This window comes from Ctenopharyngodon idella, chromosome 7, assembly GCF_019924925.1.
Source record: "Ctenopharyngodon idella isolate HZGC_01 chromosome 7, HZGC01, whole genome shotgun sequence".
NCBI lineage: Eukaryota > Metazoa > Chordata > Actinopteri > Cypriniformes > Xenocyprididae > Ctenopharyngodon > Ctenopharyngodon idella.
Window position 1 is genome coordinate 16205530 of NC_067226.1, and position 72089 is coordinate 16277618.

The following is a 72089-nucleotide window of genomic DNA, read 5'->3' on the forward strand; positions in this document are numbered from 1 at the left end:
CATCATAAACATACTCCACACGGCTCCGGGGGGTTAATAAAGGGCTTCTGAAGTGAACCGATGCGTTTGTGTAAAAAAAAAAATATCCATATTTAACAAGTTATGAAGTAAAATATGTAGCTTCCGCCAGACCGCCTTCCGTATTCTTCAAAAAGCTTATGCTGTACGTCCTACGCCTTCCCTTTTCAACTTATGGAACTGACGCGATGCCAGTTCCGTTGTCTAGCGGAAGCTACATATTTTACTTCATAACTTGTTAAATATGGATTTTTTTTTTTACACAAACGCATCGGTTCACTTCAGAAGGCCTTTATTAACCCTCCGGAACCGTGTGGAATATGTTTATGATGGATGGATGTGGATGGAGACACTTTCTTCAGCTCATACTCATTTGATAGTGCATTACTGCCATTATAAAGCTTGGATGCTTCAGGAATCAGGATATTTATTAACATTTCTCCGATTGTCTTCGTCAGAAAGAAGAAAGTCATGTACACCTATGATGGCTTGAGGGTGAGCTTGGGGTAATTTTCATTTGAAAGTGAACTAATCCTTTAAGAAGAGTTACCATGTAAGGGGTAACAGTCAGCTGGTCATTAATGCAAAACAAAGACAGACAGGGTGATCAGCAGTGTTATTTTAGTATTATTTACATAATATATAGTATGTTGAATTATTAGCTTATATTTTCAGTTATTTAAATTTTTGCAATTTTGTTATGTACATTTGTCACTTTTTTTTTTATTATTTTTACATTTCTAATTTTTCACTGTCAGTTTTAGTAATTTTAGTACTTGAACTTTTTAAGGTTCAGTTTTTCATCTAATATTTATGTTTTACTTTAAAGCGTTATACTAATAAATAATTTGAGTTTGAATAACTGTAATTTTATTTGTATATTATTTTAAAGCTTCTGCTAGTGTACACAACAAGACAAACGCTACAACAATTTTACAACAAAACTTACCAATCAGAATCAAGTATTCCGGATAGCTGTGTAATAAATATAAACAGCAACTTTCAAAGACTGTAGGTGCTGTTGCTGCATAGGCGGTACTGTTATACAGTCAACCCTTCTGTTCAACATGCTGGCATTTAGAGATCTTGACAAAGACAGACCATCTGATATGTAAAGCATGTTGCATTCTCCTCAGAGTAAAACTCACTTTAACGTAGTTAGCATGGCCAGGCACAATTTTCACTGAGCAGCAACTATCTGACATCATAATGCAATAACAGAAAGGTCTATTCTATTAGCCCCAAGTCTGTAGCTTTCTTTGAGAGATAACTAGGGCCATTAGCTGGAAGGCATTTTTAAGCAACAGGACCTCTTTCTGAAAATAGCAAATCACTTGGCCACATAAATTACAGTAAATGCCATCTACAGTCTTATCATTTTAATGACAAAGTCTGCAGTGTTGTTATGACACAAATAATAATAGAGGTGCACATACTGAAGATCTGGCCAACGAGACAATAAAATGTCATTTCATTTTTGAAATACGGAAAAAGGAAATTACAAACCAATGCAGAGGTTCATAGTCATGGCTCTTGTTCTATAATGTCCCTCAAACCCTCATTCTAAGCACTTGTACCTGTGGCTTAACAAATAATGGCTGAAGTGGTTCTGAAGTAAGTCTTTTTAAGGATGTGTGGTGTGTGTATATATATATATATATATTTATATATATTTCTCTCTCTCTTCAAACACAATGACTTTATACCACCTTATTTTGCAACATGGAAGTAAGCTATTTTCTGTGAATGCGTGATACTTGCGATTCATTATCCACTAATAACTAAGAATAACAAAGTGCAGTAAATGGTAAAACTATTTTCGCTACAAACCAGTTTATAAATATGACAATACATAAAAATTATTTGGTAAGAAATACCAGTTTACAACATAAAGCAATATAATATATTAGCTGTACTGTTTTGTACAGTTAAAATGACACAGAAAGCAGAACACATTCAATTTACAAATGGCTGTGCCTGCTCTTACATTAAAAATAAGGTGGATACAAGAAGTTTAATAAATATGATGTTAATATTGAGTAAATTTAGACACATTTAAATTAGTCTGTGTATTGTTACTCAGCCAACAATAATAGTTCCAAGCAATGCCACAGTGGAATGAAAAATGCCATAGCTTTGTTTGTTTGTATGAATGAAAAACTGAGCAAATCGGTTAAGTGAATGATTCAATGACTCGCTCATAAAGAGAGGCTTTGTCCAAAATTGTATACCAAAATACAGTATAAATGTGTATGCAGGGGTTAAACTGTGCATCTTATAGACTGCCTGAAGATGCCCTTACACCACATGTAGGATACTGACGATCTTGTGTTAAAAACGGTCACATTTCTGTAGTTGTCACGAAATGTCAATGATCATTCAGTGCATGGTTAGAATCAGCAGTGTGTGTAGTTCAGCTGTAGTGTAACACAATACAGTTTGACCCATATTTATGATTAGGACCCACAACCCTTACAGTGAGCAAATGCCAGTAATCACTAGTTGTATCACTGCTGTCCGACGGTAAGGTGGTTAAATTTAGCTCTGGCATTCACGTAGTTGCGAGGTCTAACAGTCTGGAAACTCAAAGGTACATGCCTCACAGCATGTCGAGTAAATATCTCATGTGCCTGACTGATGCAGAACTGACTGTGCAGAACAGAGAACATAATTCTGTTCCCCACAGACTATGTTAAAGTACCATATGAAAAAAAAAAGTGAGAAAATCGAAATTACACTGAAATTACCCGTTTGTACCAGTTTGTACTAAGAAAACTAGATTAAACTTTTGCAATGAAAATAAATGTTTATTTTAGAATGGTAAGACATCCATCTGTTCTGGGGCTGTCCTCAGAAATGTTTGTTGTAATTTGTTTTAATATCTATTAAAATGTATTTATTTATTTATTTACTTAAGTTAAACGTGCATTTAAAACAACCTGCAAAGTGAAATGTGTCAAAAAGGAGTCTTCAAACAGAGATTATAGTTGTTTGTTTGGACCAACAGAAGGCGCTATAATTGTGCTATCATTTTTCTAACTGTACTAATTACTTGTTCACACTAGACTAATTATGCCATTGAAAACTGGACCAGGTTGAACACAATGGATTTATCAGATATCATCATCATAATGTCATGTGTTGCGTGCTGTTTTTTCTTAACATTGTCTTAAAACATGGTGCTCATGGCGCGAGATGCTGAAAAAAAAAACCTTTACAATGGTACAATATAGTTTTTCACAGCATTACACTTGACAGTGGTCAAAATACAGAAAGTCGTAATTGTCCTGACTTTTTAAAATCATAGATAATAACATTGGAAATTTTAATATCTTGACTACTGAAATAGAAATGCCACAGTTTCAGTTAAAAAAAAAAACTGAATATGTACAGCTCAGTTATATAGCTACTTATGCATACCTGTAAGTATTAAAAACAGTAACAAAAAGTGACATGAAGTCTCATGTCCTGCCAACAACAGTCATGCAAAAAGGGCACCCACAAACGGTATGTTTGAGAGTTTATGGAACAGATGTAAGCACACAAAGTATTCCCAAAGAATAACACTATTATTGGGTAATGAAAATGTAAATGTTTAAGAGGACACCTGAATGAATATGCTGCATGAGGCTGTGCTAGAGGGTAGGGTGATCTGATTCTGAATCACTGAATAAATTGGATTTCATGCTTGTCCCTCTTCAAAAAGCTCCACAGGAGATTGCATCAGTCAATGTGGTGAGATTAAATATGCATCAGATAAAGAAAATTACAGGTTTTTCTGGTTAAAAAAAGGCCTCTTCGATTTAGATGGCTAACCTTCACTCACCTTTTCCAATCTCAGCTGCGGTAAACAAGACGGGTCAACAGGAAGAAGTGGAGAGAGGCTAAGTGGCCGAGGCCCTATTAAATTAATCAGGCAGGCGAACACTTGGCTCATTTTGGATAGATTAAATAGGATTATAAATAGAAGGATGCAGAGCATTGCTGATGTTGAAGCCTTCCCAAGTGTGAACACACGGCCTGTGTGGTTGCTGAAACTGGTAGGAGCAAGGATGGCCAATCTTGATTCTGGCCTGCTCGCTGTGGCATCACTTTCAGGTCACCAGTTCCTGCCTCCACATGTGTAAACAGTAAATGATAAGAGCTGCTGATGCACTCCGAACATTATGTTCTCTGAAAAAGCAGCGAAGAGTGAAGAGACAGTTAACAGAAAGAGGACAGTGTCCAGCTCTGGAAATGACAAATATTTTCCACAAAGTCATTTTCACCAAACCAACAGCATCATGGGTACTTCATCACCCTGAAACATGTTTATACGTCTCACATAGAGTTCACGGCTGCACTCTTCCTGGCCAAGAATAGAAATAGGACTTACATCTGACTGAGACATTTGGCAAATCACCACAGGACTCATACAGACAGACAGATTTTCTTTTTTGTATATTTTCTCTTTGACAAAACCAGCAATACAAAACAAAACACATACTATACAACACAAAAGTTAAAATCACCAACACAATCAATCAATCAATCAATCAAAATGTTGGTTGTTGTATGTACTGTATGTATGCTATAATACGTTTGAAAATACATACCACCTACACTAAATCTAATCAATAGTTAAAAGCGAACAAGAGAAATTGTTGAAGCAACAATGCCATTTTAGTTTGCTTTTAGTTTTTAAAAGAGCTTTTTTTTTTTTTAATCGTTTTACAGGACTCGTTTTCCGTGCGCTCCTCAATGCAAGTGCAGTGCTTTACCAGGTGAGCTACCAAGCAAGTTTACTGGAGCAGACTGATGTGATGCAAATGTCAAAATATAACAGTTTACAAAGCATGCACTATGGTAAAAGTGCTTTGAGTTTGTCATAACATTGTATTGTGCAGGGAACCCCATGAAAATAAGTCTTCATTAACCGATAATCTTCCCCTGTAATCATGTATTGTGTGAACAGGAATAAATGTTGTTGGTGTTTTACTGCCACTAGTAGTCATTTCAGCTGGAAACCGCAGTGAATTGTATGTACACTATAGGTAAGTTTTTTCCAATGAGCATATATTTCCTCTTTTATAGTACAAAATGTAGAGAACATCAACAGAGGTAAAAAGCAAAAGCTCACAGTTACAGCTGGTTGATAGTTTAATCTGGCCTTTTAGCCAGCAGTACCGATCTGATCCTAAGAGAACTAAAACAAGGCCAGAAAATCTAAATATAGTTTCAGTTCCTGCCTTTCACAGTATTATTAGACTTGACCTATGAATGACTGGGGCTTTTTGTAAATATTCTTTTGGGCTGCTGCCATTCAAAAACACAATCATGACCATTCATTTCCCTCATGGGGTTGCTCGTAGCGAAAAATATGTGTTGACAGTTCCAAAAGCAATTCATGTTTTGTAATATTTGCGCACATGCTTTATTTTAAGATTACATTAGGGAACGTCTTGAAAACGTCTGTATCGGGAACTCTGCTTGAAGGTAAATAATCAGCATGTTATTTTTGGATATTACTAGTCTTTCTTTATATTTCACAGTATGAACAACCCTGGATGTGATAATACTCATAAAAAATACTCAAAATGTATCTTGGGATAATACACTGTTCATCTGCTGCCTGTGAATTATTGCCTCATGGCAAGAATTAGCAACAACATGACATGAATTGCATGGGGCAATGTGATGTGCTTACCGATATTTTGAAAAAGCTGCTAAGGCTGGGAACACCACAACAGTGCGTGTGTGATGACGGGTGCTATGGTGACGTCATCACTACCGCGATAGCGGGAGCATGTGAAGTCTGTACAAACAATTGTTTTATGTTTCTTTACATTTGCTATTAATGTTTTTGTATTTCTGTTGACTATGCTGCATTTATTAGGCTTAAGTTACAACTGTTTGATCTGGTTTATTATTCTTTAATATTCATTTATAATACTGTTTAAGATATCATGCAGTTTGTGTTGATTGAAGATAGGTGCACGTATTGGTGGTCATTGCAACATGTTTTGTCTACCATAGTTCCCCTTATGATATATTTTTCCCTATTAACCACACAGAGACAAGTTGTAGTTATGCATTGTTATTTATTATTTCAAGTTTGTATTTATCTCCACATGGCAAACAGTTACCTTGCATGCTGTGTACTCACCATATCCTGATTCTATGACTCCTCAAAGGAGGAGGCAGGACTACAGCTTCCATTTTTCTTGTGTTGGGTTAAACCATTTCTACTAATAGGGAGGGGACTTAACCCTTGGTGATGTAGACATGAAGAGATGTCTTATGGTGTTGTTTACATTTTGTTTATGTTAAAGAATTGCATTTATGTGTTTGTTATATGTATTTTTGAAGTTTAATGGTCTAAATGGTTAAAGGATCATGTGTTTGTGCTTCAAAGGTTTCTGGTATTGATGGCCCTGCAGTTGGTATGGTCTTGTGTGTAATGAGTCTGTTTTAGGCTATATAAGCCAGTCTAAACTGAACCTTAGGGGGGAAAAGGTGGGGGCTTACTGTCTAAAGTGTCTATGTAGCTTTTGCTGCCTGTAGCAATTTGTTTTCTTTTGTCGTTTATTACGTCAAAGTGGGCACTGAGTTAAGTGTCTATTTTTTTTGTAAATATATATATATATTTTTTTTTGTTTAGTTTGGTAATTTTGTTAGTATTTTTTTGTTACACTTACTGTGAATATGTACACCCCTACTTCTCCACTGGCATTTAATAAAAGTTCTCTTTGGATGATATATGAGTTCTGAGCCTATCTACCACCTCCCCTTGATCACCACGGGATACGTTATGACAGTGTGCTATACATTCAATGCCAAACAGGCTTCGTTTACAGTCATAGCGGGAAGGCTGATGTTTGGAGTCACTCAGAGGCGTCTCTATTTTTGGCGCAATGAATGTCTATATATAGCATACTTGTAAGGTCATCTGGGTCACGTTCACCAGTGTCATCTCACCATAAACAGGAGATGGCTGGCTAAAAGGGATTGTGGGTAATCTTTCCTGTCTCACTAAATGTGAAACTGTTTTAGGATGGTTGTTATCCCAAGGGATGGGATTATTATTCTCCATCTCTAAAACTGTTTGGCCTGAAGATGGCCTGAAAAAAACATGAATGAGGTTAAGCTCTCTCTTGCTTTCTCAATGTTATTCTATCTTCTTCTCTGTTCATGTGAGTATCCAAACAAAGCTTGTTTATTTCAGTTGAACAAAATCAATCTGCTCAGGGGGGAAAAAAATCCAAATGTTTTAATCACCACTACCGTGTTTATGATAGCAAGACATTCTAACTGGATTACATTAAAATAACAGAAAAATATAACCTTTTAACTACAAAGCATAAAAACAAATAAATAACAGAAATATCTCATGTAGACTGATGTTTTGAATGCTTCACAATGGTACTAATATATATATAGTCTAATATTTTACTTTTTGCTAAAACCAAAAAAAAACCTAAAACAAAGGTACTGTATCAAAAGTAAGCAAATTGGACTTTAAAACATAGAAATCCCTCAATGAGCTGATATTAGTTTCAAGACTGTAGGGACCAAATGACAGAATGGTCTCAAAAGCTCAGTAGTTACAGAGAGACTTTAAGTGGCACTCGTTCCTGGCAGCCTTTGTTTGGTGGTGTTGAATTCTGGTAGGACAGCCTCACAAATATAACAATAAGTATAACACCTGTAAACAAGAACATAAAATGTGATTGCATGAACCACAAATTGTGTTATCCTCTTCCGTTTCCAATCATTTCAAGATGTTTTGAATGAGCTATGTACGTGTCTCACCTATAACTCCCAGAGTACCAAGCAAGATGCCCACTGTTGACTGAATAGTGGGCATGCCCTGAAGCTGTTTTGGTGCAGTTCTACAGTTCCCCCTCACATTGCATGGGCAAACGGTCACTGTGAGAGAGACAATGAACACTGAGTTCTTTTTAAATGCATTAAAAGGGCAATGGTTGCACACAGAGAAATAGGACATATTTATGGAGCACTGGGTGAGGGTGATTGCATTGGTGAGGTCTTGTGGGAAACTAGAATGAGAGTCAGACAAGATGAGAGCATGAGAGAGAGAGAGAGAGAGAGAGGTGCCATGCACCTGTGGCCATGCCATGCATCACTGGAGACTGTGTGAACAGGATGTTTCAGGAGAGAATCTGTTAAACCAATGGATGTGAATGCATGACAACGCAGACACAAAAAGCCACAACATAGACCTTATTCACAGCAGTGCCATCTTTGATTTTTTAACTGGAACAAAAGCGAGGCTGTGAGGGATAGACATACATCTCAGTGGATTGTACTATTATTGAATGTGTTTTTGGATTGTTCTGCTTACGAAACGCTGCAAAAATATATTTCCAAGAAATTTCAGCAGACAAAATACTCCAGACAACATGAGCTGTGGAAAATTATAAGTGATATAGGAGCTTTCTACAACTTTATTACAGATACAAATTACATTAGAGCTAAATTGTTACACAAAAATCCTCTGACTGAACATTCATTAAGCTTATTTATATCTTTTAATAACACAAATGACGTGACATTGCTTGTTTATCATTGACGTGGCTGAAATGCGTTTTTATGTGTCGATGAAACATTGTGAGAGATCTAAAATTAAACATGCTATTTGTGATCTCCAATGAATACAGTCTCTAGTGAGCCCATTTAACAGCTAATGAATGCAACGCATTAATGTAAACATGCTCTCTTCAATCGTTTAGTTTAATGTTAGTCCATGTGTGTTACCTGGCAGATTGATGAATGTGCTTCTGGGAGGAGAGCTGCTGTCTGAGATGGTAAAAGGTACGATATAAACCTCTGGAGGCAGGTACGGGACATTTAAAGACAGGTTGGTGTGAGTGTCTGTGGAGACAATGAAATTCCAGCTTACATTCAGCTATGAAAGATTAACGTGACACTTTATTTCAATAGTCCACTTCAGACATTCTGCAGTACCAGCTATAAGTAACTTTGCGACCACATGTCAACTACCAGTCATCAGAGTATTAGTAGACTGTCTGCTTAATATCTGCTAACACTTAATTTTGATGCTCCCCCAACAGACATTATACTGACTATAAGTAACTTTGCAAGAAGCCGACTTATCAATTTATTCTACTAACCTGATCCTAAAAGTCTACTAATACTCTAATGAGAGTAAGTTGACATGTAGTTGCAAAGTTACTTGTCTAAAGTGGACTATCAAAATAAAGTGTAACCAAGATTAGTCATAAAGAACAATGTTATTGCTCTTACCACTATTTTGGCTTGACAACATAAACATATTAGCATTAGCAATGTGCTAAAACATGTTGGCAACATGCTAAAAATGCTAACAACATCCTAAAATATGCTAGGAACATGCTCGCAACATGCTAAACATATTAACTACATTCTAAAATATACCAACGGTGTGATAAAACATTCTAGTAATTTATAAAACATGCTAGCAACGTGTTAAATCATGTTATCTAGCTAGCTAGCTAGCTGTATAAGCAGCTTTATAAGCATCATTTAAACTTTCAGATAAGGCTTTGTCAATCCAGCATCAAAGTTTGTCCTGACAAACTTAATTTCTCTAGTTATTAAAATAAGTTATATTTACTCTTGATATTAACAAAAAAATTAATTAGGTGACCCAACATTAAGTCAAGTGGTTGAGTAATGCTGCTGAGTAAATGTTATGGAAAAACTCCTGACTGGACCTAATCAGGATTTGGCCGTGTGACGCAGAAACAAGAACTCAGTCCAGTAAACAAGGGGGTGTTATCAGTCTCTGCTTACTCTTATCAATGGTCCAAGATGCCCCACTAGTGCCCTTTGACACCAGAGTCCTTTAATGTGCTAGTCAACAGGGTCACCAGTAAACTAATACAGGATTATCTCTCTTGTCAGAGGTGACCAATATGTTGCCCATGGCCTCCATGTCAAAAGCATACTGTTGGAACAACCTAAAGAAATGTATAGTTAATTCTACACAATAGACAGTTCAACACAACTATCTCTCGGGCCTATTCATAGTTTACAGTCACATGACTGGCACACAGACCTGGATGGCAAAACATCCATTGAACTGCAACACAGGCCTGTCAATTTCAACTCTGTTTTAAGCCATGAATATTCAGATCCCTCTCAAAAGATGAAAAACAAAGATATATGACCAAACTTCATATTTTATACACTTGAAAATGGTTAATATGGCTTAATGTACTAAGAAGACAGTGATTTTTTTAAAAGATCAAATTCAGTGTAGCTACACCTTATTGATGATGCGTACTATATAAAGATGAGCCCAGAATATTATTGCAATGTACTAAATTGTACGTTAATGCTTTTTGATAGGAAAATGCTTTAAACTTTGTACATTGCATTTGTATTCATATTTTGGGTTCATCTGCTTGCCTGTAAATACAGTAGGCTATATATAGTTGTAGGCTATGTTTTTGGTCCTTCAATATCACTGAGTGCATTAAGCCACATTATGCATTTTCTTTATAATGGTTTTCTATGAGAGAATGATTCACATGCAATTTAGCCTTTGCGTTCATATTCTGAGTATTCCTGTATATAATATGCATTATGAACAGGGTGTATACTGAATTGTGAATGGTCTTTTAATATCACAGTCTTAGTACTTAGTACAAACCTGGTTAAAAAAAAAATAAAAAAAAAAAATAGGACCTTCCAAATGTCAACTAGTGAAAACTATGACTATATCTTCAAACTTAAATGCTTTCAAATACATTTCAGTCAAGCCAACATTCAAAGTTTGACTAATGACAAACTTGCTGTTCTATTTAAAATGTACAATTGAATTTATGGATTTCTTTGAGTTCTAATTCATTTGAATTATACTTCCTTTTTTACTTCCTTTTTTGAATTATACTTCCTAATTCTTAGGGTAATTCTGAGTCCTGAGTCCTGGAATTGGAATTTAAAAGATATTTTCAATTCTGAATGGTGCACAACAAGGTTATATATCTCCATTAGCCAATAAAAATTATGTATTTGTGTATCATGAGTGGATATGCAGCACAACTGGGACCTAACGTTACAGATGCCATACTACGTCATCCTCGACATGCTCATTAATCATTCTCGTCACACTTTCATTATAGAGCAGGTAAAGATGTATGAGTGAAAAGCAAGGAGAGAGAGAGAGAGAGAGAGAGAGAGAGAGAGAGGTGAGTGGAGAATAAGGAAATCTGTTGGATGTCAAAAGATCAATTAGATGAAAAGTCAATGGAAGTACACATTTACCTTCTTAACCAACTGACCCTAGCTGCGAGATCATATAAAGGCAACATAATTACAATGAAAAAAAAAAAAAAAAAAAACCCTGAGAAATACTGAGACATGGACCAAGTAGAAAAAAATAGAGCGTGTGTGCAAAAGAAAAAAAAAAAAAAAACGACATCTATTTGATTCTGGTTCATGACTCAGACGCTGCAACTAAGTCAACCTGCTCACCGTCATCAGCTTGGCACATTAATGACACCTAAAGCTATCAGGAAGAGAGCCATTACGCTTATTACATCCAAGACAGATTCATCTGAAGACACTAGACTTGGAGGGCAATTTCCTTCTTCGTCAGTACGCTCTTTTCCCCAGACCTGCACTGTGTGTGATTCAGCAGGTAGTAAGCATTATACCCAATTCAGTTGACGTCTCAATCTGACTGCATGGACTCTACAGACACAGAACAGCAGTTTTTTTTTTTTTTCTTCATTTTAAATCTCTAATTTTATCCACATTGACGTCATTGTTAGAGGAGGTCAATGTAACCAAGCATGTCAATGCTATTGTGAATATAGAACGTTTTAGAACATTAAAGGGATCATGAACTGCATTTTTTTTAAAATTATTTTATAATGTTTCCTGAGGTGCACTTATAATGTTAGTAGGATTTTTACATCAAAAATGGTCATAATTTAAAAATAAAAGGCCATTTTCTACCCTGATTTTAGCCGTCTGATTTGAACACTCTGTTGGAAGGGGCGTGTCTGCTTGATTTAAGTTTATCAGTGACTGAGTTCTTGACTCTCTTGCCAAAACTTCCATTATAATCAATGACACTGTCTACACTCTTATTTACATTGTGTTTGAACTGTTAGTTATGACGAAAGCATTCGTGAGAGTTCAGAAATTGAGTTTTATTGACGAGATCACTGCATTCATGCATTCGACTGCATTCAACTCTCACGATCCACATCTTTGCATATGAAATAAGTATTACATGTGGAACTTTCTAGAAATCTTTTACTTTGTTTTTACTATTACAGCTGTTGAGATTAACTAATTGTGAAAAGTGCTGATTATAGCATTATATTTAGATCTACTCCTGTGGCATGAAAGCGCTGCAGCGATGAGCATTGTAGCCAATCACAGTCATGTCTATTGAGCACATGAATGCAGTGATCTCGTCAATAAAACTCGATTTCTGAACTCTCACGAATGCTTTCATCATAACTAACAGTTCAAACACAATGTAAATAAGAGTGTAGACAGTGTCATTGATTATAATGGTAGTTTTGGCAAGAGAGTCCAGAACTCAGTCACTGATAAACTTGCACTGTGTGATTGACAGCTCCAGCGATTATAAAGGGAGGGTTCTTTAATCGCTTTCTGTATATAATTTAATCACAATTTAAAAAAAGATTATTTTCATGTTACTAAGAGAAACAATATGAAGTTGATTATTTAGTCACTGGCTTGATTTACTGATGCATAAACAGCAATAAACGATTTTGAGACAAAGTCAGACGTCTGACTGTACATGAATCATTACATATCAGAAATCACTGATCAAAGATCAGGCATTAGAATTCAAATGGTTACTTACATGTTGTGGCATTACTGTCGGGTCCATATGTTACAGTGCATACAGTACAGTCTGTTTGCAAACCCTGTGCCGAAATATGACTGCTTTATCAAATAATCCACAATGAAATGTACCGATCTCTACTGAGACATAGTTGAAAATAAACGACCACTTTCCTAGCATTAAAATCCTTTGGAAGCTAATGTTATTTTGGTAACACTTTATTTTAGGGTCTTTTAACTAGTTGCTTATTGACATGCATATTACTAGAATATTGGCTGTTTATTAGTAATTATTAAGCACATATTAAAGCCTTATTCTGCATAACCTTATTCTACATTCTTAATCCTCCCCAATACCTAAACTTAACAACTACCTTACTAACTATTAATAAGCAGTAAATTAGGAGTTTATTGAGGGAAAAGTTGTAGTTAATAGTGAATATGTGTTCCCTATACTAAAGTGTTACCGTTATTTTTAGTCCAGTGATCCTGTATCACTCTTCTCTCCTCGTCTCACTTACTCGCCAGTGGGTGGGGCCAAATATGCGATGATGTAGAAGTAGGCATTGATCTGATCTGCAGAGGCGGTCTTTCTTTTTTGTCATAATGTGACAAAATTCCAAACAAGTCATTTCTGAGCTTGGATTCAATAAAAAATACTTTTAGACTAATGAGGAAGTCTTTAGTTATAAAACTTACAGTAAGTTTTTATAGTACAATGACCTCTTACATGTCAAAAGATCAAGGAAAATTAGATTTCTCAATTCATGACCCCTTTAAGGGAACTAAAAGTGAGTGAATCTCATCTGACACGTATTTTTGTAATGACTGACAGACAAATAGATATTCAGAGACGGGTCACGTAGTTCTTGGGTGACAGGGATGATTTGTCACTTCACATTCAACCTAGGTATTACTCAATAGATCGAGTGGCTGGAAGTGGGTGAGAGGAATAGACAAACCATTGATGGGAGTGAGCTTCCAGTTGCGACGAACAGTGGTGTCACTGCGGAGGGAGAAGTTGAGCCTTCCTCCATGCTGGGGCCCATCGCTGTCTCGAGAGGCTAGAACCAGAGCCTGATCCTCCCAGCGAGGTGTGCACAGGTACTTCCAGGAGTAATCACCCACCAGAACTGGGCTGTTGTCATTTACATCCAGAATGTGTACTGTCACTAGCGTGGAGGCAGACAAGGAGGAATTACCTGAAGGACAGAATAGGTGACAAAATATGAATAATTTTAATCTCGAACTATGTTTAGTGTGTATTTAGTCTGTTTATTTTAGTATGTTACTGTGTCAAAAACTCTTAAAGGGATAGTTCACCCAAAAATGAAGAAGATATTTTCAACAATGTTGTAACCAAACATTGGATCAAGCCATGCATTATTAATCTACTATGTATAAAGAGAGATGCTACTCCAGTCAGTGTTTAGTGGATTTAAGCTGTTGGTATGATAAAGCTGCTGTTTCTTCACTGCAGTACACATTTAAAAAACAGAAGTTTTAAAGCTGGCATTAACCTGATGCTAAATATTGGTGCCTTAAAATAGCTAACTCTAAACCCTTGCTTCATTTAGCATATGCAAAACCATGAATATTCAAATTAGCCTCGCCTCCACTCAGTCACACCAGTTCAGAGATCCACTTGGTCAACTTTACTGTAGTAAACGCTGCACAATGGCAAGTGGAAATACTGGTTTAATTCAGCCATATATCTTTTAAATCGAGTTTTTGCATTTTAAGCCTACTTTGTAAACAGATTTTAATATTCAGCATCTTTATATAATTATGAGAAAATTATGCATTATTTTTTGAATAAATAATTGTAAATAATTACTTTCATTGTTTTTTTGAAACATTCATACATATTCATTTCTGAAAAGCATGTGTTGTAATTTCCTTCCTACAGCTTTGAAACCCTTTCTGTCCATTTTTATACAACTCTTTGTGCAGCCTGGGCAGACTTCCGGTGGCGCGCGCTCAAGATGGCTGCACAACACTAGGCTCCTGACTAAAACCTCCTAATTGAAGGAATTTTTCACATTGAGGAAAGATAACGTCATTGTTTTACAACTTGACAAGTCTAATTCAAGAATGGCAACTAGTAAAAAATCCATGTCTCTCCAAAAATCGGCTGTGGGCTGCAAACGCCTCAAAACTCTCAAGTTCTCTGAAAGAAGAAATGGATTCCCGGAGTAAAGGTATGGCGTCAATCACAACGAAAGTGGACGATCTCCAAGGCAGTTTACACACCCATAAGGGTCAGAAATACTTGTTTGAATCTCCGGAGGACCCTGAAAAATATCTCGAGGGTCTTGATGCTGCAACAGTACCTACTGCTGGAAGATCTTTAAACTTCCCGCTTCAGGAGGAAATGGAGGAGGCCGACTAAAGAGACTTGTAATGTCTTTGCAGATAAATCTGTGCAATACATGGATACATGGATACTCTTTTTCCAATAAAGAAATGTTATGGGCGTCCATCAAAGAGTTTTTAAGGAACAATGCTATCTCCTTTTCCGCTAGACTTAAAAAGAACTATCTTGAACAACTATCAGTATTACAGAGAAGATGTGGGGAATTCGAAAGGGAATTAGGTCATTAATTTTCCAATGACACTCAACAAAAATTAAATGTTGAAAGGGCTGCTCTTAATGATCTACTTCGAAGAAGAGCAGAATATTTAATTCACATTACAAAACATAAATATTACATAGATGGAAGGAGACCAAGCCGACTCCTTGCGCTTACCTTGAAAAAACATGAGCGACATTTTAACATCCAGGCAATCAAAAGTTCAAAAAATGGTCTCACCTTACATCCTACAGATATCAATAAAACATTCATGTTATTTTTTGAAAAATTATATACCTCAGAAAGGCAACACAGTAATGACCAGTTAAATAAGTTTTTTGATCAGTTGAACTTAAACATACTTTCAAAAGGAGGAAGCTGACAGCCTTGACTCTGAAATTACTTTAGAAGAACTACATAATGCAGTGTTATGTTCAAATAAAGGAAAGTCCCCGGGAATCAATGACCTTCCAATAGATTTATACCTGGTGCTGTGGGATCTACTTGGTCACATTTGGTTACACACTATAAATTAAACCATTTTCAAAGGCCATTTTTACAAAGACCTCAATACAGCTCTAATTACGGTTCTACCTAAACCTGGCAAAGATCATTCGGACTGTTCTAATTACAGGCCCATCTCCTTGATTAATGACGATGTTAAGATTTATGCTAAAGTTATTACCAAACGTCTACAGTCAGTGATACTTAAATTACTTGCCCCAGATCAATCAGGATTTATTACGGGACATTCGGCTTCAGGTAACGTTCGCCGAGTGTTACATATCATTGCCGAATTCAGGAAATTAGAAACACCCAGTGGCCTCCAATTTATTGATGCCAAAAAAGCATTTGATCCGCTAGAATGGAGCTATTTATGGTATACGTTGAAAAAGTTCAATTTCAGTGACCAGTTCATTAGAATGATACAAACTCTATAAACTAATCCCATGGCCAGGACTCATCTCGGACACTTTTAATATTTGCAGAGGCACGAGGCAGGGGTGCCTGCTTTCCCCCCTCATGTTTGACTTATCAATAGAACCTCTGGCACAGTTCGTTAGACAGTGTAAACTTATTACCCCGATTCAATTAGGCTCATCAATCCATTCTATCTCTTTATATGCAGATGATACTTTATTATTTTTATCTGATCTACAACACTCACTTCCTATTGCCCTCCAAATCATAGATGAATTTGGCACACTATCTGGTTTTGAAATGAATCATTCTAAAACTATTTTGATGCCTCTCAACTCGAATGGTTTTAATTTCTCTATTCCAAATAATATTCAGATATCGACACAAGTCAAATATTTAGGGATTGAGCAGAGACCCACTTTACCCCTCATTTCAAAAGTTAATTACATGTCAATTTATGGCAAAGTTGAGTCTGATATTCAAAGATGGATGTGTCTGCCTTCATCGCCATCTGCCCGAATATCAACAATAAAAATGAATTTTCTGCCCTTCATTAATTTTATTAGCTCTATGCTTCCTCTCCCCCTACCAGTAAATTATTGGAAAAAGCTAGATTCTTTACTGATAAAATATATTTGCCCTAATTTTAAATGGTATCATTGAGCATGTTTACATGCACACCAGTAAGCTGATAACTAACAAATATCATTTTATGGGGGTAATAGTGGTCTAATAAGTTTTTCTTTATAGTATTGCAAAATGTTTTGGTATGCTTTAAAAAAAAAAAAATTGAGTACAATACAGTAAATTCCTTGAAAGTCAGAAGCTCTCATATACCGAGGTATGTGTATTATTTTTGCCTTTAATTTATAGTTAATCTTAATTTCTCTCTCCTTTTATGACAACACAGGACCAGGAGTTGTGAGTCATATCTCTTGTTCTCGTCGCATCTCATCTCTCTCCTTTCTTTCTCCTCCGTAAACATTTGTGACTGAGCATTCTGGTCTGGACTGATTTCTCATCTGAGAGCATTGATGGGGAAAAAGGTAATTAGAGGGTGAACTGTGTGACCTTCACACCTTCACAGTCTTTGATCTGCTCCCTCCGTTCAGGTGCGAATGTGGAATTCTGTACCACACACACATGCTGCAACATCTCAACTGGTGACTCATTCACTGCTACTTACAGTGTCTGAGATTTCTCTCACAGCATGTGGATGTGGTCCAGAATTTACTATGAGATTTGATACTGAAAAGAGCCTGTCACAGCGTTTTGAAATGTCAAGTGTCTCGGCAGCACTGATGATTTTGAAAAAGAGAAAGCTGAGGGATGTTGATTTTCCCAGATGTCTTGCATTGATAGCCTCTTTTTCTTGCACTTGCTCTGTATAATAACTTCAGTTTGATGGACATGTTTATTCAAACAAACAACATGAATTGACAGCCCTCCACAGTGAATGCACAGCATGAGGAGGGAGAAAAATATCTCTTACGCCCATCTTCAGCCACCACCTCCATGGTGTAGGTGCTGTTCTCCTCTCTGTCTAAAGCCTGGACTGTCTTGAGCTCTCCTGAGTACTTTCCAATGGAGAAATATTTCTTAGTGTCTCCTCTCAGCGAATACCTGAGGAAAGAATAGTCAGAGTTTGAATGTCATATCATTCTCTTTACTAATCTAACAATTATAACATTATGGAATATAATACAAAAAATAAGACATGGTAAGACATGCAGGGTTTTGTGAATTTAGCCAATGTCATGTGATTACACGGGATGCGGATCAGTATAAATTCCTTAACTACAAAAACAAACAAACAAACAAACAAAAAAACTTTTCTCTGCACTTTAGATTTTGAAAATGTGGTATTTGTGGTAACTGAGATTTCTGTACATAATTATATACACTGCCCTCCAAAAGTTTGGAAACGCCCTAGAAAAGTGGGGTTTTGGACAAAATTGTAATGAATCCTTTTTAATTTGTGATAATTTTGTACTGATAAGGGACAACACAAACTACGAAAACATATTTTATTACATAAACAGTTTATACATAGAAAAAACTTCGATTCATCAAAATATCCACCATTAGCAACTATCTGACCTAAACTGGGTTCTAATTGGTTCATTGTATTCTAAACTTAATTGGCAATCAATTGTTGAAGCTATTAAGGTGTGCTGACCCAAAAATCTTTTACAAACCTGGGCCAAGTTTAAACCAGTAACCAGACATCACAGCTGGCAAAGGGGCATGTCTGACTTTGACATGCATATATTGCCATTATTATGCAATCAAAATGAAAATTATTATTGCTGGTCTTCAATGATAATGTCAAGTTACTTTAATGTATTTGCACCAAAAAATGATAAGGATTTATGCTGATATTGTCCAAAACCACACTTAGCCAGGGGTGTTTCCAAACTTTTGAAGGGCAGTGTTGGTTGGTAATTGGTTTATAATTCTGTGAAACGTGTATCCAAACAAAAATACTGTAAATAATGAAAAATGAAAAAAAAAGGAAAAAAAAGGAAATAAGAATATCAGCCCTCTATTGCAATTTTCCCAAATAAAATCACATTTTTACTATGAATACATTAACACTGTTTATGAATTAATATTATCCTTTGTCCCTAATAATCTGCAAAAGCAAGTGGAAATATTTAGATTAAGCATTGGATTTATGAGTGAGACAGCTGGAAATTGTTTTAAGGCATGAATCGATGTATAGATACCATTTGAATTATGACTGGTGGTTATATTTACTACTTATTTAAATTAGTGAAATGTCACTTTACCTGATTGGATGAGAGTCAGGGTCATAACCTCTGATTGTGGCAATAACACGTCCTGGCTCTTCCCCTTCTCTGACAGTGACTTCATAGTGGCTTTGAGATAAAACGGGACCTTCGTTGATGTCATCAATAAAAATGGTGACAGTGGCTGTGGATGCTGGTCCGTATCTGCCTCGCACCAGAGCAACTGGGTTCTGAGCGCTCAGTACCAGTATGTACTCATTCTCCCTCTCAAAGTCCAGCACCTACACACAAGTGACCAATGAACGCACTGTTAGTACATCACATATTTATTTATTTGCCATGCTTGAAGGATGGTTTCAAGAGAAAATAATGCCACTCTGTAATTATGAAAATAAAAAAAAGAACAAAAAGCAGTGCTCTGATTTTCACAAGCAGCTCCCTTAATCTCTACTAGCGCACCGTAGACCAGGACAAAATCACAAAATCAGAGAGCGTCTCACTAGTCATCACAATTTGTCAAACTGCATTTCTGAAGGTAAAATGTGTTCAAATCAGGTTCTGAGTGACCCATTGTATGCTGTGATGTCATTCATCAGACTGAAGGACCTTCAGTCTGATGAAGGACATCACAGCATACATTGGGAAGGTCAGACATTTTTCTGGATGCGCACAACATGCTGATGTCACTGACTGTATGTCATACACTGGGCTGTCTTCCAGGAAAACATAGCTGTAATACAAAAGGCAACAGAGTGCAAATAAACGTCGATTTGGAAGTGGGTGGTAATGACATGTCATTACTGATGTCAAAACACTGTTTTTTTTGTTTTTTGTCTTTTTATCCCTACCAGTAATTTTGATCTTTTCCATTTTCATTTCTCATCTAACTTAATTCTCAGCCCTTCCACTTCAGTGTGTGTTTGTTGAAAAATCAACAACAAAAATAATCCTTACTATAATTGAGAACAAATGTTGATGTCAGCGATGATGCAAATGTTAAATCTGTTCAATGTTACCAGAAAGAAGAGCGAGAAAGACAGACAGAGAGAAAAAGACTAATGCTACTGACTGGAAGTGAACAGCACTGCTGTTTTCCTCACTAGTAATATTAAATCCAAATTTCACTTAATTTAATTAATTAGGCCACTTTATCCACTTATTTTAAAGAGCAGACAGTATTCTGACCAGACCCTGCTGTTCTGTCATTCTTTGCCTAGATTACAGTTGTCATCCCATGCCAACCCATCAGTTGACAAGTGTACAACTAGGATTTACAAATCAAACGCAACCAGGACAGCCAGGAACCTGGTGGCAGTGTTCGATGACCAGTCCATTGCCACTTTTCGACAAAGACACAGTCTTGCAGGTTCATGCTTTATGAAATCAGAAAAATCAGACCCTTCCTTTCTGAATAAAGTATTTGCAAAACACAAAAATCAACAAAGATACAAAAAGTTGTATAATAAATACAAAGCCACTTTCTACAAGCCTTGTTCTGATCTTGTGTGGTGGAACGAGTTTCCAGCCTCCACCCAAGCTACTCATCACAATCTTCAGGAAACAAACTCTTATTGCTGTCTATTTTCTCAACTTTTCTGCCTGTCTGCTTCTTTTTCTGCTTCTAATTTATACATCTGAAACTTTGCATTGTGGTACTGTGAGGCCGTGTGTCCACCAAAGCATTTTTAGCCAGCTGAAAATGCTAGGCGCTCTGCTGAAAATGCCTATCTGTGAGCGCTTGAGAACACTTCGGCAGCACAGCAGGTTTTCTTTAGACGATTTGCTTGCTATTATACGGAATATCCCAATAGTATCCTCATTTCACAGATAGTTTGTTTCTGTACTATTTCTATATAAAAATGTCAATACAATGTAAAGTATTTGCTCTGGTTCTTGTTTTAAATTATTTTGTTCCGTTATTATGCTTGTTGAGCACTCAGCACTTGAGCGTGAAAAACACGCTCAACACCTCCTTACTAGACATGTGCCGATATTCGGTAATGCGATATATCACGATAATGAATATGCACGATATTGTCATCGTGGACACTTCAAAATACCGTAAATAATAATTTATTACCAATTATTAAAATTTTTATAATGCATTTAAGAATACTTTCCCCATCAACCGCTGTATTCTGCGTCAAAGGGACATGCGCTCAGATGTAAACAAGCCCAACGTGCACGAGAAGCACAGGGCGGAACGAGTGAAGGAGACGCACTGAATGAAAGCGCACGTTCACTCTCTGACAGCAGAGGGCGCTGATAGAACAGCAGAATGCAGCGGTTACCCCGGAAACCCAGCAAACAAAGCAACTGCCGCTAGTGAAGTTTTTAAAATGCTTCAAGCAGCCATTCATTTTTTTGTAATCTCAATGTTGTTCATCACAGCACCAAATACTTAATACTTAAAGACTTAATAGGCTATTTATTTTCAAACTTAAACATTTTTGTATTTTAATCTGGACTACAATTTTTATATTTTTTATATTTTAATCTGGACTACAACTTGCCCTAATGATTAGAAATGTTCTGATTATTTGTTATTGTTCAGTAAAACTTTGAGACATACGGCTTCATTAGTTAACATGTTAATTCATTATTACCAAACTAACAATGAAAAATACTTATAAAGCATGAATTATTCTTAGTTAATGTTAATTTCTTAGTTACTGTTTAATAAAATTACTAAAATCAAAAGAACTTATTTAATGGACCTGAGATAAAACTAACAATGATCAGTTGTATTTCTTAACTAACATTAACAAAAAAAAAAAAAAAAAAAAAAAAAAACTTTCTGTAACAAATGTAGCTATTGCTCAATTTTAGTTAATGCATTAAATTATGAGACCTTATTGTACAGTGTTACCTGTTGTTCTTTATAGCCTAATTCTTTTGCACTTTAATCTGTTTGAAAATTTTACTTTATATATTTTTTGTGTATTGTATATTGTATTTAAACATTTAGAGTTCTTTTTGTTATTACAAAAAGGGTTCTTAAACCTGTTATACTATGACAACACTTTTTTTTGCAACTTATTTCAATATCGTAATAATACCGTATACCGTGATAAAATCTTCAGCAATTAATCGTAACATGAAAATTTGATACCGTCACATGCCTACTCGTTACACTCCTGCCATTTAAAAAACACGGCGCTCACATTCAAAATAATTGGAAAAGTACGCTAGCTGCTGGAAAAAATGCTTTGGTGGACACATGGCCTGGACAAGAAATGAGCTGTTCTCAAATTCTCAGCCAATCCCTGCATAAAGTCAAACACAAAAAACATTATATATAGCTCCTGACAACTGTAAAAACATCAGCCCACTACTCTAACATGCTTCAAGGCAACAACAAATTACAATTTTTACTGTTGTTTTCTTAAAACATCTGAGAGAGTTGAGTAAAGTAAAAGAGAACACAGATAAACACAATGTAAACAAATGGCTTAGCTCCTTGACATACAAGTATATATCAGTTGAAATGTCACCACCTCCCAGCTTGCAGTCTGATGTAAAGCTATTAGAACATGAATAAAAGAAATGGATCAAACTGGTTGTATATCACAGACAGGGTGGACAGAGTTCAAGATCAAGGGAATCGGTGACACTAATCATACGCTTGTGGTGACCCTGCAGTGGAACAACTGCATCACCTGGAGGGAATGTAGGTCATGGTGAGGATCAGGCCTTGAGCCCCGGCTGAATGGCCAGCTAAAGAATGACTTAACTGATTGTTTTTATACAATGGCCTCAAAAAGTATTTGAAAACCTAAAGCCCCATTTAAACATGTATGAAATTAATTGTGCTAGATCTAGATCTAAGTGGCATTTGGAAATAAATGATACTAGACATTTTCTCATAATTTACTTCATACTCAAAAAAACAAAAGCAAAAAAAACCTTTTTTTCATGAAATATGTTGCTTGAAAAGTGTTTGAACTCTTGGGGGTTGAATGGTGAACAACATAACACTTAAACCTCATCCATGCACTTAACGTTACCTATAAAAATATCAGCTTGTATAAATGAAACTGTTCGGCGAAGGTAAACACAGAGATAATTATAGTAACTCAAGAGTATGAACTATCATACATTTTGACAATTTGACAATGAGCATCTCCAGTGTCAGTCTCATTCTGCATGTGGTTCACCTGAATGTGTTTAGAACCTTCCGACAGAACATCAATTTCAGAATAAAAGTTGGATAAACAAAGAACAATCACATTATGTCAGGGTGATAACTCAACATTTTTTTTTCCATAATTCAGTGAAAAAGAACAGACCAAAAAGAAAAAAAAAAGTCATTAGCTACTCTCAACCCTCATTTCAAACACTGTTGAAAAGTATGATTGTACTTTAAAACACATTCTTCAAAACAAGTGCAACTTGGTTTGAAGTTTATCTACATGAATGGCAGTAGTATAGTCAGGCAGAGATGATACCTTATCAAGGATGAGGGCAGCTTCATTGGTTTGTCTGTCTGTCACTAGAGTAAAAACCTCCTCCTCATTCCCAGATTCAAGTCTGTAGTCCACCTGCCAGCTGTCTCCACCCCACTCATCCGCATCCCATGCTGACACTACAGTTACTGTGGTGCCCACTGACGAGTCCTCAGCCAGGTGGAAGGGTCCATACTAGAGAGACAGAAACAAATGAAAGATTTCTAAGATACTTAAAAATAAAGGTCCTTTATTGGCATTGTGTCACAGTTCCTTTGTGTTTGGACTTTGTTTTCAGTATCTCCCTGCCTAAGTTCGTATTTGTTGTCATGGTTTCTGATTTGATTGTGTCATTCTGTTTAGCTGTGCTTAGTTAATTAACTTGTTTGCCTTAGTACTTAACTTCCTGTGTTTTCAGTGTTCAGTTGTCCCATCTCGTCAGTGCACATTTAGTTTGCTTGCTTGCTAGACTCTGTTTGAAATCTATCTTCCTCATTGTGTGCTTTACAACAAAAAAAATGTGACACGTTGATGGTTTCATGAAGAACCTTTAACATCCGTGGAACCCATTCCATAGCACAAACTGTGCTTTATAGTGGAAAATGATTCTTCAGATTATTAAAATGTTCTTCAAACTAAGAAAAGAAAGGTTTTTGGGGGAACCCTATGGAATCATGGCAAAACACACCATTTAGAAAACACATTGACCAAATGGATGCATGTTCTGCAGTTTAGAGAGAGCTCCATCAAATGGAGAGTTAAAAATTCAATAAGATTTTTTTTTTTTTAAATACTTTTATTTAGCAAGGATGTATTATATTGATCAAAACTGACAGGAAAGACTTTTATACTGTTACAATGGAGAATATTTTAATAATTTGTATTGTTGTCAATGGAGAAAGATGTTTTCTGAAGTCAGATGGCATAGTTACAACATCTACAAGCTGGAGCTGGTAGACACCATGCTAACCAGACAGCCTTGACCGCTTGCATTTTTGTTGTTGACCTTAAGAACTTCGGAGTCTTCAGAAGTGCTGAATTTAGGTGTTAGTTACTCTTTCACTGATCTGCCCAACCAAGGATTGTCAACACCCCCCAGCACTTCACCACTAAACTCCTGACATACAGACATGACCCTCTCAAAAATGTTTCTACCTACAGAGAGAGAGAGAAATAGGAGACAGAGGAAGAGAGGAACCAGAATATTAGCTGAATGTGTCGGCATGACATAGTGCCTAGCAGCAGAGTAGAAACCGTATGTGTTCATTTCTGCAAACGATGCTGTTCATTAATGTAAGGACAGCACAATTTATCCAAACATCATCCATCTACGAATTTCTGGCTGCATCATGGTGACCAAACTTCATTGTCAACAAAATTGGGGGACACATAATGAAAATGAAAGGCACATAGTCAGTGAGGTGAGAGTTATGGACGTTTTCAGAATGCAGAACAGAGCATGTCTTCCTCTTCTTTCAAAGAGGATCTATATATACCTCTTGAATTCAAGCCAGCACCGCTTTTTTACCCCTCCACTGCAGCTGCCCTCCATCTTTACACCAGCACTCTGTCTGCACCCACGTACATCTCCTGTATTATTCACAACACGTAGGCAGGGTGTTTTCCAGAAATCAGGGACCGCTGCCTGCCTCCATTCTGCATCCGCACTGTTCTGAATCTGCTCTCCATCCCCCCTTTTGCTCCTCTCTTCCAGTCATTTTAGTCAGCGATCATCTCACTGTTTATTATTCAACTCAGCCACATCAATGAACAAAGATGTTGACATAAGAAAGGTGCTCAAGGCTGTTCCGCATAAGTGAATGCGCTCATGTACCGTAAATAGATGGTGCTACAAATTAGTAAGTGGTCATATTTAGAACATCACCTCAGGATAAGAAATTCTTCCAAAAATAGCAAAAATAGCAGATCACAGAAAACTATATTACTTTTGCTCACTGAATGTAATAATGGATGCACTGAGATTACACTCTGGCCCATACAGATAAGGTGATAATTACTTTAATGTTCTGGTTGACAGCTGAAAAAATGGCTCATATTACAATTCCATATGCATTTGTCCAAAAAAAAAAAAAGAAAAAAAGAAAGAAACGAAAGAAAAAAAAAAGAGAGAAACTAAAATCAATACTTTAAATGCTACAAGTGAGTTTAGGCTTCACAACATTACAAAGTACAGTCAAAAATGGATATTCATTAAACAGTGATATTAAATTAATAAAGATTTATAGACCTAAAGACTTTACCTTTGCCATCAACACAGACTTAATCTATGTATCACACTTTATCTACTTAATGTCAAAAATTGAGAAATTAGTATAGTATCCAATATCAATTTATACCAATAAAGTATGTATATATATATATATATATATATATATATATCTTTTTTTTTTTTTTTTCTTCAAATGTGTAAGTCACAATAAAGTGACTGAAAAATGCATTTAACTTGCAAGCAATCGAAGATCTGAGATCATTACTGGTGAAATGCAGAATTAATGTGAATAAACTGTCCTGATTGGTGTCATCCTATTATAGTGGAACACTGTCCATTTGTAGTGCTCAAAACTAAAAAAGGAAACACTCACAGCTAAATTATTACATGTCCATAAGCCCAAGATTAAAGCATGGATTCCCCCTGAAAGCTCTTTATCTCCTCGGTCTCTGTAAATCACATTTTCTAGAACACAGGTCTTGTACATACACTCTCACACACAGAGATAAAGAGAAAGAAAGTGAGAGAGAGAAGCTGGGATGACAGCAACAACATCAAGTGTCCAAAGAGAATTGATCTCATTTACAAAACTGAAACCAGCCCTTACCTCATGATGGGAGAAGATAGGTGGGTTGTTATTTTCATCCAGAACTTTGACTATGACAGTGCAGGAGCTGTTCAGCCCTGAGGAACAAATCAAAAACTATATTAATTATCTATTTATAACAATATCACAGCATTAGTGACTGCCATTTATTTCAAGGTTCATAAAATGTCTTAAAAGATCTCATATTGCTGTCTGACAGCATATTAGATTCTACATGGCATATTATTTATGTCAGCTGACAGAGTATTCATACTTTGTATGTGGAAAGAAGTGACATTTTGAGAGCCATTAGTCAGGTCAATAAAGTGACAGAGATTGTGCTCCATAACTACACTAACTACGTCAGGTGTTACAGGAAATTATTTTTGAGCATCACAATGTGAAATCTGAAAAAAAAAGGGGTCTCTAATCATGCAAACCAATCAGAGAAAATTGCACAAAATGACACTTGTTAAATTACGTGGTGCCATTCTAACTAGATTAGTTTTGCATTGATCGGTGTTGAGAATGTGTCGACCTTTAGCGTCCTCTGCTGTGATGGTGAGTGTGTACTGTGGAGCGGTGCCCTCCATGCTGTCCGCCTGCACTGTGATCACTCCCGAGTCCCGGTCCACACGGAACAAATTTCGAGGAGTCTCGGGCATCTGGCCCACCAGCCGATAAAAGATCCGCACATTATCGGTTTTCGGATCATCGTTATCCGCTGCTTGGACTGTGAGAATCTCTGTACCTGTGAGCAGAAGATCATATCACTTGTTCAATTTGCTTTGTTTTAGTGTTTACATAGGATTTAGTGTTTATATTGCGCACGTATGTATGTGTAACCTTTAGTCGCAAGCTCCTTGACCACAGTGTGGTACTGCATCTGTGGGAATGTGGGCCTATTGTCATTGGCGTCCCCCACCATCACTCTCAGCTCCACAGGCTTAGCAATCTCTCTGCCATCTGGCCTCTCCACCACTATGTCAATATGAAACTAAAAGGGGGGGGGCAAAGAAAGGAGTAGTAATCTAAATCATTCTTGTGAATTCTCATTTGCAAAGAAATTAGAACTGTATGTCATCTGCCCATTGATGTATAATAGTGTGTGGCCTGGAGTACTTCATGATGAAAAGAAGTCAGGCTCACTTAAATCCCAATATGTACTACTGATTGACTATAAAAATGTATTAAAAATAAAATTATAACAGTCTATTAGAACAAAATGTGTTTATACCTGTTAGGACATCTGTTGGCTAAAATTCACAGGCAACTGAACTTAGTTATAAATTTGAAGATTATGTAATCTTCAATGCTATGCAAGTTACATAATGTAGCTGGAGTAGTGAAGTCTCTAACATCATTGTGTGATTAGGAAAAAAAAAAAATATTGGGATTTCCCTGTACTACTAATGAAGACAGATACAAAGTTTCTCTGAGGCATTACTTGCTGATTATACACTGCCTGGGCAAAAAAAATTGGATTTTAATAGGCAAATACTTAAGAATCTATGAATGGATCATTATTACAGTGATTATTATGTTTCTAGCATGTTATATGTCTGACAACGGTTCTTTTCACCCTTAAAGATGGAGTGTGTAGCTTTTCATTTCTTAAAGAACCATGTAGGAAGACACATCATGGCCACATTCCATGATGACAATCACTTTTGTTCTCTTATTTTTTAAATATTCAACAGCAAAAACATTCTGTTTTAAGGAAATTCAGACAGGATTTACCACATAAACAGTGATGTAAAAATGTATGACAGAGTTGTTTATCTTTCACCTGGTCCTGCGTTTCTCTGTCCAGAGGAGCATTCAGGTAAATGATTCCTTCCCTGTTGATAGTGAACAACATTTCTGGAAACTCTCCCTCAAGACTATATTCAACTGGACTGCCACTCCACTTGACCTGTAAAGACACACACAAACACACACACACACACACACACACATAAACACAACATAAGCAATCAATACTATTGAAGATATTAACAGTAGTTAACTTGAGTGAAAGTGTATACCCAAAGACTAATCTTAAAATCAAGACTGCTTTCTTATATAATGTTCACAAGGCACCTGTGAGGGCACCGTCTAAATGGCTTGGACATCAGATTTAAACAACGATGAGATACAGTGTTTGAGGAAAACCCTGCATGTTTAGGCACTGCTGAGAGTTAGCTGATAAGTGTAGTGAGGCCGGCACCTGCCAAAACAAACCAGCTGCCCTTGCGATGGAGGGATTTTCCACTGCGCTGCCACAAATAATGCAAACGGTCCTGGAAAGGGTGTGGAAACGCACCGAAGAAGGAGAGGACCTTGTAGAGAGGAGAGCGAGGGGGACATGTGTATCTCCTCAATACCTCGCCCTCCTGCCGTTTGTTATGGAGATGGCTCTCCAAACTCAAGCACTTTGTATACATCAGTGGGCCTCTCTAAAGATGACCTGCCCACACTGTTATGAACCGTCAAGGGAGCAGAGCTTTGAAGAGATTAGTGTCGTCCTGCTGTTCTAAAAATGGTGAGCACCAACTAAGGTGATGTCATCTATTTAGTTTCCATGGTCTGTTTTTGATAGAAGTGATAGAATCCTCTTAGGACGAGTCAGTTCATGCCTTTGATGCTTAAGTGTTGTGGATTGACAAGAGAGAGTGTTAACAGTTTGATGATGAAAATGTATTCTTGCGATAAGGAGAAAGATGCTTTGGCAGTCCACCCATGCTCAGGTTTCACTGATGAGATGCAGGTTAATACAGGAGAGGCCATTATTATTTTCATTCAGTTTTGTTTTCTTGTTTTAATTTCTTCTGTCAAATATCATTCTATTATCATGCAGGTGTCCTGGGTCCTCGAGCTGGCTGGAAATAAAACTGACCACATGTTTAGAGTCACTTTTATGTAACTATTAGATAAAGTTGTAGCCTCATCCTCATTCTTAAGTATACTGATTTGGAAATGCTCCATCACTCATAGTAGTCATTGGTGTGAATCTCCAATCAAAGTAAAAAGATAATTTGCTCATCCATAATGCACCCTTTTATATTTATTGTGCTTATAAAATGAAAAACATGAGTTGTGTTGAGATTGTGAGACAATTTTGTCATGATCACAATAAAATAAGGCAACCCCCCCCCACCAAAAAAAACAAAACAAAACAAACAAGGACGATAACTGTAAATATAGCTGCGAGCACCAATTATCGAGGTTCAAGCGCTTTAAGGTCTTTAAGCACATGTGTAAAAAGGTATTATGTTTTAATTAGCAAGTCTGTCACCATCTCGATCATAGATGGAAAAGACCATTTACAGCAAATACAGGCAATTTACTATAGGAAATATATAGTTCTTAAAGCTTTTTAACAGTTATCTGGCAAAAGTTGAGCCAAAAACCTAGGACTAGTTTGCCAAAGGTGGTTTTCTAAATAATCTTCAATACTTAACGAATGATTAATGACCGTTGCAATCAAATTTTTCTGCAGTGTGACTACTCCTACGACAAACGTCAAATTGTCTTCGTTTTTCAAGATAAGCCATGACCAAAATTAACGCTAGAGATTTTTTTGTTAGCCACCATTTCAGTCTCGCGTGTAATTCAGCTCACTGTCACCGAACGTGTGTGGGTTGATGATGTAAAACTCCGGACAAGTTTTCAAGCGCGCGTCCGTTTTTAACGCTTCTTGACTGTCGTACAGTCTGACATATAGGACAGCTGAGATCCCACAGTGTGACATGAGGATCATGTTTGTACAGTCTGACAAGCAACAATCGTAAAGGACTATTATAAATCGCACAGTGTGTACCCAGCTTAAGGCCATGAGTCAAACAGGCCCAGCGAGTTTCATTTCAGTTGGCTTCTGTTAACCTTGTGTGATAGCTGCTCAAAATTCATTGGCCGATGGCAGATATGTTTTTTTGAGATACGCCAGTGTCCTCATAGACAATCATGGCACCTCGGACAAAGACACTGCATGCCAATTTCCAAGTCAATTGGACTAACAGTGAAGTAGCTATAGCCATTTTCAATTTTTTTGCTGCTATAGCGCCACCAAGTGGCCAGTCATTACATCCTTTTTCACGCAACCACAGAATGAGCTCTTACATAGGTGTGCTGAGTTTGATGAACATATCTCCGTTCATGAGTTATAGCCATTTTAGTAAAAGTGGCTCCAGTCCACCCACCTTGAATATTTTGGCGCTTGAACCCCTACTCTATAAGTTTTAATAATCATTGTAATTCTATAAGAATATGCAGGTTCAGAACACAATTGTAACAACAACTACACGGAGGAACAATATTGTTGAAATCACTTTCAGAACTATTTTTTTTTCCAGCTAATAAACAATAAAAATATTGACAGTCAATCAAAATCAACCCAACTTTAAAGAGCTCAAGCATTTCACATTTTGTTCCACATCACACAGATTGAATTGGATTTCACCTGCAAAAATTTGCAGAATATATGGCCACACCTTAACACACCAGGGCTTTTGTATGTTTCTAATCTAAAAGAAAATGTTAGGGCAGGTTCACAAAGTGCTTTTATGTTCCACTGCCATGATTTCTTTTACATAGAGTTTTTTCTATGTAAACATGAGCTAGATGGACATCTTTGACTGTTTTGCCTAGTGTGCCGTATCTCACTGCATGTTCAGCATCTTACCCATGAGTGCCACTGTTTTCAATAAAGGAAATGAATGCAGGGTCTCTAGATGAGTTTTACTTAATTTAACATAATATGGCATCTTAAAAAAAAAAATGACACAATGATCAAACATGTAATGATTGTAAGGCTGATTATGAATGTAATTTCAGAGCCAGTTGCGTTCAGAATGTGTTTACAGTCGGCATTTAAATTTCATGTGTAAGTATTCAAATCTGCTTCAGTCGAAGGAAACAGTCTTTGTGTGTTGAGCTTAGTCTTAGAATGTTTTAGCTAGTCGTTAAGTGCATCCCCGGCTTTAGCGGAGTGAAATCCAAGAACCTGTAGAGCATTTCCTGTTTAAGCAAGACAAATTTAATTAAAAGCACACCAGCATCTTGCAATATAAACTATGGAGTGCACAGATGATTTACTGGGACAATGAAAATTTTTCAGCCTGAAGCTTCATGACAATCTCCAACAGACTTGATATAAACAAGGCAATTTAAAATGCCTCTGCTGTCATCCTATCTATCTTATACACACTTATTCACAAACAGCAAATTGTGACTCTTAGCTGTGATTTGTCATCTAGGGTCAATTTGAACAAAAACAAAGAGGAGAGAAAAATTTGATTGCACTATTGTGGCATCAGCTAAATGTGGATTAAATAGGGATGAAGAATGGTCAGCTGCCGAATTTAGCTGCTCTCCTGAATTGTGGCACCCCTGTACTTGATGGATTTGCGTGAGAGCAAACAAACAAAGCTGACATCCCAAGCTCAAGTTATCCACTAAGCATTATGATCAAATAAAGCTCTTTATCTGAAATACCAAAAGTGTTTTGTAGGAACACATGGAGATAAGAGGATTGAGATCAATTTTTTTTATTTCTATACTATTTTAAAAATAGAAAAATTGAGAAGGATGAAATGAGGAGAGCACAGCCAACGCTGTACTGCAGTGTTGCTATGAGAGACAGAGAGAAATGCACGACACAGTCCTTCATGACCACTAATCTGTTTCATAACCAGTGTAACTCCAGCCACCCACATGCCCATCGCAGCACACATGAGTGGGTGGGAAAAGGCTTTTCCCATTAAAAAAAAAAAAAAAAAAAGAAAAGAAAAAGAAAATCCAGACAGACCCAGCACACATCTTATTGTTCCTTATCTGACTCCCTTACATCAAGAGTTTTAAATTAATTTAAATATAATACAATGCAATACCAATGCAATACTATATTATAGCATATTATTGTATTAATATAAAATTCAATTGCTTACATCAAAAGTAATACTATAATACAGCACAGTGCCTCAACCATCTCTCTTTTGTAGCTCCATACACTAAAAAAAAAAAAAAAAAAATCAACTTTGAAACAGTTTTCACTCAGAAATTAGAGAAATTAATTAGAAATCATAAATTGAATAGAAAGACTAGTATTTTCTAGTAAAACTTACTCCAATAATCTTTTTTATTTTGAAAAGTCATTATTTACAGTGTAGCTGTAAGGTTTATGTGTAAAGATCAGTGGTTCTCAACCACGTTCCTGGAGAATATTTTCAATATTTTCTGTTTTAGGATTAAAAAGTAACATGAAAATCCTTCCACACTACTTGAGTACCCCTACTTGAGTAGCCTTGGTTAGGAAAGAAAAGCATTTTTGTTATCCATGAATTTTAGTGGGTGGAAATGCGGTGGTGTGTGTAGGAGGCTTCCATGAAGGAGAGAGCAGAGGATCTCTTGCCACAAACCCACAAACAACTTGTGATGGTAATAAAGATTATTCTGTAAACACACCTTACATACTTTCCACTACACATTGCACAATTGTACTCTGATATAGCTGGCTGTTTTCAAGCATGTTCTGATGTTAATTGTCTACCTAGATTTCACCTTTGCTGTGGAGTTAAATATAAAAAACTAAAGATAAGTGCTAAGAGGTCAAAAGTAGATGCCCCATTTCAACTATCACAATATCAGGTGTTTCAGAAACAGAGACTGTATGTTAAGATGGCAGTGAGTCATGATTAATATCATAAAATCTGAACATCAAGGAAAAGGTCATGTCATGATGAAAGCCATATGCAATTGTGGGATGCTGCCGCACTTGCCTTTGAAGAGGATGAATGCAATATAGACTCACCTATGATAAATTTATACACACAGGATATCTATCTCATGCCGCTAGTGCACCTAGAGCCCTTGATTTCATCTTACCTGTGAAATTGGGATAGGATATGGTCCAGGTAGATTTTCTTGCAGTCTCACAGGATCAGGTGAGGCCCATGCATTCCCAGTCACCTCCACCAACACAGTTCCAGTCGAGAAGAAAGCGTTGGCCTTGCCAGCCATGTCCTGCACCATCACCGAGAGCTTGTAGCGGCCACACATCTCTGGATCTAGCGTGGAGGCACCTGGATAGACGGACACATTTAAGAAAACCCCACAAATAGCTGACATAAAACATAAAATCATCATCACACCAACAACAGCTAAAAAGGGAAACTATTTAGTGAAAGTATCTTATATGTAACATCTAAATTAAATACCAAGTTCTGTCATGATACACTAGATGGTGCATGCTGATGGGTCCTTAATGCAACCTGCTGACAATTACATTGTTAACTACATGGCACAAGCTGATTGGTTCCTGTTGCATCTGCACCCAATGAGTTTGCTGCTCAACATTTAAATAGTTGGTCAGTGTTTACTGTAGCAGTTTGTAACGTATGCGTAGTGATGCTCTCGTGAACACTCGCGCATGTGCATTGAGTTGACGTGCGAGTCTGAACACAACAGCATAGCTGCGTCTGAAATCGCGTACTGTCTGAGTAGGTACTACATTTGAATTTAAATTTACTTCATGACCATTGAAAAAATACGTTCTATATAGTACAAATGCATGTAGTATGAATGAAACTACATCCGCCATGTTGTTACTGTCACATGACCTACCAGCGTCAGTTACGTCCCTTCAACTCCATTCACAAATCCTCTCCCGTGGCCTCATGGGATAGTAAAGTGTCCATCCTATGCGCACTTCAGAATCTCGCTGGAAGTAGTAAGTCATCCGGGTTTTTTTTTCCGAATACTATGAATTTTCGCGTTCTACTTAGGAGAAAAGTATTCGATTTTGGACGCAGCGCATGCTTTGTGATGCTTTCGTGAACACTCGCGTATGTGCTTTGAGTTGACGCGCGAGTCTGAACACAACATGCATGCGTCGTGAAGCTCTCGTGAACGTGCGTTGCAGATCACTATTTTTGTAAGTAAAGTGGTAAATTATGTTTTTTTGCGCAAACAAAGCACTCGTGTCACTTCATAAAACTGAGATTAAACCACTGGAGTCACATGGAGTACTTTAATGATGTTTTTCCTACCTTTCTGGACCTTGGAGTGGTAGTTGCAAAAACCTCTCAGACTTCATCAAAAAGATCTTAATTTGTGTTCCGAAGATGAACGAAGGTCTTACGGATGTGGAACGACACGAGGGTGAGTAATAAATGACAGAATTTTCATTTTTTGGGTGAACTAACCCTTTAAGATTTTTGTGGATTTTTTTTCAGGATTCTTTGATGAATAGAATGATCAAAAGAACAACATTTATTTTAAATAGAAATGTAACATTGTAAATTACCTGTCACTTTTGATCAATTTAATGCAACCCTGCTAAATATAAAAGTATTAATCTCTTTAACACAAGGTATATCACCCTGTGACCAATTCAAAGGCAGCGTTAAAGACCAACAGTGCAAAACCATCTACTGTCTGCACTGCTACATTAAAACACAGTGTACAAACTGAGAGCGTATTAAGCCTTTGTTTTTATCTCTTTGAGTTCATGCCAGGCTGCTCTCGTTGCTTTTGAACCAGAATCGTCTGAGCTGACCTGATGGGCTTGGGGTCTTGATGACTCATTCAAATTAACCATCTTGATTTTCTGGCTCTTTCTGTCACTGGTTCAAAATCATTTTCATTTCGTGGCCATGTTTAAAAAAAAAACAAGGGGTGATGCTGTTAACAGCCGAGTTAACAATGCAATAAGCAGAGCATGTTGGACTGGCTGAGTGAAAGAAAGAGTTATTAGCTGATTTCATTGTGGAATTGGGGTGAGAGAAGTGACAGATGAGGAAGGCAGTGAGTGCACTAGTCCAGAATTCATAAGAAAAGAGGTATTATTCTATGTCTTTTCAAGGTATGATTGGTCAATGCAATGGCATTGTGATTAGGACATGTACTGACTTTTTCTTTACCAAATATATCAGTCAGACTATTCATTCAATTATTTCTAATTTTCATGAGTTCACACTTGCAAAAAAGTCAGATAGAATGAATGTTATGTGTATGCGTGTGGCTTGCTGTCCGAGAACAGGGCTCCGAGCTCGGTATTTGGCCCGAACCCAGTTGATTACTGATTGTTGACAGCTGGCTGAAATGGACAGATTATTTGAATGTGCTCCTCCCGAACTTTGTTAATAAAACATAAATTTAGTCACAGACAAGCATTAGTAGTTTATTACCATCCTCTGTAAGAGACACTTCTCCGGTGATGGAATCGATGGAGAACATGTGGCTGGCAGGGATGCGTGGTATTTGGTCCAGAAGACTGAAGCGCAGGTCCGCGTGGGCGGTGTTTCGGTCGTCTCGGTCCAGCGCTTCCACCTGCATGAACGGAATTCCTGTGACAATGACACACACATCAGAATTATTTATCACAATCTACATGAACTGACTGAACTGATGCATTTAGATTGATGAGCAAATGGTGGTTATTTGCATATTAACACAACGGAATTTCAAAAATAGCTATTTCTCACAATCATATTTTTGGCCATTTTATTCCCAGTGTGAGAGGAGACAGAAAATGACATGGAGAAGAGAGAGGAATTGGATTGGCCATAAGAAAACATCTCAAAGCAAAGTCGTTGATTACCACAGAAAATTATTCTCACAAGTTTTTACTAAATGGGGTATTAGTCAAAATAATTATTAACAGCTGTCTATTGAGCTTAATTTAATAGCTATGTTTGATTGCAATCAAGTTGATTGTGAAACAACTTACAATCTCACAACAAGCCTGACATTCATCACAGGTCTTTACTGATGTTCTATATTCAAATAATTGCCAATGTGTATTCAACGTTGAATCAGTTTGTTTGTTTGTTTCTCAAGTATGTTCATTTTCTTCCTCAGTACGAAGCCTCTAAGGTCAGAGTACACGAGTCTCTCTTTTCTGATGTTCTTATAATAAGAGAGATGAGTAATCTCTGAACATTGATGAAAAAAAGCATTTTTCATTCAATTTCTTGATATTCACTACAGTTTCTACAAGCAAACAAGAATTTCTGAGAAAACAATTAAGAAATTCAACATACAAGCACTTCAAGTACATTTAATCTACCATCACAGGTAAAACAGCTTGTCTGTATGTCTAACAGACATAAAAATCTCTTCATGTGTCTCATCATAGAAAGTAAAAGGAAAAAAAAGCTACCATTCAATTACGGCACAATACGCTTTTTCTAACTGCGCTGCTATGCTACTCTAATTTATGGTGTGGTGTAGGAAATGTGTGACATTCAGACTAACAGTTTATCTCATTTAGCATCTCACGGCTGTAGAATTTCAGAAAAAGTCAAGGCAATTAAAATAAGCATCAAGCAAAGGATGTTTTCTGATGCAGACCTGCTGAGCGCTCCCCACCCACCTTTGAGAAGCCCCAGCTGCACGCTGCCTCTCATGCTCTCTTCCAAGAACACCGGCACGTTGTCGTTCTTATCGATGACGCACACCTCAACAGTAAAGCTCTGAGTGTGCATGGACTTTGTGAAGGACACCTGGGAAAAAGCACTCAGGTCAAAGCACTCAAAGCAGCATGTCTTATTAGAGCTCAAACGTTTTTGCTTCACGTTTTATTGGCCAGTCATTTTCGTCAGCATTTGTTATTTTGGGCTGCCTCCAGATGTCTTGAACATGGATTTTTACATGCTAAAATAATTGTATCAAAGGTGTAGCTTTCATTTGAACATTAGGGAATTAAGAAGTCATGTAGCAGTAGTGAATTTACATAAATCTCAAAGTAACTTACGCATTCAAAGAACTTGACTGTAACAATGAATGTTAAAAAACAAATCTTCTTGAAATGGAATTGATACATATGTAAGTGTATCCTGATTTCTTCAATGTATCTTGAAAAACTGACATAGGCTGAAGACAAAGGAACATTACATTTTGAATGATTTTTAAGAAAAAGGAAATTCCTTTATGATTCTGCACCTGCAAGGAGTAGGACGGCTGCTTCTCTCTGTCCAGAGGTTTAAGGGCATAGAGGAAACCTGACTCCACCCCAAAAATCCCTTCATCATCACCACTCACAGTCAGATCAGAATAGGTCAGGGGGAGATCCAGCAACTGTAAAATCAAAATATGGTAAATATATAAAAACACATATCTATAATGGGAAACACATATCTATAATGTTTTATGTATTTGTAAAAAAAGTTGTTCTGAAAGACTTAACATCTATTGCTTTATTTACTTATTTTTTTTATAACCAGTTTGTTTTGACAGACAGCATTATGTACAGTATGAGACATGGCTCTGGTGGGAACTGGCTCAGCTTACGCTTGGCATTAAAATGCGACCTGTATATGGAGGTTGCAAGCACTAAAAAAGACAAGTGTAAAAGCTTTTGTTACTGGTAACTGCTTGTTATATCAAGAAAGTTAGGGATCAGATTTCAGTGTAATCTATCTAGTCATCATATCTGCATTCAAATCACACAAACCCTGCCCATTCCACCTCTGATACACTCAGCCACGCAATTTCTTTTTAGAAGAATCACATGAATACTGCTTTGCTTTAGTGTCATTTGCGCGGTTGAAACTTTTCAGTGTGTAGATGACCTCGTTTTCTTAGCAGCATGAAAACTTTTTTTTTTTTCAAATAGTTAATAGATTATACACAATGCTAGCAAAAAAAAGCTCCCATCATAATCACAGAAGCTGTCAATCACACGAAAAATTCCATAAGCTGTCTGCACTAAACAAGAAATATCTTATATACATTGTGTCTATACTTTGTAGATTAGTGAAAGCACTCCTGCTAACCAAAACTCTGGAATTTTGAGCAGGTGGCATTCAAATGTTTCTGATTGGCCATTGCGCTCTGTAATTAGTTACAATGTTCAGTGTTGCAAAATAGCATGTTGCAAATAACAACCTTTGCTGCATTGGTACTAATTTTAAACAAAATGCTGGTGTAATCATCACTTTTAACAGTTATTGTGGTAACCGTAATCGAAGTCAGTGATCCCACAAGATGACTCTATAACTCAACAAGAACATTGCATGTTCTGCCAGTTATGGCAAAATCATAAATTAAAGCAAAATTCAGACTGTCCCAAGCATTTGTAATTGTCATTTATTATTCAAAACTTTTAAACTAATGTCAAATATAATGGTACATTATTTCAGACGTTAGTGCTAGATAGCTGTCTCTGTCTGTCTAGAAGTTATTGAACTTTGAGTTGGACTTGGAGCGGCATTTTTCAAGCAAGAGGTGGGAAAAGTTCCAAGTTGTCTGGTATGCTGCAAAATTGCACCTGTGAAACTCATAACTTCGTATTCTCTTTTTACAATAAGACACACATTCAAGTTGGAAACATAAAACGAAGTAGCCTATACAAAATAAGATACTATATTGTGAACAATAAACCCAAAAAACTACATCGGAACTCAAAAAGATGAAAATTATTCAAATCTATCACTTATTTATAATAGTATCAAAACTTATTGTCTAACATAGAGTTATTTCCTTTCAAAATCTTTCATTATAATTCACTACAGACTTGCTTTCTAATCACTGATCTCCAGTGATGGGGGTAATGCATTACAAGTAGCTTGAGTTACGTAATCAGATTACTTTTTTCAAGCAATGAGTAAAGTACCGCATTACTTTTAAATTTACAACAAAATATCTTGAGTTGCTTTTTTCAAATAAGTAACAGAAGTTATTTATTGACTGACAGCTCTCCTGTCTGTGTGAACATGATGGTTATTGTAGTTCTAGACTAAATGTGAACATGCATTTACTCATCTCACTTGCACGAAAATATTCAGTATTCCTCAAAATGAATAAAAACAGTGAAATGCAATCTCAGAATTTTACACCAACAAACGCTGATTGTAATACTCAAATTTTACGCCTGTAATAATTAACTATATTAAATTTCACAAATATACTATGTATTTGATGTCTTTGCTGCTGACCTTCAATGATCTAATTCAGCCATGCTAATAAGCAAAAATTACTTTAGATTAGATTTAGAAATAAGAGTGTTGGCCTTTCTTCTCCTGTATCCTATTCTTCTTTAATCCAGAATGGCAGCACAGCTGAAATGTTTGTTTGAGCTGCGTCCTCTACTGTGCTGTACTTTTCTCAGCCCAGGTAAGAGAAATAACGCAAAAGTAATGTAACGCATTAATTTTCATAAAAAGTAACTAAGTAATGCAATTAGTTACTTTTTTAGGGAGTAACACAATATTGTATATACTTTTAAAAGTATCTTTCCCCAACACTGCATTTAACTAATCTTAATTGTCAAATTATTTTTATTCCATGTATTATAAAATGATGTAATTTGACTGTAGGCATTGGTCCACCCTATTTCACCAAGTTCCACTCACTTTAAAATTTCTGGCCATGCCACTGGTGTAAACATGATGGTTTTTGCTGTTGACCTTCAATGATCCAATTCATCCAATAAGCAAAAATGACTTTAAACATCACATTTGTGTTTCACATTGAACTTTCTTCTCCTAAGTCATTTAACTTTTGGTGCGAAAGGGCCTTCCTTCATTTTTAACAAAAATAGAATTTTTGATTTTTTTGTTATTGAAAACAAACAACCAAGTCCAGCCCAGGTGAGAAAAAGTAATATAAATGTAGTGTAACACATTACTTTCCATTAAAAGTAACTAAGTGACATAATTAGTTACTTTTTAGGGAGCAATGCAATATTGTAACGCATTACTTTTAAGAAGTAACTTTACCCAACACTGATGATCTCTCTATATACTAGTCAACATTTGAAGTGGATCAAAACCTTTCATCAAAGTTGTCCTAAAACCAAAATGCAATACCTGTTCTTGTCTTAGGACAACTTTGATTAACTTTTTTGATCCATCAGTGTTTCAAGTTGACATGCTCCTTCCAACATCACAACTTGGCAACTCATGTATCATCCAGAATTCAGAGTTTCCCACTCGAGAAAAAACAACTCTGCTTGGTCATTCATGAGCTCCAAACTCATAAATTTCCAACTCCACACAATAATGCCTGTTAGTGTAAACAGGAGCTCTGGTTGTGTAGTAGGAGAGATCAGTGAGACTGATGTTTGGCTGAACCCTTCTCTAAATGCCTGTGAACGAACATGGCTGCTGCTGTTGACAGCAGGTATGTGGCTCAGTGGTTGACACCAATTAGCACAGAGATTCTGAATTCAGCTGAGTATGAGGCTACACATTGTAAATGCTTTGTGTACAATACTGACACATCCCATACTAGGTACAGTGTGATCACATGTCTTAAATAGGCTAGCACACAAACCTAAATAGCCTGTGTCATACCAACAATTCCCCTCTGCCTGGGCAGTGAATTGTAATTCTTTTGTTTGGTTCCTGGAATGTAACTCTGAATAGTGTTTTTCCATGCTTGCCCAGCATATTTAGAATAGCATGCCAGTGAGTGTTTATTAGGAAAGGTAAAGATTGATTGAAGCTCTAATTGCACACAGCATGACTCGCGTGGCACTTTGTAGCTCGCTCTTTCCCTGCCTGGTGAATCTGATACGCTGCCTACACACCTGCACAGGATATCCAGGGAACAGTCTTTTAAACCCATGCTTGGTTGTTTTGATTGACTGTGGTAAAAAAAGCTAGCAAAAAATTGATCAATTCTATCTGGGGTCCTTGCAGCCACAGCCCACAAGCTGAGGGCTTAAAAAAACAATACATGAATGTGTCATTTGTCACTTATTTTTAAAGCCTAAACAAATATTATGTAGCCATCATTTTGTACTTTCAGTGATCACACAGGGTAATTATCCACCCACTCACATGTAGGCCATTATACTTGATTTGGACACCACACAGAGACTGTTTTGATAGCATGGCGTCAAACGCAGAAAATGGTGAGCAAGAAGCACTAGGACCCAAACAGTCAGAAATGCTGCCAATTACAGTGTCTAAGCGAAAAGCTTTTTAGAGAGCAACCGGCTATTACTAAACTACATCTGGTAAAAATGTCTGTCACATGGATTGAAGTAAGGCATTGTAAAGGAGATCCAAATTTAGTTTGGTGACGTCTGGTTGGTGCGTGAATGCCTGCTCATAATTACACCTTGAGTTCTGAGTGCTCTGGGGAGTGGGATGTAGGGTTTATTGAATGGAATGTTCAATGATCTGCTTTTCACTCCTTTCTCTACATTGCTCTTAGAAGCAGTCATTAATACATTCTCAGAACTCTTTAGTCATTCAGAACACAGCACAAGGACAGTCCATTTTAACCAACTAGTTTATAAATAACATGCAGAACAATTTCTTTAACTCAGTGATCTTTGTGGTATTTTAGTCACCAGATCTGACAATATGTTGACTAGAATGTCAGAACTGCTTATTAAAATTCTTAGCCTACCAAAATGTTCAGAACCTTGGTGTCACATATTCTCACATTTGAAGATTACATCAGTTCTGGTCTAGACTGTAAAACGGCACACCTCCGCATCATACGTAATATGAGAGAGTCTGACATTCTACTTGCCTTCATAATCTCCCTTCTTGATTACTGCAATGCCCTTTTCATCAGCCTAGTCAACAAAACCATTGATAGACATATTGCCAACCTGTATCATCCTGTATTAAGTGCAAAAAAACACCTCTTAACCTTCACAGCTCCTCATGGCCCTTCCCCTCTTCATCTATCTGAGCTACATTCAGTCTATGCACACCTGCACAGGCAATTAATATTATGTTAATATTAATACTTATTAATATTTTATATATTTATTTTAACTATGGACAAATATACCCAATATAAGCTGAGCTAAATATTCCACTAATATGTAAACTTTCCAAAGACATTTTGTCCTCTTTAAAGAAAGAGCTCACCTTGGTGAGGTACCATGGGAAAATACCGTCATAGTTTTCTGGAACACCAATTTTAAGATGAGCGGTCTCAGAAAGCAAAATGTTTTGAGTCAGCACCTGAAATAGAAAGCAATTAATTGCAGAAGGTAAAGCATGCGGAGTGATAAACATTTATGTATTCCAGACAAAAAGGCAAAGAGAACGTACGCTCAGTGCAATAAAGCAAGCACTCAGAGATTCCATCGAGCCAACAGCAGCCTTTATGCCTAAGACAAACAAAAACAAAATAATTTAAGCATTCATGCTTTTTTTTTTTTTTTTTTTAAAGTTCAAGCTAAAGTTTCTACTGGATTTGCTTTTAAGGTGCACTCAGTAGCTGCCTAAGTTTGAGAAGATTCTTTTTTCACAAGCCATACTATAGGTTCCCGGACACTTAGAATCTCATGTGAATGTACATAAATGTATGTGTTTTTCTCCAAAAAGTTTAAGAAAAACAAAAAACAAAACAAAACAAAAAACACTGGGTGCACCCCTAAATGTATAATTCACCCAACAATTAAAATTCTGTCATCATTTACTCACCCTCAAGTTGTTCCAAACCTGTAAGAGTTTTTTTTTGCTGAACACACACACACACACAAAAAAGATATTTTGAAGAATGTTGGTGATTAAAAGAGTTGATGGTAGCCATTGATTTCATATTTTTGTCAGTGGGGCCCATCAACTGTTTAATTACCAACATTCTTCAAAATATCTTCTTTTGTGTTCAGCAGAAGAAACTCATACAGGTTTGGAACAACTTGAGGGTGAATAAATGGTGACAGAATTTTTATGAGTTTCAAACATTTTTTTTTTTTTTGGTGAACTATCCCTTTAAGAGAAAGTAATTGGCTGAGTGAAAGAATCAAGCGTGCCATCAGACAACTTTTCCTTCAGTTAATGTTCAACTTGAGTACACCTCATTAATGTAACTTCACGTAAGTGTCGAGTTACTTCTGTGCGCGTTTTTTTTCAGGGACAACTGCACGATTTAGAGTAACTTTTTTTTTAATACAAGACATCATAAAACAAGAATATCCGACACGTACCCGTTTCACAAAATAATAAATTCTGTGCTTGTAGCGATTACATCAATGAAAACAAACAAATAAATAAGAACCTGTACTAACATATTACGTCGGCGAAGAAAGAAAAAATAGCATATAGCTATGTACGCCCTACACAGAACTAGATCTACTCGCACTTAAAACAAACAAACAAAAAAATATAGGCTAAATGAAGTCACGATAGCTACTGCCATAAGTAAAACGCGGTTGTTTATGCCGGAATAGTCTATAGGCCTACGTGTAGCCTACCAAAAACAACGCAAACAATTTAAAACGACAACAAAACTCTATAAATTAACGTCAGGGTGAACTGTGACAGTAACAGTAATCTTACGCTTTTTTCTGTTTATCTAATCATATGTTGTTTAATAAAAGCAGCTCTTACCTCCTGTCCACACTTCCCGTGAGTGAAATTGAGAATGGCTTTAAGCTTAGAAGAGCATCGAATCTGCTTTGTATCTGATTAATGATTAGCTTTCTTAATTTGTCTGAGAAAACCTTTAACTACCTTGTTTCCTCCAATTATACATCTGACTAACAAGCCCTTGGCTTGCATATGTATGGGGGAATAAATTACATGGTATTATAGCCTCAAGTTTGAATCTGTGTTTTGTTTGTAGTAAATAGAACGCCTTGCAAATTAAGATTTTTTATTTTATTTTATTATAAAACCAACTGTAAACATGTAACAAAATTAACAACTCAATAATATTAAATGACATTAAGTGCAAATCAAACGTTTTTAAAAACAGCTCACAACACATAATTTATTGCTTCTATGTCATTCATTTGCACATGGAGCATAGATGTCGAAGTAGACGTGTCAGACCTCTTATATTGAAACTTCTTATTTATATTGCCTCTTGCCCTACCCCACCCCACCCCTCAAAAACCCAAACCTTCTAGTTCAGTGTCTTGGCTGAGTTACGAACCTGCGCACTCAGTTTCAAGTAACATTTGATTCCATGTTATTTCAACAAGAAAATGACTTGTGCTCATCCCCTAGATATGCACACATATGCATTCCACATCTTATACAGCTGTATTACACATAAGGAAAAGAACCTATTTCTTTTGCCTTCGTGCAAACGTAACCATAGCTCTCTGAAGGGAACATTGTGATTTGTGGATTTACATCCTATTTACATGTGTAGAATTTGACAACTATACATATTAAGGCAACAAAACAGAAAAAAGTAACATAACAATAAAAAGCTTCATAGCGGTCAACAGAATCAACATGATTTTGTCAGTTTTGTTTCTCATATAATCTCTTTTTCTGTTTACAAAACAAGTTCATATTTAACTGTACAGCTATATAGTCCTTATATTAGCATTAAAAACACACAGCTTCTGGTCGTGGGTATCAGAGGGCGTATTAGTCCAGGTTTTCAGAGCACTGACAGGTCGTGACACGATTTGGACTTCTGTCTAAAGGCCATCTTCTTGTTCTTCCGTGCCACCATACGGCCCAGGAAACGCTTGGCCTTTTTGCTGATGCTCTCGCGGCGCTTGCAGTTGGCCATGCGGCGGGCGTTCTCTTCCTTGCTGTCTTTGCGAAGGCGAATTTGCCGTACGATGCCCTCGAAGAGGTCGCGCACATTGTGATGCAGGGAGGCTGAGGTCTCTATGAACTTGCAGTCAAACACAACGGCACAGGCACTGCCCTCTAGAGAGATGAGGAAAAAGACATGCAGGTGAGCAATAACTCCATTACCAGAGAGACGGAGGCTACAGTGTAATCATTACTATATGCCTCCTGGCTGTTCCTGAAAGCTCAGGAGCTCAGGAGATTACTTTATCCAAAACATTTACAACATAAGGCTGTGTGCCATCTACGTGCCATATTTAAAATAGAGAAGAAGATGGGTGAAATCTTACCATCTACAGACACTTCTCGGGACCGCACCAAGTCGCTCTTGTTTCCCACCAGGATGATGGGGATGTTTTCCGACTGCCGAGCTCTGCGCAGCTGGATTCGTAGCTCTGAAGCTTTCTCAAAGCTGGACTTGTCTGTCACAGAGTACACGATGATATAGGCGTCTCCCATACGCATACACTGATCTTTCAGCCACTGGCTGTTATCCTGTAGGAATAAATTGGATGGTTATACAGTGCAAAGTTTATAGTGATCATAAGTAATGACAATGCCATTCCATTTTTAAAATCTATTTTTATTTATTTTAATTAATTTAAATAATTTATTTTAATATTTTTTTTTATACTTTAGTATTTTATATTTATTTAGTTTAAAATAAATTAATTAATAAGTGAATAAATATTACTCTTAATGTCCATTGCTTACCTGTTCCCATATGTCATACAGAAGGATTGATGTCTCCTCGTCATCAACCACAAGGGATCTGTCATATGTGTTTCCTGAAATGAAAGTGCAATTCATAAGTACACAATAATATTATACTCAAGAATATCTCTAATTATTACACAGGTTTGTAAAACCAAAAGCACCACACCACTTCAGACAGATGCTGCCTGAAGACTGTACTAAAATCTAAAATGATTAGTCTGAAGGGTAAATCTTAATTCAAGCAGATGAATTCAAAACATTTAGGCTACCTGTTTCCTCGCAGTCGTTACTGTCTTCAACTCCACCAAATATTCTCGCCAAACTCGACTTCCCAACGCCGTGCTCGCCCAGGAGGACCACCTTGTAGATCTGGCAGTCTGAATCGCTGCCGGAGGAGATGACCGAGTCGGAGGAGTCGGACACGCAGCTGTTCCTGTGCTGCTCTCCCGGACTGAAGCGCATGAGGCTGGACAGCTCGGTGGGCTGAGCCTCGGGCATCGAGCGCAGCTCTCGGTCGTCCACCGGCATGCTCCTTCTGTGTAAGTTCTGCAGATGGAGGGGAAACGGCATGCTACCTCTCCTCTTATCCATGTTCCTCAATTTGTCTCCTTTGTTCAAAGTCATGACTCCAAACCTGTCTGTGTAGAACTATATTTTAACAACTGTACCTACTATATAATGACACTTTTTTATACACTTATAGGCTACCTATAACAATAGCTAAGAATATAACTCCAAGAGGAGTTAAAAGATATGAAAACATGCCAGAATGTTACTTACATTTGAGTGCGGCTACAACGTTTTCCGTTCAATGTCAAAATTCCAGTTATTCCGTTTAGTCTCCGTTATTCTTCCACTGAGGGTTTCGCTTATGGTCTCTGATGAGACGGATCCTTTATTTATGCGAGTGAGTGACGTCAGCCCGAGGGAGGGCTTGCCTCGGAGAATCACTTGTCTCTCTTATAGTAATAACATCATTTTGAGGGAGGGGCGAAATCCAGCGCGTGTGATTCATACTTTTGCGAGGGCGTCCAGCAGAGAGGGACTTCCCTCCCCTGCGTGCGCGTGTAATGCATGAACAATGGGCTGAATCAGGTTCCGCCTTTACTAGTACTATACAGGCATGAAATACGTTCTTCATCGTCTGTACTAGTAAAGGCGTATAGCCAGTCATCAAAGCTTCATGAAAATAAATCGGGGTACAAACATTTTTTTTTTTTTTTATTCTACTGCTGAAATAGACATCTTGCTGGTATTAACTGGTTTAAGCTGGTCTCCCAGCCAGAGCACAGCTGAACTGTAAAAAATCGTAATTTTATAGGCAAAACAAAATGCTAAAAATGCTGTAAATTAGTGTACTGTAAGATGCCTAACCATATATGGTAAAATATATTTCAATAGACATTACAAGAAGTAAAGGTAGAAGTAAAATTATGAATTACAGAGAAAATGTATATTATATTCAACAACAATACAATATAAGAATATATAGACCTATACCATCACAGCAAATTCAAATTATGTATGTTTAAAAAGCAGGATATTAATCAACTTAAAATTTACAGAAAAAGAGGTTTTCCCAGATTAAAAAAAAAAAAAAAAAATCTAAACATTTGTTTAGATTCATGAAAAGAAAACATTTGTTTAGATTTGATTAAATCTGTCTCTTCTTTTTTTTTTTTTTTTTTATTTTTTTTTTTTACACTGGGTTGTTTTCTGTTGCATTTTATGTTATGTAGTTATAGCATTATTTTTGTGTTAGGTGTGACATATTTTATTGTTGGTGTGGTTAACTGCTCTATATTGTTATTATTTGTTACAGCTGCTGGAAAGGTACATTTCTAAGTCACCATAATGCTTTTAATTGTACCACCTTTTTATTATCAATATTTTACAGTAACAAAATTAAATGGCTCAGACAGGTTGGTACGTTACCATTATATGAATTCATGGCATACAGTTACAAATTGTAACGTCACCAAAATGTCACCACGTAATCATCACCCCAATCCCTTTTTTTTTTTTTTTTTTTTGACATCCTGTAATTCTCAAGGGCAAAACTACCCTTTCATCACACTGATGGAGTGCATTTAGAGGTAGTTCAATGTTGCCATCTAGTGGTAAGTGTTAGGTATGGCATATGACAATTTCTGCATGTTTTATTAGATCTGATTTGTTTTTTGTTGCTTTTGTATTTTTGTTTTTTGACTCTCTGACTCTAAATAACTTTGGGTTTATGCATTGCAATGACTTGCCAAAGTTATGGGATTTTTTATAGCCTGCTCTAGCTGCATCTATTCACCTGTTATGCCAAGGCCTAACTGCTAAACCATGAAGAAACACTTTACAGCACTATAAGTCACATAGGCATAACCAAGTCTTGGACACCTGAGCATAACCAGAAGAAATGTATTAGATCACAGTTACTTGATGCACTGCATCATTTACTGTTTTACTCAGACAATATATGCATTGTTTTGTGCTGATGTGACCTGACATACAGTATGTCCTTTCTACTTATAGATGCACAAAACAAAAATTAATATTTGAAAGTTCAGTATTTTATGACTGGACCAAAAAAGACTTGCAAAGTTAGCTAGTCTGGTAATTTATATATATATAAAAAAGACTATTGAATAAGAGTTCTATTACATGAAATAGTATCTTTCATGCATTTTTAATGTGTGCCAGTGAAAGCACTTTTTATGACTTGAAAGCCAAGCAAGTGTAATCTAAATACACTCTGCAACCTATTGTGCTTATTATAGTATCTGTATGTCTTCTGCCTTTAGCTTAGACAGACTATGGATCCTCTTCCAACTTTTAGAAGACAAAACATTTTTTAATTATAACTTACTTATAACACAGGTCAGTGACTTGTTATATTACAATAACGCAGTGTGTAAGTTTAATGGTCTGTGATGAAGGTATTTCCATAAATAATTCTACAGAAGTTACCCTGCCCTGCCTATATTGTGAAGCATCTAGTGGAAAGTTAATGATGTATAATGCTATATTGATGTACCACTAAATCCATATTTAATTTATCTGTATCACAGCATTCAAATTAGGCCTACGTTTATTTATTTTTTTAAAATAGCTTTTTATAAGTTGTTGCCTTTCAATCAAGCAAGAAAAATCTCATTACCGTAAATAGCTGTAATTTCAAAGCAAACCTCTGATACAACTGACCTTGGGAAAATATTGTTTGCTTATGGGTAAGTGCTTAAACTTTTTTTTAAAATCACAAAATTGATTTCAAAATTCGTTTTCAAATTTTTATTGGCAAAAACAATAGGTAAAAAACAAAGCAGTGCAAATTATCTCTGTTGTACATTCTTCAGTTTGATCAATAAGAAATTTCTTTGAAAACAAACTTCTAAAATGATGGCATGTCAAAATGAGAATACTGTTAAAAGTCATTTTGTACATATTCACAAATATATGACATAGTTACAGAATAACTTTTCTTTCTGTATCCACGTACTCTCAAACAGAAAAACTAATTCTGTTTTCCACATACATTCTCCATTACTGTTGTTTCCTTTCCTGATGCCTTTTTAACTCAACTTGGATGCATATCTCACTTTATAAGTACTAACCAGGCAGTCTCCCTGTTTGAGTATAGCACTGGAATTATAAAAGAAGCAAAAAAATACTAATAATGATAATGGAGCTCACATTATTATTATTCACACAGTTCTAGCTTGGCTGTAGAAGTTCAATCATGATGATGTGTCAAAGGAGCATGTGATTCTTCAGATCACATGCTTCTGGTGGACAGACACTGGTTGACTACCTCCAGCAGCTGAGAGTTCTCCAGAGCTGCTGCCACTCTTTCTTTGTCAGCAAGCTGCTTATTGACTGGAGTAGAAAAAACACAACATGCTGTCAAACTAAAGTTTTAGTTTAAAACAGAAACGGTGCTGTGTAACAGAAAAAAATGTTACATTAACTCATAAAGCCTACTGTACCATATTTGATATAGATATCTAAGGCCTATAAATGATCAAAATGATCAAAACGATCAAAACTTTGCTGAAAAATCCACTGCACACTATCTACTACGTGCCTTCTGATTGATGGTTCAAGTAAAAGGTTTTAAGTAAAAGTCCACCTTTAGGCTGTAGTACGCATGAAAACATGAGAATAACTTTTTGTTAGTAATATTTAAAAATGATATGTGCTGGATTTCCCGATAACGTTGTCTCTTAGCACAATGCGAAGACTCTAAAGGTATAACTGCAGATCTATCTTTTTTAGGCATGTTCCCTGAACTAGGAGGTTGCTTAAGTTATATATTCTTACGTGCAATGTTACCAGGTGCTGTCCATGACGGCGGTGCTGAATTGGTTGATATTGATGACTCGAGAATCGATATTTACTCTATGCAGGGGCTGCTTCACTGCGTTATGTGAGAAAGCGGTGATCTTAATAAAAGAAGCACTTCAGAAGTAGAAATTGCATTTATCAGGACTCATGGGATCATGGGAAATAATCCAAATTGCAAACTAAATATAGGCCTATTGTAATTTATCTATATTCTGGGGGCTCTATATTCTAGCTGAGCCCCCAGTGTAAGTTTAAGGCGACCATTATTTTAGAACATTATTTTAGAAAGTATTAATTCCTTAGAGATGCGTCATGCAGCTGACAGATACTGTATGTACATATTGCGTTTATATCGTTTTTTCCTTTTTTTATTCAAAATATTCACAAACTTGTTAACTATATCATGAATTTTATGATATATTCCAATTGTAAAATATGTGGAAGTGAATTTTTGTCACTCGATGAGTTTGCACCACAATTCAGAGCTGTCGGAATAGATTTTTTCCCGAAATACATAAAAGTATGTGGTCGGTGAAGGGGGAGAAGAATAGCGTAAACTTTATTGTTTCATACACAATGTGTATCTGAAATTAATAAAACACTTTGTCAAATTATATAATTGAAAGGGTTATTATTGCAGCTTCCTTAGACATAAGTGTATGGAATTTGATTTTAACAAACTATAAATGTCTTTTTTATATAGCCTAGTTCTTTATTCAAATGTGCATTTAAATGTCTGAAACCTAAAATAAACCTGATGTGGTTGAAAACAATGAATAGTTGTGATATATGACAAAGCACATTTAAATTTAGCAGTAAATCTTTGCATTTTATTCTTTGCCATTATCCTAATTGAACACTGGGTGTAATACAACTTCAGAATCATATTTGTATAGACTGTCAACAGTGATAAGGTATAGCTAAGAGCAGTCCAGATCAACCTCATGAACGAATGACTTACAGAAGGTATACTTAAATACCTAAAAACCTAAGAATGTTTCGGGAAACACGTATTAACGTTAAGGTATAGCTTAAGGTATAACATAAGAACAACGTAGAGTTAAGAAGGTTTCGGGAAATCCAGCCATGAACATTTCTTGAACTGAAGGAACTTAGGTTAATTTGATTACCCATGCATCATTTTGCAACATACAACACATATGCAAATTATTATTATTATAATTTTTGCCTAAAGGTGCAATAAACATTTTCACACTATTATTTCATATGTCAGGCTTTACAGGGTTAAGGTTGTTCTACGTTTTATAATAAACGTTTACCTGCATCCTCTGAGGCATGTGTGCCAGGTGTGATGTGAACGTCAATCTAACAAAACGGCAAAAAGGCAAAATCAAATGACTTAGATGGGAAACCCAAAGCCTACTGTAAGTGTTTGGCTGCGTATTAAATTTACCTTAAATCTGTCAGGCAGGGAGCGCAGAAGCTTGACTTTGATAGACAGGCCAATGAGTGTGGCCATACTGCAGTGTGGGATGGTCGGTGTGAACTCCACAGACACTGTGCTCTCCTGATCATTCACCTACTCAGAGAGAAAAACATGACAGATAGATAGATAGATAGATATTTTATTAATTTGATTAATTTGAAAAGGTCTATTGTTGTCCAACTGAAGTTTTTGATTTAAACTGCTCGCAGATCAGACTCACATTGACGCGCATTTGTTCCACGACATTCAGTTCTTCGAGGGACAGTGGGTGCTCGGGGTCATTGATCGATCTGATCAGATGTATTAATTTAGTTAAGGTCTGACTCAAAGTATCCAAAATGCATTAAATTGGGGCTTCTGAATTATAGCAGTTTGCTAAGAATTATAGCAGTTTGCTACACTCCAGCATAACATAACAGGCATTAGAAAGCAAAGCTGTCTTCCCTGAACTAAAATGGCTAGCTTTTCAGGTTAAGAAAATCATGAAAGCATGACCTTGATCTAGCTGTCGTCATGGCAGATAATTCAAAGCAACAGGGCTGCTTGACAGCTTTTGTGTAGCTAGAGCCAAATGATGTTAACAGTTACATTGAAAGGATATCGAAGATTTCCCTGTCATCGATAGGGTCCGCTACATCCTCATCTTCATCAGTGGCAGTGAGGAGTCTTTCCCCTGATCGCTGAAATATCAGAGGATTGGCGTTTTCTAGTCGAGTTCCCCCTGACATTATTACCTACTCAACGATAAAACGTTATCCAACACACTAAGCTGTCAGACGTCAGATCACTCTGCAAAGCCAAAACAAGCTAGCCGGAAGTCATACCATAAAACCCGGAAACAGCATAAACGCTTTTTAAAATAAAAGTTTTATTTATAAAAGTCAGGACGTTTTCTTGCAAATGTTAACTTTGTAAATAATAATAATAAAAATTATAATAATAATAATATAGATTTCCATGCAGTGGTTTTAGCTATTTAAACTTAAGAGTTAAGATACTAACCCCAAATTCTTTCCTTTCACTTGTTCAACAGATGCTGAAAACGTTTGTTCTGCTCAACTTCATCAACACAAATATATGTTATATTTTCAGCATTTCTACATCTGCAACATTTATCTCAGATTTATGGCAGCAGTTACCTCAGATTTAATCTATTGTCATTGCACGGAATGATCTGGACAATTTTCCAGTGCAAAGTGATTTTGTTTTTGCAAGAAAAAAAAAAAAAATAATAATAATTTATTGTCTTTAACTAAGAGAGGTGAATGTAAATTTGAAGCAGTTTTACACACGAGGCAAAAAACTTTCCAAAACATCCGTCGGTGCCGAGGTGACCACTGTCATCAGTACGCTCATAACAACAGGCAGGAGAAAGCAACGCTCTCTGAACTAAAATTGTTAGTTTTTCAGGTTAAGCATCACAGGTGCTCACAAAGCAGTGTTCATCAACCTTGAAAGCATGACCTTGATTTAACAGTGAGGTCAGGCTATTTGTGAGCCAATCAATGCTTATTCCAGTTATAAAGAGCCTTTTGACCTAATTGTTAGGCATCTGTATGCAGAGATCTTCAGTATCACAGACAGCACTCAAGGCCTAGCAATCCTATACACCAATACAATCATAGTGACAGAGTTTGTCTTCTTTATTTCAATTAATGACAAAAATCATTGTGAGGCAGCCAGCATTTACTTGTACATTTCCTTGCACAATAATAATAAATACCTTCAGAAACAGTCCAAACAATCTAAAAAAGAAAAAGGAAAAAAAAAAAAAAGTTAAATTTTTATATATAAAGATTTGTACATCAGTTTATTTTTTAAAGAATCTTTTTTTCTTTTTCTTTCTCTCAATCAATTGAAAAACCCAGACTCTGGCTATGTTTGCTTACACAAGCCTTGCTATTTGTTTTTGCTCTCATTAAAAGTATTGTGCTGTGTCACATACTGGTGTTATTTACCATTCTGAGATTAAAATATCTGTATTAGCTGCCATAGAGAATTCATATGTTAGCCTTTCACATTTGCTCTGTCTCTTAGCGTCTTGATAAACATTTGCATATAGCATTCATGACATTTGCTTTCTTCTTAGAAGCTCTGGCATTTTGAGAATGTGTGCTTTATTAAATTACACAATGATGGCTACTTATTCAGTGTTCAGTTCATAACGAGTCTCTTCCTGAGACTCAGACAAAGGATTTATAGACAAAGAGATTATCAAGAGTCACATGTTATATTTAATGGACAAGTGCTTTTATTGCAGGCTCTTTTCCAACCACTGAGACTATAAATCTGGCATCACTGCTCTGCATGGCCTGTTAAGAGATTACCATTCATCTGCTGACTGCTTCTATGTGCTTAAGTGAAGGTTTATAGAGTAACTGTATAGGGTGAAAAGTAACAAAGAAAGGTCCCACTTTATATTAAGTGACCTTAACTACTATGTACTTACATTTAAATTAATCATTTGATACAATGCATTTATTGTGAACAATCATGTTTTTACAATGTACTTATATTTTAAAAACACCTGCATGTAATTACATCTGTAATTAATTTCTGTAATTACATTTATAATTGCATTGTTGACCCATCCCTTACACCTTAACCCTACCATTAAACCTACCCATACCACCAAAGCTTTCCCTAACCTTACCCATATCCCACCTCAATAGCAGCAAAAGTGTTTTGCAATTCAGTATGAACACAATAAGTACATTGTACTTATTTTTTGATGTAAGTACATAGTAGTTAAGGCCACCTAATATAAAGTGGGACCCAAAGAAATTTATTTATGTGCCACAACATCCGTCTCCTTTCCAGTAGGATATTTTTGCATTTCTAAAATTACAGAGGTGCTGGTAGCCTATTGATCAAAGCCTGTTAGTTGAAATGTTAATGGGTCAGCAATGGTTTCCCATGTATTTGCATGATATGCTCCTACTTATATTTTCATTACTTCCCCTTTAACTGACTATTTAATAACTTTTAATAAGCACAATGTTTATAAATCCCTTGATCTGTTCAACCTTAATTAATATTCCAACCAAACAAGTTAAGAAGTGAAAATAACTAAATTGCCACCACATTCCTCTTATCAATCTTTGAGATTCTCCCACTTGTCTCAAAAACACTACTAAATTTTCTTTATATGCATGGCCATTCTACAGAATTGGTGCAAAGTCAGAGTTGGAAACGTCTTGAAAAAATGCCTCCCCCCCTCCCCCTCCCCCGAAAAATTTTTGTATGTATGCAAATTGTATAATATCCAAGGCACACATTTCTAGTAATTGTACATTTAATTCTCATATTGTATTTTCAGAAAGTTTTAGAATATTTTTCCTCTCCCTAAATTTGTCACTACCGAAACACAATGATAAATACTTTAATAAAAAAAGGTTACATTGACCTATTAAGACCTATTTTGATCTACCTTGTAAATATATTTTTTGTTATTTTTTAAAAAAAGTTTTACTGATAAATCAACAACAATTACAATTTTAACAATATTTATGTAATTTGTGAGATTTGTTGTATTTTGAATCCAATCTTTCTTTGTAAAAGTCATAAAGTTTATCATACTGATTTCAAATTTGAGGATTCATTAGTTTGAATATACATTGAACCAAACACTATAATAATATCTTAGTTGATAATTCAACATACTTTATTTTTGACAAAACATCCCATATATACATTTCGGTAGTGACAGTAATGTGTTGGTAGCCACCACATCACATTACAGAATTTTAACTTGCATACTAAAACACTAATGATTTGCATAATAAAACATACTAAAATTCTAATGATTCGCATAACTTTACTAAAATTTTGTTTATTTCCCCCAAATAAACGATTATGTGTCCCCTTTTGTCACTATCAAAACAATGATGTCACTACCGAAACAGTCACGACCGAAACATGTGGTGAAGTTTCGGTAGTGACAATTTTAGATACTTTTGAGCCTAGCTTAAATATGATAATCAGCACATGGTTAGCTAGCACAGTTCTGAACAATTGTACACAAACAAAAACTAAATTTTATTGAATAACCCCCCAAAAACAATGATGTCCTTTTGGTTGTGACTGTTTCGGTAGTGACAATTTTAGATACTTTTGAGCCTAGCTGAAAGATGCTAGTCAGCACATGGTTACCTAACACAGTTCTAAAGAGTTGTGCACACATAAAAACTAAATTTTATGGAATAATACCCAAAAAAGTTTGCTTAATTGCAGAAAAAAAGGTGATTGGTAGTGACATTCCTTAAAGTTACACATTTAACTCAAAATTATGGTACATATCTACTATGAAAGAGAGGCTATGAGAGTGAGGGACACAGAGATATTTCCTGATCAAAAATGTAGAAGTGTGGTTAAAATCAGTCTCAGCCAATGGACTAAAACATACATTGTTTCGGTAGTGACATGAAAATGCGGGACAAATGTTTTTTTTTTACATAAAGTTTCATGATTTAAAAATAAAATATAAAATAAATATTTTTTTAACTCTTTTTTAATATATATATATATATATATATATATATATATATATATATATATTTTTTTTTAAACAACAATGGAAAAAATTGCAAAAATTATTTTAATATCATTTTTTTTAAATGTTTTTTTTTTTTTTTTTTGGTTGTGGGACAGAAGTTTTCACCAATTCTGTAGAATGGCCCATATATAAGCTTTACATTTTCATTAAAATTTCAATTACTGTCAGTGCTCTCCTTTCACTGCAATTTAACATCACTCGCATGTAGAGTGAGAACAGTTCTTTCTCCTAGTGTAATTTTCACAGACAGCTAGTCTCATGTCAAGTGGAAAACTTTACCTAGTTGTTTAATGGATAGAGCAGTGGAGGTATAAGAGGGGTGAGATGAAGCACAATGAGCTCTACATGCAAATACATATTGAGAGCTTTAAGAGTGGAAGGTCTGCCAGTATGTCTGAAGAACTTTAGCCGTCTCTAAATAGCAAATGACTCAGTTTCTCCAGAGTGAATGATTAAACTAAACGGCCCCTCTTAAAAATGCCCTGCATCTCAAAAATATCTGAGTGAAGATGTAAAAAAGAGGCCTTTTGAGCTGATTTAAATTTTATCTCAGCATCGTGTTTTATCTCAAGTCAAAGCGAGAACAGAAATTATTCCGCTGCCACAAGGGGGCAGTCTTACCACATGCTAACATCTGACATTCATTCATTATGACAAAGACTGCAGTAATCTGCACTGGGTTAATGCCAGTTGATAGGGAAAGCAGATAATCTCTGACATCGTTTTTTCTTTCTTTCCTCATTGGTTGAACACAAATAAGAGGATTATTTAAGGTGCTGTGAAAACAAACTCATTTTCTTTCCACAATACCAGTACTAGATCCAATGTTTTCCTAAAAAAAAAAAAAAAAATATATATATATATATATATATATATATACTTTTTATGGCAAGTAGGTCTGTCATTATGTTATAACAACAGAAGTAGTTCAAAAGTTTACGGGGAGAGACTTGAAAATCCTACAAAAAGCTTTGAGTGGCTGGTTTTGATGAATAAGGAATGAACATTATGATATAACAGGTGAAGCACAATAACCAACAGAGTAAGTGGGGCATAACTAGGTAGGAAACAAATCATAGATTACAATATCATTGTCAGGGTTGGTGAGCACGAGGGGGAGGTATATTAGTGTAGAAATGTGTGCCACACAGATATACTCACCCAACAGTACTGACCTATTTAGTATGAACACTGCCATAATGTCTTTCTCATAGTGTTCCTTCATATTTTGTCAGAAAGTCAAATGCCTCTTAACTAAAGTCACAGCTGTTCACAAATTCACAGTTTTGTCTGGTATTTATGTTTTTACAAATGACTTTGACAGAGATTTTAGACAATATTTGGCGGGCCACGCTCTCTCAGAGTGCCAAGGTTAACCACAGATTTTGCGGAGGGTATTACAGATATTCAGTCTTGCAGTAGATTCATTTGTGTACTCTGGATTTCAGCCACACTGCTGATTAAAGACTCAGATGGCTGGTGGAAAGCCAACTTGATATACACTCTTTGGATCACAGTAGGCCTATGTATCTGATACACTTGTATCTGTTCTACTTGAAGAGGCAATGATGCAGAATAAAGAACACAATAATAACTACAAATAAACAGTTTAAGAAAGGGATAATGTGGTTGGTCATTATCGCAAAATAAACTCATAAAGGGTGATCAGGACACAGACACAGATTGAAGGCCACTTAACATTTCCACAGGATTGAAAAGAAGCAAAAATGATCCCATTGCCCAAAGATAGGAAAATACCATTTTGTGGCCCTAATAGTCGTCCAGTAGCCTAAGTTTGTTACTAGCGCTATAAGTAAGATCCTTGAGAAGGCAATATTTGATCAAATACAAGATTACTTCTTTGAAAACAATCTGATAACAAATGTTCAGCATGCTTAAAGAAAGGGACACTCTGCACAGTACAAGTGACAGATGACTGGTATAGGGATTTGGATAATAAAATGATATGTGGAGCAATCTTATTAGATTTCACAGCAGCATTTGATCTTATTGATCATAAGCTTCTTCTGGAAAAGCTGGAGTGTTCGATGTTCAGCAGTTGCTTAAATGGAAAGTTATTTAGTAAACAGATCACAGAGAGTATTTTTTAATGGAAGCTATTCAGACAGAATGTCAGTGGAATGTGGAGTTCCTCAAGGGAGCTGTCTAAGACCACTTATGTGTTCCATTTTTTTTTTTTACAAAGGATTTACTTCTATTTCTAAAAAGTGCTAAATTTAACGACGTATGCAGACGATATTACAGTAAATGTGTCTGCACCAACATCTGCTGAATTGACTGCCATTTTAAAAGGGGAGTTTAATATTATAGGAAGGTGGATTTTAGAAAACAAACTGGTACTTAATACATCTAAAACAAAAAGTATAGTATTTGGTTCAAATAAAATAAAACACTTATCCAGCAAGTAAAGGAAGTTATTGGGTCTCACCCTTGATAATAAATTGTTGTGGTCAAAACACATTGATAATACAGTTAATGAAACAATATTAGGTTCTCTTTTCACAGCTAGAATATTGCCAGATAATTTGGGCTAATGGCACCAAAAATGATTTAAGTAAACTTCAGCTAGTACAGAACAAAGGGGCACGACTTGCTCTCAGTGTCCGTATGGCACAAATATTAACAGCATGCATCTCCATCCTAATTGGTTGAGAGTGGAAGACCAGATGATTGAGGCAGTTTTATTAGCAACATTTAAAATTCCATTGGATTGGTACAATCAATTAAAATGGAATTTAGAGTCATATACATATGCCACTAGACAGGCAAAAGAAGGCAGATGAAAAGAAAGACAGAAACTAATTTCCTTAAACGTACAGTAAGGACAATGAAAACATGGAATTCTCTACCATTGTCATTAATTAAAATATCACAGGTAAAGGCACACCTTGGATTAGCCTATCATATTTATAGGAGGTCATGCAACAGAAGTTAGTTGGATACATTATAAGTGTTAGACCTGGTGTTGATTAGACATTTGAAGAGTTCATTTGCAAAAACAGATAACTCCGTTTTTATTCATTCAAACAAATCATGTTTTTTTTTTTTTTTTTTTTTTTTTTTATTGTGCATTCCAAGTAATATCAATCAAACTGCAGTTGGGTTGTTTTGATTAAGTAATAATAACTCCAAAAAATACAGGTAACTTACAAAATTAAAGTTCATTGAAAGTATGTTTTTTATACATATTAAAAGTTTGTTTCTTAGCAAAAGCAGATAACTCCAACAGTCGTTTTTTGGCAAAAGCAGATAACTCCAGATTTCAGTTAAACAAAACCTTGCTTTGTAATTGCATTTAAAACACACTCAAACAAACGTGTGCACACAAACGCACACACACATACACGCACGTGCGCGCGCGCGCGCAAAAGAACAAACAAGGTTTCAGCATGTAAGACGACGTGTATGGTGTACATGGACTTGCAGGAGTCGAAATTATAAATCCTCGATCACTTTTAGTCAGCTTTGACGAAAATTCCATCAACTAGCGCGTCTTTTTGAAGTGACTAGAAGCCTTATCACCTGACCTGCAGTTTTTTTTTTTTTTTTGTGGCGTTTATCGGTTTTTTTTTTTTTTTTTTTGTACATTCACAGATGTAACAAATAATGTATGTTTTTAAGTGTTGTGTGGACCCCAGAAAGATTAGCGGTGCTCTTGGGCATAGCTAATGGGGATCCAAATAAATAAACAAATAAACTGCAATAGAAGTAGCCTAATATTAAAACAGACGTCTCTGAGATCATTTTACAGTCAACAATTAAGATGTATTAAACAAGAAAGTGATATAAGAATAATGAAAAGTAGCAGTGCTTATATACGTACAGACTTATATATAAAACTTAAAACTTGAATTGTGCACTTTTTGACAATTATGTAAAATACGCTGACTGCCAGGCAGACTTTGGACTGAGATGTGTTTGATGTAAGGGTTCTCAGGGACAGTGAAAATGCTGAGGGTGTTGGCATTGGGGATGTCACTGTGTTGTTGGTTCTTTCTCCAGCGGGGTTGACAGGCTGAACTGCTGGGTTGAAGCAGCTGCAGCCAGTTACTTCAGCAGTTCAGCTGACTGTGCACAGAAGGGTGAAGAGAGCAGTCATTGCTTTCTGTCATGTTTTCATATTTTCAGAGTCAGACCAAACTGTAATATTTTGCTCTCACTATTTCTCATAGGTCATCATAACCTTTAAAATTGGCCTAAAAATAATATAAGGAGAATCTTTTTTTTTTTTACATATGAGTAATACTGTAGCAGAATTTGATTTTAATGGGCATGAATATGTATAAATGTATATTTATACATAATATTATGTGGATAAACACAAACATGGAAAACACTTCTTTCATAACCATTATGCACAAGATTAATTAGACTGAATTGAAAAGCTCCGCTGCTATAGGCCTATGAATGAGGACTTCCCTCATGCCTCCTGCTACAAACTGTTCACAGTTATCACAACATGAACACAAAACCAACACGGCACCAGGGAACAAACTAGGCTGTTGGTGGGATAGCCTTTGTTACCCTCATGCATTGATGAGCCTTGGGCGCCCAACACCTTGTTGCCAATTTGTGGTTTGACCACAAATTCTTACCACTGCTGACTGAGAGAAACCCGAATACCTTGCTGTTTCAGAGATTTTCTGACCTAGTCGCCTTGCCTTAACAATTTGGCCCTTGTCAAAGTCACTCAGATCTTTATTCCTGCCCATTTCTCCCACATCCAACAAGGATGTGGGTTTCCAAAACTGCTTGTTTGCTTACCATCTAATCTCACCAGACCTTAATATGTGGCCTTGTTAGGAGATGATCAACGACATTTGATTCACCTGTGACTGGTCATAATATTTGTGTATGTATTATTTCCTTTTATAAAGAATACATGGAATTTGGCCTTACTGTATGTGCATGAAATCTGATCTGAAATCTGTATTCTGATATATGAAAATTTTATTTTCTCGATTGTTGCAAGATAAAAGCAAGCATGGCTGATTTTCTGTGTCTGCTTCATTAAAATTTTTTAACTGTCAGGTTTATCAGATGAAATATTAAAACAATAATTAATAATATATGGCTAACCTAATTTGACTTTATACTGTCTTTACACGAGCAGTGAGTAATCCACTAATATTAATATGTCATTATTTCCTGGAGCAGCTTTTACATTTTTATTACTAACATGCAGTATATACAATATAGATACTGTATAAAACAATAAACTGGACATGATAAACAGGAATGACATGTTTTTTTTTTTTTTTATGAAATGTGTTGGAGTAAAAAGTACGCTACCATTCTTTCATGAGTTCACACTTACATATAATCAGACATTGTATAAAAAAATGGCATATTTGGCGTGCTGTCCGAGGAGAGGGCTCTGTGCTTGGAATTTGGCCCGAACCTAGTATAGATACTTAAAAATGTAAGCTACTTAAGTAGGCCTATAGTAATAAAGTAAAAATACATCATTATTTTCCACCACTGAAGTTGACTAAAAAAAAAAAAAAAAAACCCAGCAAAAATATGACTTTATTGGTTATGAGTCATTTTCGGTCAAATGGACACAGAGATGACAGTGGGTTTGTGCCACTCAGGCTGCTTTTGTGTATAAACAGACTGTCAAGAGGCATTTTTCTTTTGGCTAAGCTGACTAGACTTTTCAATTTCACTTACCCACACATATTTAATAAATAAATAAAAGTTTATGACTTATTGAAATGTCATGTTTTTTTCACAAATGGAAAGTGCAAAAGTAAAGAGTATCTTATTATAATTTCATTTTTGCACAAACTGAAAATGATTATGCAATTTATGCAGATAGATTCACTTCTCAGTTGGCTGAATTTCTATCTGTGGACATTGCATATCTGAAACAGTGGTTTATTTACACTAACAGTCAAATGTTTGGACATGTTTGGACATATTCTCTATGTCTGTATTTCCTACTATACTACTATAATAGTAAACAGTAATCCACACAAATAATGAATCTATAATTTGTGTTATAGCTGTTTTGGTAATATATATATATATATATATATATATATATATATATTTATTTATTTTTTTTTTTTTTAAAGATGCCTGTTTAAGTTTGAATATGAGCCTTACTGATTTTGACTAATCAGTAATGCTTTTTGTCACATCAAAAGGGTGTCATTTATATTTCAGTTCCTCATAGACAGATGCATCAGACTTGGAACTTCATTTGACAGAAACAAAAACCGTCACCAAATATTTCTGATTTCAGACAGGCATATGTTGTGTTGAACTGTGCATGACTGGTTGTGAGGAAGATGATACTGACAGAGGTGATGATTGTAAGTAAGATCATAATGACAATGGTGATGGTCAATTAAGAGATCATAGACACTTGTCTTGAGAGGTAAACAGCATTAAAGTTGTGCATTTCAGTGCACTTAGCAATAAGGCTTAAAATCAGAATCCCAAATTTTATACACCAGAAATAGATGAGTAACCTTGAAAAATGTGGAACTGCCCAATCAAAGAATGTCCTATAGTTTTCATTTATTTAATTGAATTTCACCTTTCAAAGGAAAAACGAGGAGTGACCTCATTAGCAGTAAAATTACACAAGGGCAGCTGTCAACTCAGAGTGAGACCACTGTGCTACAAAAAAATGAAACAAATAGAGAGAAAGTTTCTGATGTTAATGATGAATAATGATAGGGGGCTTCAGCTAATGACAAACCTACATTCACATGAGAAGTTAATAAACTCTTAATGTCTTATTGCCATTGCTGATGCTCTCAAAATGGTTGAAAGGAGGAAAAAAATCCCACAAGCATTATTTTCAAACATCTGAACCAATTTTCTTTCATCTGAAAATGTTCACTTTAAATGTGTTTGAGTTAATTTGCTCTGTTGATGTTTCCTTGAGAAATACCAATAACAGGTGCTCTTGTAAAGCATGGGTGCAAACATCTCATCACTGGTGCGTGCGCAGAATGCAACAACAAACATGAACCAACATGCTCCTCTATGGTTGCCATTATTTGCCCATGTGCACACCATCTGTCCTGCACCTTTCGGAAAACCCTTCCACTGTATGACTCGGGTGACATTGATTAAATTTCACAGGGCGGCGGGCGACCCGCCACATTCCTTGAACTGAACACTGAAGCCTGAACACTCCAGCTGAGAACAGAAACAATGACTGGATGTGTTAGTTGGGCCTATTGCTGATGGTTTTTGGGAAAATGGGCTAGTTTGTCCCAAGAAATTAAAGTGTGAGAGTGACTAATTGTTAGGCAGACTATCAGTTGCATCATGGGCATATTAGTTGGATTGAGAAGCATATGGAGAAAGTTGCATACAGCACAACTGGGGACAAAACACAATTATTCTTCAGCCAGGAAATCACTTTTTGTGGAACAAAGCTGCCATTAGAGCAAAGGGTTTTCAAAACCCCCTAGACTATGGGCCTGATTTCCCTCTGCCGCTGTTAAATGCATGACAAAAATTGGAGCGAACTGATTAGATCAATCTAATAGTGAAGGCTAAATGAATTTTCACAGGGCCACTTTAGGGAGGTGATGGAAATGACTCAGCTCCAAAGTCAGGTGGGAAAGAAATTGGAGGCGTGTCTTTGCACTGAGATCAAATTAAAAGTATTTTTTTGCAGTCTTCGCTCTCCTTCTTTCTTCTTCTCCTTGATGCAATGCCCTTTAAATTCTCATTTCACTGCATACAAGAATGAAAGATGCATAATGCTTTTCTGATGTAGTTCATCCAAAATCGATTTAACTCTGTATGGTTGTGTGTATTTGAAAAGGTGATTTCTCATTATTGATAAGATGGCTATCTTTCATGGAATTATAATAAAGGAACATTAAGTACGAAGTACTACCATCTAATGAATGCATCAAAGGCATGATAAAAATTCATATTATTGATAAATTAACAGAATGCATTAAAAAAACACAATGTGATTTACAAAGTAATATTATCCTTGAGTGGTCAGGTAACAAGGTATTGGCTTTATTGCTACCATTTACACATCCTTTGTCATCACTGTGTCCCTCATCAAGACACAAATCCCCCGTCAGAGGATTGTTTCATTATGACTACTCATGTGTTGTGGTCTATCTTTTTCAGTCTCAGAGAAACATATAAAGTATGCACGCATTAACGTATTAAAGAGTTAGTTCACACAAAAATGAAAATGTATTCATCATTTACTCACCCTCATGTCATTCCAAACCCGTAAGACTTTCGTTAATCTTTGGAACTCAAATGAAGATATTTTTGATGAAATCTGAGAGCTTTCTGTCCCTCCATAAACAGCTACACAACTGAAACTTTGATGCTTCAAAAAGTTCATAAAGAGATCGTAAAGCTAATCCATATGAATTGAATGGTTTAGTCCAGATTTTCTGAAGAGACTTGATCGCTTTATATGATGAACAGATTTAATTTACACTTTTATTCACATATAAACATTGATCAACAAACATAAACAGAAGCTCAACCGAATATGATTGACACACAAGAACAAACCGGAAGCTCAAACGTGCTGTGTAACACACAAAAATGAACCTCATTGGTTCTTGCGTGCATCAAGCAAACATGCTTGAGCTACCATTTACCACAACTGATGTGTGAGTTGATGAATGTTTATATGTGAATATGAGCCTAAATTCAACCTGTTCACCTTATAAAGTGATTGTTTCTCTTCAGAAAATTTGCACTAAAGCACTCAATTCATATGGGTTAGTTTCACAGTCTCTTTATGAACTTTTTTGAAGCGTCAAAGTTTCAGTTGCATAGCTGTCAATGGAGGGACAGAAAGCTCTCAGATTTAATCAAAAAGATCTTCATCTGTGTTCCAAAGATAAACGAAAGTCTTACAGATTTGGAACGACATAAGGGTGAGTAATTAATGACAGTATTTTTTCATTTTTGGGTGAGCTATCCCTTTAAATCAATTTTAAAATGATATGTTGAAAAATAATGAATACAATGAATGCATGAGATAAGCTCTGAAATTTGAGTCATCTTCTCCTCTTTCCATGAATTCCTTCCTGGTTCTATATATGTGTTTATGTATTTATGAATTTGCATGTCTGTGTATGTGTGTGTGGGGGTATTTATTTATATAAGAGTGCCAAAAAAGCATCCTTGCTATGTTTTATGCTAAATCACTCCTGTTCATTGTTATTGTGTACAAATTGCAAATTGTTTTTCTTTTCATTTACTTATTCATGGGTGAAGTTAATTATTTTTTTCTAGTTTTGATTAAAGATTAAGAGGGCACATGAATTAAAAAAAATAATAAATACAAATAATGATGTGCACAATATTCCGTAAAAAAACAAAAACAAGGATAATCATAAACTTCCAGCGCATCTACCAGTTGTTCTGACAGAGACCTGTATCTCTCTCTCTCTCTCTCTCTGTGAATCTATTAGCCTGTTGATGGCTGTTCATCAGGGTGCTTCCTAGCCTTGAAGAACAGATTAGGTTGATAAAAGGATGTAAAAGGATTAGGACTTCAGACAGCCAAAGAGTGAAGACAGAGGGAAAAATGGGATTACTACTCTTCTCACTGTGGTCTCTGTACATACTGGGTGGTTTACTTCTATGAGAAAAAAAGATATTCACATGAGAAAAAAGGGAATTATAAATGATCTAAGATAAAATGTTTTGATCTGTTATATTTTATTGTATTATATATTTTAGATTAATTTCACATAGATCATTTTAAAAATGCATGAACATAATCAGCAGAAAGGATATGTAACAACCAGAGGGGATCTTAAATAATGAAGCTTTTGTTCACACACCTTCCACTGAACAATGTCGAAATGGATTGAGGAGATGTTTTTTAAGAATTGTTCCTTGTCAATGAAACATCGTGATGTGTTCCACGGAATAGAAACAAATACTTTCATACTTGAAATTGTCTAGTATTATTGATAGTGAAATAAGCTGTATAAGTCCCTTCATTATTAAAAAAAATCGCTGTGAGAAATCTCATAGAGATATGTATCTAAGTGCTCAGTTTGTAATAGAGGCAAGAATTCACCGTCCATTTGGCGACAGCCATTGTCTTTGTTGATCTGGGGGTGAGGTAAGGCCATTTTCCTCATTTCCTTTTATTGAGCAGTCCTGGGGGCAGGATATGATTTAAAGTAGACAGCAATTTCACTTGAAATGACTGGCACAAGACCTCCTGAACCTTTGCAACAGAACATGGCCATTGGGGACGTTTTCCCGTTTGCATTTTGCATATTTGTTGAAAGTCGCCTGTGGCTCTGGTGCACTCCAATTCAATATTTCATATTAGACTTGTCTATAGCTGTAAAATATAACTTATGATGTATATTCTTTATTGCTTACTGCACATGTTGGTGAAAACATTATGTGTGCCAGGTAGGTTTGTTATTATGTGCAACACTTCTCTGGCTTTTATTATCAGCCAGACAGATCAACTAAAGTGAGAATTAAGCTCTTGTGCCTGATGCAAGACTTGGGAAAGAAAAGGCTTTTTTAATGACTGGAAATTTCTGCCATCATAAAATCAATGACTGCTATGAGGTCCTTGGAGGGCTTTTCCTTGCAGGACTGACAGACCAATTATGGACTTGTGCAATACTACGATAGCTACAGTCACACTAAAGCTGACCCGATGCCTGTCACAGCACAGAGACTAGATAAGATCCCATCAAAGGCTGTGTTGTACCTCATGCTCTTTGTGCCTGTGCAGCTGTGCACACTGCGCCCTAATGAAGAGAAATAACCCACTGAAATATCACTTACCCAGAGCAGCCTGAGACAGCGAGCTTAAATTAAAGAAGTTCTATCATTAGTCCACTGTGCATGCAGTGTACACTCAATCCCTCATGCACAGGGTCTGAAGAAACAACCATAGCTTAGCATGCTCTATTAGCGTATTAGTGAAAGATGAGCTTTGATCGGCTGTCAGAGGACCAGCTCTCTGGGTGATTTTTTCCAATTAAATAGAGCAGCAAGTGGCACAGGCCAGCTTGTGTGGAGGAAGAAGGGTAGGCAGGAGAAGTGGTGTTTGAGAAGTTGGCAACACTTTAGAATACTGTTCTGGCGTTAATAAGTAACTACACAGGAACAAATGAGTAACAGAATATTAACACTCTATTAACTAACAAGAAACTCTGATTTTTTTCATACCTCCCAGAGAACTACAAAGAACTACTATATACAGGTTCATAATTAATGTGAATAATAAATAACGTAAAATTAATTCCAAAGTGACGATCGTGGTAACCCACTAGTAATGACTGAAGTATTACCACATTCTAATTATTTGGATCAGTATTCTGAAGCGAAAAACATGACAACTCTCTAGTAATGACTGAAAAGTATTGGATAATATGACTCAAGTGTGACTGAATCTTTCAGAAGGAACTACTAATTATTTGGATCAGTATTCTAAAGTGAACAGCATGATAACTCTCTAGTAATTACTGAAGTCATTATAACCTTGTGAGGTTTTTGTAAGGTTTTGGATAGTAATTCCTTCCAATGGATTTGGTAACAGTTGAGTCATTACTAGTGGGCTACCATGATCTTCACTGTAGAATACTGATCCAAATAATTAGTATTTCCTTTAGAAGGATGTAGTAACACTTGCGTCATTACTATCCAAAAATGTACAAAACCTTCCAAAGCTTACAATGACTTCAGTCGATATTAGGGAGTTATCATACTTTTTACTTTAGAATACTGATCCAAAAAATGTGTAATTCCTTCTGATGGATTTGGTAATACTTCAGTCATTACTAGTGGGTTACCATGATCTTTACTTTAGAAATAATTATACATTATGCATTATTCAAATAAATTATGAATCTGTATGTAGTAGTTCTTATTAGTTACTGATTAGCTAATAGCGAACTACCACATTCAGCTGAGCACTATTACTTACTAACTCAATAATCAGAGTTTCTTGTTAGTTAATAGTAGTATGTTAATGGTGCATTACTCATTTATTCCTGTGTACACTGTAGTTATTCATTAATGATGGAACAGTATTCTAAAGTGTTTCCGAGAAGTGTACAATGTCCAGATGGGAGAGACAATCCCTGTGACTCCCTACTAAATCCCTACTAAATGGCACATTTATGCAGGTTATTGTGCCTGCATCTGAGAAGACTGAGATTAAATAAACACTGTTAAGCTGTGCCTTTGCTTATACTAACACATTCTGTTTTATCATGCATGAATATTTGATCTACCCAATAAATGACATTTGTGTATTGCTACTGGGAGACACTATAAAAGATGCTTGAGTAATTGGTGAGGAAAAATTCTATTCTGACAGGCGCACTTTTATTCAGAGGTATTCAGTATTATATTTCCTTTACAGGAGATGTATGGCATAATGGGACATGCACACATATTTCTATCATGATGGGGAATTTCTATTGGCTTTCTATTGTTTTTACATTGAGCTAATGATATTTTCTATTCCCAAAACTTAATCCTCACACAAACGTTTCTGTATTTTTTACTGTTCATGAAAACATTGTTTAGCATGTTTGTTCATACAGCAGCAAATGCAGTCTGCTGTACTATGCAGGCCAATTTGTTGCAATGACAAAATTAATTGTATTCAGATGGAAGCAAAACTAAATAAAAAGACCATTTTTAGGTGCTAACTCTATTCAGTTCAACCCTTAAAGGCATGGGTGTTTTGCCAATCGTTATTATATATTTGGGTCTTTAGCAACCTGGATCTATATCTAACACGGATGGATCTCTAACTGCCACAATAGTATAAAACTCTTCTGATATTTTAAGAACAACTACAAACGAAAAAAATAAAACATATTTTGTTACCTTTTGAAACTTGGAAGAGTTCAATTTGAGCAGGTTTTTTTTGCCATCATCACAGTCATTGTCAGAGCTCATTTCCCAGTACATTCAGCAACTGGCTCAATCATATTCTCAAAACTATCATTTTCAATGTCTTCAAAATCAATATTTTGAGAGCTGACAGCTTCTTCACCAGATCCACCATCAAGTAACAGTGACACTAATATTTGATTGCATACAGTACTTGCTCTGCAGTAAATCGCTGAGCCATTTCATGTTTTGCTGATGATTGTTTAGGTTTTATGCCTGTGGTAATTATGAGTGAAACATCACATCATCATTGTGTATCAGACATTGCCACCTTGAAGAAAAAAGGTGAATTGCACTTATCGACTCATCAGAGATTCAATTATTGTTGCGCAGAAAAAAAATACTTACACTTTCATACCTCGGGTCGCTAGCAACCCTATACACATTTAAATATAGCTGCAAGCAGCAATTATCGTGGCCAAGCACAACAGAGGCAAAATGAGCAAAACAAACATGGCATGGAGCATCAAGACCAACTGTAAAATTACCAGTTTTAGACATTTTTATATAATATCAGGTAAAATGGTTGAAAAAAACAAAAAACAAAAACAAAAACAAAAAACCCAAATACAAATAAATTTTTATTTGATTGAATTGCTTGTCATATTTGACCAAAATGTGTTGCTGTCACCAAATTGATGTGTTATTGTCAGTGTGGCATAACAACGACACACAGAGAGTTTGGTGTCAATATGCAAAACCATTGCAGAGTTACAGCTTTGGATCTTTTTTTTGTCATTTTGCAATTAAAATGATGGCCATGTTTTTCAAGGTACACCAGTGTCATAATGGACTATGATAGCAACTGAGACAAAGACACTGCATCAATTTTGAAGTCAATCAGATCAACAATACTGTAGTTAGACCCAAGTTTTGTTAACATAAAGTCCCACCACTTTGTATGTGTGTGTGTGTGTCCTCAAGAGTGTCTTCCATATTCAACTTACGAAAAAAGCATAACTGATGGCGTAAGTTAAATACGGAAGGCATAGGACGTAGCGTAAGCTTTTGAACTGCAAGAGGCGTTACACTTTCTTCGTAAGTTGAATACGGAAGGCGGTTTGGCAGAAGCTAGATATTTTACTTTATAACTTGTTAAATATGGATATTTTTCTTTCACAAATGCATCACTTCACTTCAGAAGGCCTTTATTTACCCCCCGGAGCCATGTGGAGTATGTTTATGATGGATGGATGTACTTTCTTGAGCTTTATACTCATTGGTCCTGTTCACTGCCATTATAAATTAGATGCATCAGGATATTTATTAATATTTCTCCGATTGTGTTCATCAGAAAGATGAAAGTCATATACACCTAGGATGGCTCGAGGGTGAGTATAAATCTTGGGGTAATTTTCATTTTAAAATGAACTAATCCTTTAATGGTCTATATAACAACATATAATGTGATTTTTTTAGGTATTGTAATCAGGTGCAAAAGAGAATACACATTAAAAATTCTTTGAGCCAATGGGATTAATTGGGTTCCTAGGCTCTGTCCCAAATGGAACCCTAAACACTTGCGGTCTTCCTACGAGTCTGCACTTCAATGACTTAACGCTGCTTTGACTGTTGTGAAGAAGTCTGCTGCGGAGCTGGCTTCAGTGTGGGCGCGGCAAAAGTGCGCATTGAGGGTGCATATCGACTACAAAGGGGGCGCTGGCGAGCACCCTTCTGACACCTAAAATGACAAATGGGACACATTATGGTCTCATGGACTTAATGGACATACACACGCACGCACAAGACCATTTGAGACTGGGCCCTAATTGTAACAGTTATGTTCAGTTAGTTTTATTTTCATGGACTTTTAGTTTGTATTCCTCAGTTACCTGTTTCCTGTGTTTCCTTTGTTTTAGATTCCCACCATTATCTGTTGTCATGAAGAAGCTAAAGAGCACAGCTGTCTTCATTTAGCATATTATCATTACCTCTATGTTTTATCTCTAAGTCCTTCAGTTTGTTTCAGTCCTGGTCCAGTATTGTTTGTGTTATGTTTAATACACCCTGTCTCATTCTGTTTGGAAGCTACCTGACTCTTATTTAATAAATATCTACTTTATTTTGTAAATCTAACCATCTTTATCTTCATTGGACATGAAGCATGACAATAGTGGAGACCTTATTTCGAGGGAGGACCCAATTTGTCCATCAAGTCCATTCGATTTGAGCTTGGAATCACACAATGCACATTTTCATTCTTAAAATTAAAATGTAAAAATTCTTAAAAGAGTCATATTAACACAAATTTATCATAGCATTGTAATTTCACATATGTTAATTTAATTAAAAATCCCTCTAATTAAATTTTTTTTATTAGAAATTATTTTTGTTTTTTGTTTAAAGTTGTTATCCATGCCAGGTCTGAAAAAGGTTTATGCCTTTGCAAAAACCTATTCATTATGTAAGAGATTTTCGGTGGGTCATTTGGTTGCCACAATGTAGCAATACCAGACCCACAGACACACAAATCCTGCATGACAGTTCATCATTTAAAGACTAAGCCCTAATTCTGTTTTATGGAGACAGAAAACATGTATACTGTCTCTAAATGAAATTAAAAGGGACGTTTTTAAGCGCCTGCGGCCTGCCTGGGATTTTAATAAGCATATGAAAATGGAAACAAATTAATACCCTCTTAATATAATATCTCATTAAATGCTTAGGTGGGTGGTGTACAGCTCCCCTGACAATTTGAGACTAGAGACAGTTGCTGAGAAACCAGGCGGGGTGGAGGAAAGAAGCGAGCAAGAGAGGATGGATGGATTGGTACTAAATTCTAAAGCATCAAATCAGCATTAACCTGCCACAGGAAGATCAAATTGCCCTTTCAATGGCTTGTGCAATATATTCTCTTTTAAAACTCTAAAATAAGACGAAATTCCTTTGACAGCTTGACAACTACTCATAAAGTCATATTGCCTGCATGAGGCTTTTATGATGTTATTATATAATGATTAGGTTCAGCACAAGACACTTCTGGGCAAAAGGGAAAAATATGCTTTAAAAAAAGTTTTCTCGAGAGTAATATACTGATCGTTGATGGCATGATGTTTTACTCTTCAGTAGCACATTATGTCAAATACTGAACTGAGCTCAGTTAGTATGCAGATCAACCAGTTTAAGTCGTAAACACATGGCTCACATGCTCACGGACTGATCAACAGTCTCCACTCCAGCTGTTCTCAAACATCTGCTCACAAATTGACAGTACCATAAGTAGAATGATAACTAATTCAATCATGAGTCCAAGTCAGGAA

General features: G+C 36.1%; 3 protein-coding genes across 5 annotated transcripts; all 3 read right to left on the bottom strand.

Moving 5' to 3' along the window:
* Positions 1–7351: 7351 nt before the first annotated feature.
* On the bottom strand, positions 7352–43766 carry cdh16 (cadherin 16, KSP-cadherin). Its single transcript, XM_051901306.1, has 18 exons — positions 43646–43766; positions 42362–42420; positions 42176–42271; positions 37284–37418; positions 36715–36844; positions 35528–35686; positions 33225–33421; positions 28150–28275; positions 27207–27357; positions 26899–27111; positions 26382–26458; positions 23548–23739; positions 19139–19380; positions 17839–17969; positions 13815–14054; positions 8776–8892; positions 7810–7926; positions 7352–7702 (listed from the first exon to the last, which is right to left on the bottom strand). The coding sequence occupies exons 2-18, from the start codon at positions 42395–42397 to the stop codon at positions 7602–7604; spliced, it is 2460 nt and encodes an 819-aa protein (XP_051757266.1). The 5' UTR covers positions 42398–42420; positions 43646–43766; the 3' UTR covers positions 7352–7601.
* Positions 43767–43900: 134 nt separating this feature from the next.
* Positions 43901–46509, bottom strand: rrad (Ras-related associated with diabetes). Of its 3 annotated transcripts, none has more exons than XM_051901307.1 (5): positions 46349–46509; positions 45838–46202; positions 45566–45639; positions 45142–45346; positions 43901–44929 (listed from the first exon to the last, which is right to left on the bottom strand). In XM_051901307.1, coding segments are annotated over exons 1-5 (924 nt in total). In that variant the 5' UTR covers positions 46351–46509; the 3' UTR covers positions 43901–44651. The 3 variants fall into 3 exon arrangements, with proteins under 3 accessions (XP_051757267.1, XP_051757268.1, XP_051757269.1); XM_051901308.1 differs by having other exon boundaries at positions 45838–46206; XM_051901309.1 differs by having other exon boundaries at positions 45838–46114; positions 46349–46500.
* Positions 46510–48832: 2323 nt separating this feature from the next.
* Positions 48833–52205, bottom strand: ciao2b (cytosolic iron-sulfur assembly component 2B). Its single transcript, XM_051901029.1, has 5 exons — positions 51947–52205; positions 51568–51645; positions 51315–51440; positions 51181–51226; positions 48833–49432 (listed from the first exon to the last, which is right to left on the bottom strand). Exons 1-5 carry the CDS (start codon positions 52073–52075, stop codon positions 49332–49334), a joined length of 480 nt encoding a protein of 159 aa, XP_051756989.1. The 5' UTR covers positions 52076–52205; the 3' UTR covers positions 48833–49331.
* Positions 52206–72089: the final 19884 nt, after the last annotated feature.

Bases quoted from the DNA above. Each gene is read 5' to 3' on its own strand.
- cdh16 (XM_051901306.1), bottom strand. From the start codon at position 42,397: ATGGAATCTCTGAGTGCTTGCTTTATTGCACTGAGC. The intron at 26,459-26,898 runs GTCGACACATTC...TTTGTTCCTCAG, and splicing joins CACAGCAGAGGACGCTAAAG to GGCTGAACAGCTCCTGCACT. The intron at 14,055-17,838 runs GTAAGAGATATT...TCTGTCCTTCAG, and splicing joins GGTGGTGGCTGAAGATGGGC to GTAATTCCTCCTTGTCTGCC.
- rrad (XM_051901307.1), bottom strand. The intron at 45,640-45,837 runs GTAGCCTAAATG...CTTTCATTTCAG, and splicing joins TAACGACTGCGAGGAAACAG to GAAACACATATGACAGATCC. The intron at 45,347-45,565 runs GTAAGCAATGGA...TTATTCCTACAG, and splicing joins TGTATGACATATGGGAACAG to GATAACAGCCAGTGGCTGAA.
- ciao2b (XM_051901029.1), bottom strand. From the start codon at position 52,075: ATGTCAGGGGGAACTCGACTAGAAAACGCCAATCCTCTGATATTTCAG. The intron at 51,441-51,567 runs GTGAGTCTGATC...CTCTCTGAGTAG, and splicing joins TGGAACAAATGCGCGTCAAT to GTGAATGATCAGGAGAGCAC. The intron at 49,433-51,180 runs GTAAACGTTTAT...TTTCTACTCCAG, and splicing joins ACATGCCTCAGAGGATGCAG to TCAATAAGCAGCTTGCTGAC.